Source organism: Aedes albopictus, chromosome 1 (assembly GCF_035046485.1).
Source record: "Aedes albopictus strain Foshan chromosome 1, AalbF5, whole genome shotgun sequence".
NCBI classification, from domain to species: Eukaryota; Metazoa; Arthropoda; class Insecta; order Diptera; family Culicidae; genus Aedes; species Aedes albopictus.
In genome coordinates this window covers 297810408-297880100 of record NC_085136.1, presented here as the reverse complement: position 1 = coordinate 297880100, position 69693 = coordinate 297810408, and the positions used below count along the sequence as shown (strand labels likewise).

Genomic DNA, 69693 nt, shown 5'->3' with positions numbered 1-69693 from the left:
TTTCGAAAGTGCCATCATCACACCGATCCGGATTTTGCGTGCCCCCATGTCCGTCCAATGCAAAACACCCTGGCCCGCCCGGATGGGTGGAGATTCAAAATTTTCGTTCAATGAGAAAAGAGGTGCCGCATCGAGGAGAGTGTGTGCAGCCTTAAAGTCCATCATCGTCGCTTTTTTCCTGCCTTCATTCGATGGGAAATTGTGTTTTGTTTCCATGCACGGCGAGCAAACATTGCCGTTTCGGAGACGGAATTTCGGAGTGCCCCCATCGCCGATGTAAAACAAATGATTCGTGGTGTGGTTTGCCGGCAGCATGCAAACAACTGTTGTGGAGGCATCATCGCCGCCGTGCCGCCTCGCCGCCGCGCTGCCGCATCCTCGATGGGGTCTTGTACCGGAACGCAGCTCACTCGCCTGCCGTTGTTTGTATGCATTGACTGCATCACATCATCATCGTCCGGTGTGGTGTTTGAATTGATTACACTGCCAGCAGCAGAAGCAGCAGCAGTGAGCTGGGAGATATTGTTTGTCAAGTGAGAGTGAATTTGTTGACCAACATTGGATCCAACGCAATTGCTTTGGGGTGGCGAAATTGATTGCTGACTAATGATCCTTCGGATTGCCGGATGGAAGAAAGTGTGAAGATTTGAGTGATTTTGAAACTGAGATCGATAGGAACTCGAGAGTTTGCTTGATAATAATTTTAAATATTTTAGTTTCAGTTTTAATTTTTGATTTGAAAATTTTCAACTTTCAATTTTCAATTTACTGTTCATAACATTTTCCCTATCCATTTGTTTTGCTTTTGTTAATGGTTTTCAATGTTTTTTTTCTATTTTTTTTATTTATTTTTTTTGTTTTTATTTATTTGTATTTAAACACATGATAATTCTATAGAGTCTATACACTATTTTTTAATTTCTGTTTTTTTTTTATTTTCATATCATTGGCAACCTAAAAACTTTGGTACTAGTAGGAGTTGAAAGAGACATTTTACTACTCGCTTCATTGCATTTGCATCACGGGAAGCTGGATGTTGTTAGTGGCAAGGCTATTACGATTGAATGTGGGTAGGAACGTTTTTTCGGCAATACATGTGATGAACCCAGAATGGACTCTAGACAATTTGTCTAACCGCTACAGCCTCAATCTAGTCCTTCTTCTTTTCCTTCTTGGCGTATTGTCCCAACTAGGGCAAACCTGCTGCTCAGCTTAGTGTTCTATGAACACTTACACGGTTATTAACTGAAGGCTTCCTCCGTCAATGACCATTTTGATTATTTATATCTAGTGGCAGGCGCGATGATACTCAATGCACAAGGAAGTCAAGGAAAACTTTACTTTATTTTACGAAATGCTCCTAGACCGACTGGAAATCGAACCCATTACTCCCAGCATGGTCATGCTGGATGTTCAAGCCCTTCAAACTGTAGCTATATGGGTATCAAACTAACCTCGCCCCAACAGTTCCCAAATGGTCAGAGGTTGAAAGTATTTTAATTTTTAATTTTGAAAGCGAAGACAAACGGAAGTGCCTTTGTCGTGCGATCGTCGCCACCCACTGCTGGAAAAAAAATCAGACCGAAGAAAGAAAAAGTCCAAGATAATCAGAACAAAGATGTCACCTGCACGGAGAGATGATCACTCTCGCCTCGAGTTTCCCGCCGAGATCCGATAGAAGCGGAGAGAAAGAAAAGAAAGCCGTAAAAAAGTGAGTGTGATGCAAGCGGCAACCGACACGGCACTAAAAGACGCTTTTAATTAGTGTGATTATCTGTCAACGCATGGAACCGTAGACGGTGACGGTGACGGCGACGGCGGCATGGAATCAGAAAATTCCCTCAAGCGTGAATAGCGGTCATCTCTGGCCTTGCCAAATTACGACAGTTTCGCTTTTGTTGACCGATGTGCAAAATTGAATAGATAAAAGAAAAACCTCTAAGGGGTATTTAGGTAATGAAGGGGACTGTGACGTGAGGAATCATGACTTGGCAAATAAAATACTCATGCAGATGTTATGTTTGCTACGTGAGAAGTTGGGAACGGCTTATAGAAGACCAGGTCAATTTGCTTTGCGGATAACATAAACATTGAGCTTCTGCCCGAAATGGGAAACATCTCTTGACATAACAGGCTTGCAATATGGTTTTATTTTTTAATAGTTTATTTTGGTTATTCTTCTTAGCGTAACATTCAAACTGGAACAAAGCCTGTTTCTCGGTTTAGTTTCCAGAGTGTCTACTACCTTGTAGTAGTATTCTCAGAAAGTTCTTAAATCAATCAGAGCCAAACAATATCATAACCAATTTTTTTTTTGAACGTACGCAATTCAACCTCTCTGCTGAAAAATGTGTAAGACTTACTCGTGATAAAAAGGTTTCGGGTCACACCAAAAATGTGTAACAGTGACACATGTACAAAATCATCTCTTACCAAAGTGTAACAAATTCGAAGATTCAACATGAAAATTGACATTCCCATTTTTTCATTCGTGTTTCGCCACATTCATTATCAGCTGAATGCCTCTCTTTTTCATTCATTTTTATTTTTTTCCTGTCATGAGTATTTTCTTGCACATCGTAAAATAAGCAATTTATGGTAACATACGCAAAAATAGATTTAATGAATGATCAGATGGTTAGTATTCCAGTTAATTTTTTATCTGTATTAACGAGATTTTTAGCCCTAGGCTAGTTCATCTCGGGACCCACGCTTTACTTCCCTTCCGAAGGAAGAACTCAATTTGTGTGAGTTTGTCGGGAGTGGGATTCGATGCCAGGTCCTCGGCGTGATAGTCACGTGCTTTAACCATCACACCAGATTTGCTCCTTCCAGTTAATTACTATACCCAAGTTTTGTTGTGATTGGAAGTTTAATCGGGAGTTACGTTCTAGTTTTGTTTATCAGTGAAAATTGTCAGCGAAAAAAATCGTTCACCAAAATGAATTTTATTTTGATCCCTCAGTTGAGAATTTTCAAAATTTACGTTGATTACACTCATTCGAAATGAAATTTTCAAGCTCTACGGTGACATTCAGTTACTCAGCGCTTTAGTAACGGGCGGGAAGAAGGCAACCTTCATAACAGCGGCCTGGGACTGTGGAAAAGTGGGGTAAGATGCCATTTTTTTAAACTTTTATCGTTTTCAGTGATAAATAGCCTCAATTGTTATGCTTTTAAAGAGGTAACATCAACTTGCATTTTCTTATTGGGTTCGGAATCTCTCAGAAAACGACCACGTGGTTTATGGACAGCCCCTTTATTGTAAACATAGCATTTCATGGGTTGGACCATTTTACCCCATCTTGGCATTTTCGGCACTGTTCCCCTATCACCTAGGAATTTGAGCGACTTGCATAAATGCTAATGCTAATGTTAAACATGTGTCTATGTTGCGTACATGAACGCCAGTAAGTTTGTCAAAGCAACCAGAGTTCTCACTGGGTTTGGTTTACCCTCGATGTCCTTGCTCGTATTCCGGCCGGTTCCAACTAGGAGGTAGAGATCGGTATGCGTTGCAATAGGCTGGAGGATTTGAAAACGGGTTTAAATAACATTACGAGCCGTTATCGAGCCGAAAGCAGTTTTTTATAAAAAATTTCATTAAAAATATTGGGATAAAAGTAATTTGAGTTTCAGTTTTTTTTTCATTTTTCTGGAAAAGTCTGGTTATAGCTCAGGCCATAATCAATCAATTCACATAAAAATTTATGCACAGAAATACATCATCAGTAACGAATAGTTAAAAAAATTAAGTCAATAGTCTTGTAACGACTTTTCGAACCCTCTAAGCAGAATACCCTCTTCGAATGAGTGTAATCAGTTTCGTACCTTTTAATTCCGCCCTATGTTGCTTATCCTTTGACAGATACGCGTATTTCGACTACCACTTGTAATCTTCCTCAGTGTCAGTTATCCACTGTGTATATTAAAAGGTACGAAACTGATTACACTCATTCGAATAAGTCAATAGGTTCAACATTGACTAAATTACAGCAACAACACGGTCCGAGCAAAAAAAAAAAGAATCTGGTTCTGTTCAGAGTGTGAAAAACCTGTGGAACACAAAAAAAACCTGTATATCTAATATCTTTGTTTAAAACACTCAGACAATTTCATCAGTAACTCGCAATGTATCGATCTCAAGTAGCCCGAAATAATAAACGCTTTGCTGCTCTCGCTCTTTACTACCAACATATGCCTCTTGCAACAAACGATGATTACAACATTTCGATCTTCTTGTTAGATTTTTCGACTGTTGTCTATGGATTTAGTTACTTTCCGATAAAATTAGAATCTACAATCGCACAAATCAAAGTTTATGTTGAAAAAAAAACAGAAAAATCACGAAATTAAAAGTGTGACATATATTGCTATGGATTTGGTTGCTAACAAAACGACTGTGATCTTTATTATGTCTCACCACAGTTATAATAAAGCTTTAATGCGGAGCCTATTTTGTGGCTTCTTTTTTGCCTGCGGCAGCGAAATTTCGACACGCCTAACTCGAGCAAATTCTTATCGGGACTTCTTGAGAATCTTTTACTCCAGGGATGCCTAAACAATATTTATAAAGATCTCCTGAACATGATCTAATTTAAATATAGGAATGCTTTGATGAATAAAATAAGCATATATTTAGAGGAATCCGTAATGGGAATCGTCGTACATTGTTGTAGATTTTTATACATGTTTTGAGGAGTTTTTTGTATTGTTATGGATTCTTGTATGGATTCTTTTATAAGAATTTCTGACAAAATTATTGTAAGATTTTTTTTAACTTGGTTGATACTATGAATCAACCAAGTTAAAAAAAATCTTACCAGAATTTTGTCAGAAATTCTTTTGAGAAACTTCTTCATGATTTCACAGAATTTTTCGCCCCAAAAAGTGGTTTGCTCAAAAACAATCTCATGAAATTTTAGAAAAGAACTTATGTTAAATCCTAAAATGATTATGGAAATTCATTTACAAGGATCTCTAGAACTATATCAGAATAAATCTTTGAAGGAATCCCGGGGATAAACACTGAAGGAACTGTTTTTTTTCTTTTTTTTTTCCTCCGCTGTTGGGGAAATTGAGTCACTGCGTTCAATAAGCTGAGCACTTGTAGCAGTGGGCTGCAAAACGGTGAGTCGATAAGGAGAGCGTCCAATATAGCTCTGGTCCTCACAAGTTCCTACCTCATGCTTCCACGGGTCAAGCGATGACAAAGACCGCCAGCTAAGAGTTGTGTGCTTAGCTGGTAGTGCAGCCTGGGCACTGTTGTCCTTCTGACTTCAGCTAGATTGAGGAGGTACGATCCGAGTGTCTGTTCTGGCATCCAGCGGCTGAGTAAGAAACGCTGCACCACGCCCAGCTAGATCCAGCCCCATCAGCGTGGTCGTGCCAGTGTTGGTTGGGACGTTAAACAGAACTGGCACGATGGCCCTCCGGCGAGACAGGAGTGTTGCAAGCCACCCGTAAAAATCCCAATTGCGAATAACATAGGAGAAAATACGACTCGATACAATCGGCAAAGACCCACGCGACGAAATAAGGACTACGATTAGAAACTTGGAACATGGAATTGCAAGTCATTAGAATTCGCAGGATGTGATTGGATAATTTACGACGAACTACATCCTCGCAACTTCGACATCGCGTGGCATTGCAGGAACTTTGTTGGACTGGACAGAAAGTGTGGAAAAGCGGGAATCGAACGGCTACCTTCTACCAAAGGTGTGGCACCACCAATGAACTGGGAACAGGATTTATAGTGTTGGGAAAGATGCGACAACGTGTGACCGGGTGGCAGCCGATCAACGCAAGGATGTGCATGTTGAGAGTTAAGGGCCGTTTCTTCAACTACAGCATCATCATCGTCCACTGCCCACACGAAGGGAGACCCGATAACGAGAAAGAAGCGTTCTACGCACAGTTAGAGCAAACATACGATGGTTGCTCGCCGCGTGACGTGAAAATCGTTGTCGGCGACATGAACGCGCAGGTAGGAAGGAAGGAAATGTACAGACCGGTAATCGGGCGAAACAGCCTGCACGCCGTATCGAATGATAACGGCCAGCGATGCGTAAACTTTGCAGCGTCCCGTGGTATGGTAGTCCGAAGCACCTTCTTCCCCCGCAAAGATATTCACAAAGCCACCTGGAGATCACCCGACCATCAAACAGAAAACCAAATCGACCACGTTCTAATCAACGGTAAATTCTTCTCGGATGTAACCAACGTCCGCACATACCGCAGTGCGAATATAGATTCGGATCACTACTTAGTCGCTGTATGCATACGCTCAAAACTTTCGACAGTTATCACCACGCGTCGAAGTCGAACCCCGCGGCTCAACATCGAGCAACTTCGTAACGTAGAAGTGGCTCAAGACTACGCGCAGCAGATAGCAGTGGCCCTACCAACGGAAGAGCAGCTTGGCGCAGCTACACTTGAAGATGGCTGGAGGGACATCCGATCCGCCATAGGTAGTACCTCGGCTACAGCACTAGGCTTCGCGACTTCGAATCACAGAAACGACACGACTGGTACGACGGCGAATGTGAACAGTTGAAAAACGAGTAGAATGCAGCATGGGCGAGAATGCTGCAACACCGTACGAGAACGAATGAGGCACGTTACAAACAGGCGCGGAACAGGCAAAACTCAGTCTTCCGGATGAAGAAGCGACAGCAGGAAGAACGAGATCGCGAAGCGATGGAAGAGCTGTACCGCGCTAAGGACACACGAAAGTTCTACGAGAAGCTGAACCGCTCGCGCAGAGGCTTTGTGCCACAAGCCGACATGTGCCGAGATAATCACGGGAATATTCTCACGAGCGAGCGTGAGGTGGTCGAGAGGTGGCGGCAGCATTACGATGAACACCTTAATGGCGACGTTGCAAGTACCGAAGGTGGCGTGGTAACAGATCTAGGAGTATATGCACAGGACGAAAGACTTCCGGCCCCTGACCTTCAAGAGATTGAGGAAGAGGTTGGCCGGTTGAAAAACAACAAAGCCGCTGGAGCAGATCAACTACCAAGCGAGCTTCTAAAATACGGTGGAGAAGCACTGGTGAGAGCACTACCAGCGGCGTCATGGTCGCATTTTTTTCCGCAGTCAAGTTCGCAGATTGTGAACAATCCTCGGTACTCACTTTACGTAATTTATGTTTAGTCCCTTACTGTCAGAGCTGTCAGATCAGTGTAACACGCTAAATAAAATTTACACGAAAGGCAATTTACACGGAAAAAAATACACGGTTATGAATATTTATTGGGTACCGGACTGGTCACCGAAAATTTGATCGTTTTCTTTGGTACATCGAGGTCTTGAAATTAGTCTATGGCACTACACTGGGTCATTACCAAGATTTGGCAGGAGGAAGTATTACCGGAGGAATGGATGGAAGGTATTGTGTGTCCCATCTACAAAAAGGGCGACAAGTTGGATTGCGGGAACTACCGCGCGATCACACTACTGAGCGCTGCCTACAAGATACTCTCTCAAATTTTATGCCGCCGTCTATCACCAATTGCAAGAGAGTTCGTGGGGTAATATACGGCTGGATTTATGGGTGAACGCGCTACAACGGACCAGATGTTCGCCATCCGCCAGGTGTTGCAGAAATGCCGCGAATACAACGTGCCCACACATCACTTGTTCATCGATTTCAAATCGGCGTATGATACAATCGATCGAGAACAGCTATGGCAGATTATGCACGAATACGGATTCCCGGATAAACTGATACGGTTGATCAAGGCGACGATGGATCGAGTGATGTGCGTAGTTCGAGTATCAGGGACACTCTCGAGTCCCTTCAAATTTCGCAGAAGGTTACGGCAAGGTGATGGTCTTCGTGCTTGCTGTTCAACATTGCTTTGGAGGGTGTAATAAGGAGAGCGGGGATAAACACGAGTGGGACGATTTTCACGAAGTCCGTTCAGCTGCTTGGTTTCGCCGATGATATTGATATTACTGCTCGTAAATTTGAGACGATGGTGGAAACGTACATCCGACTAAAAAGTGAAGCCAGGCGAATCGGATTAGTCATTAATGTGTCGAAGACAAAGTACATTATGGCAAAGGGCTTCAGGGAGGAATCACCGCGCCCGCCACCCCGAATTCATATCGACGGTGATGAAATCGAGGCGGTTGAAGAATTCGTGTACTTGGGCTCACTGGTGACCGACGACAACGACACCAGCAGAGAAATTCAGAGGCGCATTGTGGCAGGAAATCGTGCCTACTTTGGACTCCGCAGAACTCTACGATCGAATAAAGTTCGCCGTAACACGAAGTTAACCATCTACAAAACGTTGATTAGACCGGTCGTACTCTATGGGCACGAAACATGGACCCTACGTGCAGAGGACCAACGCGCCCTTGGAGTTTTCGAACGGAAGGTGTTGCGTACCATCTACGGCGGAGTGCAGATGAAAGACGGGACTTGGAGAAGGCGAATGAACCACGAGCTGCATCAGCTGCTGGGAGAACCAACCATCGTCCATACCGCGAAAATCGGGAGGCTACGGTGGACGGGTCACGTCATCAGGATGTCGGATAGCAACCCGACTAAAATGGTTCTCGAGAGTCATCCAACCGGAACAAGAAGACGCGGAGCGCAGCAAGCTAGGTGGGTCGACCAAGTGGAGGACGATCTGCGGACCCTACGCAGAGTGCGGAACTGGAGACAAACTGCCATGGACCGAGTGGAATGGAGGCAGCTACTATGTACAGCAGAGGCCACCCCGGCCTTAGCCTGACCGGTAAGGTAAGTTGTGGCAGAGGAAACGTTTATTGAATGCCTTGAAAATTTCATCACTAGGAGAAATATTGAAAAATACCCGGTGTAGAAGCCGAATGAATTAAATGGGCGGTAATTAAACCACGATAATCCGCAATAATCATGAATGCCGATAAGCATCTACAGTCCATTTTTTATGAGAAACACTTTATTAGAAAAGATATTTGGTGCAGGTTGTGTACAATAGCGATCCTTTATTTCGCCCACTGAATATTTTTATGGAAAGATTTTCGTTTCGTGAAACATGTGTTTAGATGCTTTTCACCATCGACAGTTTTGTAAGCACGCATAAAATAGGTAGTCGGATGAACCCTTGGTTTAAATATTCTTAATTGAAGAACATTGCCAAAGATCAAAAGGCTCTAGCACTCATGTCTTTGATTCTAGAAGTTTCTTATAAATACGCATATTTAAAGAATTCACTTTAATTTAATCCAAAGAATTAAAGAATTGATTGACGATTTTCCTTACGATTAATATAACCATTTAGCCTGTGAGCAGCATTTTCAAAAGGTGTCCAGAATTTGAAAACATGTGTTCAAATATGAGATAAAAGCCAAGGTTGAACAATTATTTTTGGAAAATTAGAACTGTCACTCCTCTTCCAAGATTTCATACAGTATCTCCAAAAATGTAATTATTTGTAGTTCGAATAAATTGTTTTTTAGACTGTTTTCAACATTTTCAACACATTACGTATACGCCTGAAGTGTTGAAATGGACAAATTGAGTGGAAACAGTGGGTAGGCAACAGTCTCGACACTCAAAATAACATGCTCTCACTGTTGTTCGTAGGCACGCTCAGAGAGTGTTGGAAGTGGACATCTAAGGGCCGAAGGAGATGGAGAATTGCGAGGAAAGAACGTGGGGTGAGGTGGGCGTTGGATTCAGGTTGGCTTTCTCCTTTACAGAATTGTTACTTGTTCTGTGGCAGAGTTGGTTAACGCGCCCTGTCTAGCAAACCTGGGGAGACGTGGGTTCAAACCCCATCAGAAAAACGTGAATTTTTTTTCGCAATTTTTCCACTCATTTTGTCCATTTTTCAACACATATTGTGCCTATGAACTTCAGGCATTACGTATGTCTAACATACCAGTGTTGGTAAAAACTCAAATGCTCAAATCTCATGGTTAAGTTGTTTCACGCGCGAATCTTGACTCGCCAAACTCACCGCCGAAAAAATCATGCACGAGTTGACTCGCGCTTTCACTCATTGCCTTATTTCTTGGTGTTCTTATTATTTACATCGAAGTTTTTTGTATCGTATAATAGAACAACAGCAAATCTAGCGTATAACAACATTGAATGCCGTTCAAATTGATTTGCATTCATTTTACAAGCAAATGAGATTTCGGCGCTTGACTCGTGAGAGCGAGATGTTGCATGAAAATCTCCCGCGTGAGAAAATGATTCAGAATCGCGCGCGAGTTTGCTCACGCAGGAGCAGCTCATGAATGTGCTTTGAGTGTGAGTTTACCAACACTGTTGATTGGTTATCGTGTTATTCGTGTTGAACATTTTCAACTTATTCACGTTATACTAAAATAAAATAAAATATCAGTAGATTCAGCATCAATAAAGTATCTTCGTGCCTGTCACATGATACACACATGCAAAATGGTCATTTGCAGAGGAAGCTCTCAGTTAATAACTGTAGAAGTGTTCATAGAGCTGAGAAGCAGGCTTTGTCTCAGTGGGGACGTAACGGCAAGAAGAAGACCCAATGATCATTCGGCCTGATGACCATTCGGCCTAATGACCATTCGGCCTAATGACCTTCGGCCGAATGGCCTGACACCCTATAAGACTTTTTGGTCATCAGAATGTCACATGGGCAGGTTGATCAAGAAACATTTGTTTGACAAACCTTACTTTACAAACTAGGAAACATGTAATAAAGAACTAACAGCAGAACACATTTCTTTTAGTTGTTGAAAATGCCACATTGTGAGAGAAGAAATCGAATTAAGATAAGTTCTAGAAATTTGAAAAAAAATAACCCTAATGAAATTTTGAAAAACCAAACAGAAAATTTGTATCTGAAGTTCTAGAACACAAATTAAACTGAAATTTCAACTGATACTCGGAAGTAACTTGTAATTTCATTGGCGGTGAACTTATAAAATTATGTTTAAAAATTTCAAAGCTATTGAAAAAAAAATCCAGAAATGGTGAAAAATTGAATCTGAAATATTTTGAAAACAATCGATTATAGGCTATGAGTTCTTTCTGCATTGTTGTATGTATTGTAAGAGTGATAATTTTTCGAAGTATTCTGTATGTTTTTTAACAGTTTCTGAATAACCTGTTAACCATCTGATACCCAAACCCGTCTTAAAATGGCTTATAGTTTACTGTATGCGTGATAATGTTTGTACCATCGTTAAGGTGAATATATAACGAAGCCACACATAGAATTTTCAAAAGCACAAATCTGAAGAACCAAAGGACGGATTGCGCTGAAAAGTTGATCGATTGGTGACCCGCTGGTGGTGACCAATCGATCAACTTTTCAGCGTAAACCAACCCTCGGTTCTTCGGATTGGTGCTTTTGAAAATTCGAAGTGTGGCATCGTTATATATTCACCTTAAATAACGTTCCAGTTTTACTTGTGAATACAATATATTGGTTTTATTTGCAGACATTTAAGTTGTAACTCATATCATAGTAGGCTGTGAATAAAAAGTGTTGATTTGTCCACGCGCAAATGTCAAAAAGTGTTCGTGGTAGTGTCACAGTCAAGATTAAATTTGTTTGAGTTTATTTTTTTATTTTGATATTGCCTAATTGTGTGGAGATTAATACACAAACAAAATTTTGTATAACTATTGATTCTGGAATTTGATACGGGATCGATAGTTCGTCGGAGAACGAAAAAACGGATGTTACGTTCGGTCAAATTCAGGACTTTCCTATATGGCGCTACTCGTAGCTCCCGGATGCCAATAGTGTTTATGTAATTTTTTTTTCTGTGGTCGAAGGATCATCAAGGCCACCGTAATTTTCCTTTTCGATCTGCCGTGCCGTTAAGTCGCTGATTTCACGTTTCTTTGCCATTTTTCTCATTGAGCGCACATAATTCAACCAAATGTTCTTTTCGGCGGCAGCGATAGCCTTCTCAAGCCATGTTAACCTTGGACGACCAGTGGACACCTTCGGGAATAGTTGCCCTTGCTTTTTTTCGGTCTAAGACTGTTTTACGGTTCTCCTGAACACTCCTGAAATGTATTTTTTAATATTTGCGCGTGGATAAATCCCGACTACCGCTGTCACCTCTTCATGGTGCAAATTTTAAACTGAAGAAATCGGATTTTTTACCCACAGCCTACTATGATATGAGTTAGAGCTTACGTACATTCAAAGAAAACCAAGCATTGTATGCGCAGGTGACATGGGAACCTTACTTGTACGATGGTGAAAACATTAGTCCTGTTCAACGACGTAGTTTGAACTTGCTCGAACTTGCTCCATCCCGCTCTTTCCCGTTTGTCGACGAATGGGTAAGAGTACGATGCAGCAACTTCGAGCAAGTTCCCCAAGTAACACACATGTTATATAAAAGTTACGACAGCACAAGTTTTGGTTGTATAGAAGTTTATTTTACGTTATTTCAACACAATGTTAGAATTACGTAAAACAAACTTCTATACAACCAAAACTTGCGCTGTCGTAACTCTATTATAATATGTGTGTTGCTTGGGTCAAACTACGTCGTTGAACAGGACTATTATCATGCATACGGTATAACTCAGTCAATCCCAAACCAATTGACTTAAAATTTTGTACACGGCTAGATACTATACGTATCTCGTCGCGTTCCAAAAAGTGTGTCAATTGGTTCAGTATTGGCTGAGTTATAGCAGAAAAGTGCCCAAAATAGGACCCCTGCCGAGATGGTTCCACTTCCCTATTAGGAGCTTAGACATTTTTTTTTAATCTGTAGGGCGGTTCACTCAGTGAGTAACTTGGAGTAACCTTGAGACACCACTGCTTCGCAGTCTGTCCGCCAAAAAAAGTTTGAATAGTTCTGTAATAGTTTCACCAGGTACTCCTCCACCAGTTACATTAGGACTCAACGTCTTCACTGCATGTTCACTGTCTTCAGCAAGATATCATGAACTTCCTTGGGGTGTTTCAAGGCCACCCATCAGAGAAAAATGAATCACTTGCCAAAAACGTAAGCCATGAAAAATATCAAAAACAGATTCTTGCTAAATCTGGCATATTTGACAAAATTCGCATTAGCTTTGCTATTTAACAGCTAGCTACTAATGATCTTCAAGCGACAACGTAGCGTTGACACATTTATTTGATCGAAATAAACCGTTAGTCCAAAATCACATCACGTTCCAGCACGCTCATGTTGTCGAAGACACATTTTTTTTGCTGATGATCCTCAAATGTCCATCAAACCTAGCGATCACATTCAAAAGCACTGTTCGTTCACTTACAGAAGACAACTTCAAACGCAACTAAAACACCAAACAATCACTTGTCGACTTGATCAAAACAGCAGCACAAGCACATTTCCCAATCTCATCCCGCAGGAATCTGGGTTAGTAAGGTGTAAGAAGCTAGTTCGATTTCTTTCCGCTCGGTCGGTGTGGTCCTCATCGAATCACAAATTATCATCAATAAAAGAAACTTCAGCGAGCAAGCGCCGGCACACAACAACCATTTGCTAATGAGTCCCAATTTCGGTCGATTCCCTGCACATGCCGGTTTTGGGACTCGCTAGATTTTAAGCTTGTTTTCCGGTTTCAATCGATGAGTGATGTCGTAAAATTTCACTTTTCTGGACTTATGCTGCTGGACTCCGAGCCGATGATTAGTTGCACAATCATCGTTTCATTCTGAATGGGTTTCTTATCACCTGGAAGACTTGGAGGAACTAGCTGCGAGGATCACCGTACGCTTTCACGACCGCTCTCAAGGTGAAATATTGCAAAATTATTCCAAGTCGCTGTAGCTGGCTGGATTCACGTGCGACTCCGGGGCACCTAAAATTCGCTTTTTGGCGAACCGATCGAGGTGACAGCGTCCCATGCGAATGTGACAGTATTGGATCGCCACCCCGCACCCATCGCATTGGGGTGGACGGGCCAGTGGCCACCGTCCATCATCGTCGTCGCTGGGCCGAGCCCAGCGCTCTCTTTCTGTCCGCGGTAGCGATCGAGCCCGAGCAGTGGAGCTTTCTCTCTGTTTCGCATGCGCACGTTGCGCGTTGCTGTGACGGCGGAGAGGACTTCAGGCTGGGAGCTTTCATCTTTCTCCACAACCGGCGGCCTGGCGGCGCGCAAAGGCCTTCAACTTGATCGCGCACGGCGCGCGGCGTGGTGTGAGTGAGCGGTCTGTTTGGTTTGGGGTTCGGCTCTCTTGGCCGGGGGGAGGACACCCGCCAGGCGGATTGGCGCGCGCGCGCGTCCGTCCGAGCTCGAGACTTACCGAATGTGTGTGTGGATGTGCTGTGGCCGCCGTGGCGGCGTGGTGGGTATGCTCCAGGCGGGGGCCTCAACCGGGGCCGGAATCAAAGAGAATAAAACCCGCTGCAGCATTGTCTTCCAGTCACAGTTCACCGGTTGCTTTCCAACAATTAACACCAGCAAGGAGAAGCTCCTCTGCAGCAGTGCGAGAGAGTGGTAGTGTGTTAAGTGAGATTTAAAAAGACTTTGCAAGGCAAGTCCCCAGTTCAGTGTGGTGTCCGCCGAGAACCCCGGAAGATATCCAACGCAAGAAAAACAGAAGCAGTCCGTCGTCGCCAGCGCAAGATGAAGCAGTTTGTTGTGTTGTTCGCCGTTTTGGCCGTAGCGGTCGCCGCGCCCCAGTCGGAAACCGATGGATTACTGACCAGCGCGCTCAAGTTCGTCAAGGACTGCGGCGACAAGTCGATGGTGCTATGCGTCAAGGTAAGGCCGAGTTCTTGGACGTTGGACGGTGTGCTGAAATGGATGGATTTGCTGACGTGACGCCGATGGGAGCAGGAAAAGTGCGAAAGTGATTGATTTGTATTTTCTGATGAAGACGATTGAAAGGAACACTTGTGGGACATTTTGAGTTGAATGAGTGCATACTTGAACTACTCTGGAAGTGAAATTTGCGCAATGCAGAAGATATGTACAATACGCAAAAGAGCAAAGTGATTATGATGAGTTGAGGACAAGATTGTGATCTGATATCGATAACAGTGAGCAAGAGCGGGATCTAGAAAAGTGATGCAACGAACTCTAAGCGAATGTCCAGTTTCCCAAAATAGCGAAAGACTACTTCTCATATAAGCACACATCATCGTAGCATAAGCGGAACGAGTTACCGTAAACCTTACCAATGCAATTACGAAATAGAGCTTCGCCCGTTTGGCACAGTTGTTGGTGTGGCTGATGATGATGATGATGATGTTGATGATAATTGTGATGTTTAGCCAAATGATCTTGTTGCGTTGATTTGAACGTGTTTGCTGCGAACGAACGAGGGAACAAGAGCAAAACGCGATCGTCGAGAGCAAAACATCCGTCTATAAGTGATCGACTGCTACCGTGTGGAAATCGGGAACAAATCTCTTGCAACGCCTGGCATAACTGTTGTTCAACTGACCAAACCAGAAACAATGTCCGTCTGTGCCCCAGCCCCCGTCCCGGCACATCCTCCAGCCTCCGCAGCTCCTCCAACCCCACAGAGAGAGACCAATCCGGCACACAACCGAAGCAACACCGAGATTACTAACCCATTTTTTCTCTGTTTCTTTTCTTTCTTTTCCCTCGCCCGCCTCACAGGAACGTGCCTTGCAGTATGTGGAAGGCGTCCAGGGTGACATCGAGATCACCGAGGGCATCAAGCTGGTCGAAATCGAGAAGCCCGCCACCGGAGGACGCTCGTTGAACGAAATTGACCTGCCAGCCGAGCCGGAAGCCCGCGAATCCGAGATCGACAGCCTGCTCGTCGACCGTGCTGCCCGTTTCCTCGGATCGCACACCCTGCAGTTCAAGGTCCCCAAGGACTCCATTGAGGACATGCAGCGCTCCCTGGATGAAGGTAACAACTAGCAGGCGAATTTCCCACGATCTGTCGTCCATGGGTCGTCGTAGTCGACGCGCCACACCGTAATGGAGAGTTGCCATGATTATGATGATTATTACGTTGTTCGCGGTTCGGTTGAATGACTCCCCTTTTTCTCTAGCATCACCGTCGTCGTCGTCGTCTTCGACTTCGAGGTGCGCTTCGACGACAAAGGTGGTGGTAATGGGAGAAGCACGAACGATCAAAGCGCCACACAGCCATCATGCTCGCGCGCGCCCGCGCGCTTTAGCCGGTTAGTAAGGCAGTGAGGCGCACAAGAGAATTGAACTTGACCTCGGCACTGTTGGGAGTGGTAAGGGGCTGGTAGCTGGTTGCTGGCAGCTGGCAGCTGCCAGTACCACCGCAACCCGGTTAGCTCGATTATGCGAGAAAAATGAAGATCGGTGAAGAGGCTCGGTAGAGCGCTGAGCCGATCAGGGCGGTGAAATGTCGATCGATGGAGTTACTAAGTCCAGATTTCTCTATTTTTCCTCAAAATTGTGATAACAATCCCATGAAAGAGTAATTTTGTAGTTTGATATACAACACTACAATTAATCTAAAAACAGAGGACTAAGCCGATCTTAAAATTTAATTATTTCGAGAAAAAAGTTTTATTTAAAATCTAAAACTTTCCGTACTAAAATCCATGAAATTCAATGAGCTTTTTTTTTTGCTGAGTGCAGTTTGTATGGAATTTGGCTGAAATCTGATCAGCAGTTTCCAAGGAATAATTTACAAAACCACCCAAAATATTTCGATCAGTGTAGTTTTCTATCATTTGAACTTATTTTGACACCAAATAGTCGGATAGAAAGTCCTATTCCAAATCTGAATCCAATCAGTCCGATAAAATGACGCCCTTCTGGACTTTTGGGGCATTTGTCCTTCTGGACATTTGTCCTTCTAGACATTTGTCCTTCTGGACATTTGTCTTTCTGGACATTTGTCCAACTGGACATCTGACCTTATGGACATTCGTTCTTTTCAAACATCTGTTATCCATAGACATTTGTTCTCTTTTGACATCTGTTCTCTTTGGACATAATTTTTCTCTGAGCATGTGTTCTATTTGGGCATCTGTTCTCTTTGGACATCTGCTCTCAGTAGATATCTGTTCTCTTTGGACATCTATTCACATTGGAGAACTACTCTTTTTGAATCTCTTTGAAAATCTGTTCTCTCTAAACTTATGTTCTCTTTGAACATCTGTTCTCTTTTCCTCGGACATGCGTTCTCTTCGGACATTTGCTCTTTTTGGTCATTTTTTCTCTTGCGAGATCTGTTCTCTTTGGATATATGTTCTCTTTGGATGTATTTTCTCTTTGGACATATATTCTCTAGGGACATGTGATCCCTTTGGACGTCTGTTCTCTTTGAACATCTGTTCTCTTTAGAGATATGTTATTTTTGGATAACTGTTCTCTTTGGACAATTGTTCTCTTTGAGATCTTTTGTGTTTGGATAACTGTTCTCTTTGGAGATCTGTTCTCTTTGGAGATGTGTTCTCTTTGGACAACTGTTCTCTTTGGAGATCTATTCTCATTGGAGATCTGTTTTCTTTGGACAACTGCTCTCTTTGGAGATGTGTTCTCTTTAGAGATCTGTTCTCTTTGGACAACTGTTCTCTTTGGAGATCTGTTCTCTTTGATGATCTGTTCTCTTTAGACAACTGTTCTCTCGGAGATCTGTTTTCTTTGGACAACTGTTCTCTTTGGACATCTGTTTTTTTTTTTTGGAAACCTGTTCTTTTTGGGCATTTGTTCTCTTTGGACAACTGTTCTCTTTGGAGATTTGTTCTCTTTGGAGATTTGTTCTCTTTGGAGATTTGTTCTCTTTAGAGATCTGTTCTCTTTGGACAACTGTTTTCTTTGGACAACTGTTCTCTTTGGACAACTGTTCTCTTTGGACAACTGTTCTCTTTGGACAACTGTTCTCTTTGGACAACTGTTCTCTTTGGAGATCTGTTTTCTTTGGAGATCTGTTCTCATTGGACAACTGTTCTCTTTGGAGATCTGTTCTCTTTGGAGATTTGTTCTCTTTGGAGATTTGTTCTCTTTGGAGATCTGTTCTCTTTGGACAACTGTTCTCTTTGGACAACTGTTCTCTTTGGAGATCAGTTCTCTTTGGAGATCTGTTCTCTTTGGACAACTGTTCTCTTTGGGCAACTGTTCTCTTTGGAGATCTGTTTTTTTTGGACAACTGTTCTCTTTCAACTGTTCTTTTTGGAGATCTGTTCTCTTTGGACAACTGTTCTCTTTGGAGATCTGTTCTCTTTGATGATCTGTTCTCTTTAGACAACTGTTCTCTCGGAGATCTGTTTTCTTTGGACAACTGTTCTCTTTGGACATCTGTTTTTTTTTTGGAAACCTGTTCTTTTTGGGCATTTGTTCTCTTTGGACAGCTGTTCTCTTTTGAGATCTGTTCTCTTTGGAGATGTGTTCTCTTTGGACATCTGTTCTCTTTGGACACACGTTCTATTAGGACATCTTTTGTCTTTGGAAACCTGTTCTATTTGGACATATTTTTTCTTTGGACATCTGTTCTCTTTGGAGATCTTTGTCCTTAGAAATCTGTTCTCTGGACTTCTGTTCTCTGTGGATATTTTCTCTATAGACATCTCTTTATAAGTGTGTTGTTCTTAATTTAAGGAATTTCTTCTTTTCTAAATTACGAAATTGGCAAATGAGCTGGAGCCATTGTTTTGGAGAAAAAGCGGGTTTTCCAGCTCACCAAATGTTCGGTGAAATGGCCTACCTTTAATTCTCTTACGGCTTTAACTTCAGCTGATTTTTCGTTGAGATTTATTCTCTCCCAGTAGTGTTAAAAATGAGGTTTTATCTTTTGCTGGGTAAAGTTTAGTTGGTCTTTTATTTTCATTACCCAAGAATTTCGGTGAAATGATCCATTCTTCAGACAAAACTGTCCTCAAATGGTTAAACAAGTGTTAATTGGAATTCTATCGAACTGAATTTTTATTACTTCTTTTCTTCTTAAAGTTGCCTCGTTCCTGAATTAATAGTGCGACTCGTCTACTACTAAGTGCAGATAATTTCGGTGAAATGACCCATCTTCAACAGTTTCTCTGCAAGGGAAGGAAATTACTTCAAAATCCTTGCTCAGCTTGCAAAGTTTCAATAGTTGACGGGGAAATGACTAGCCTAGCGATTTTCGCTAATCGATTGATGGGTATTTTCCGTTCGATCGAACGAATGTTTGCCAACAATTCGGTGAAATGTCCCATGTGCGACTAATCCAGCCATCCGCAGGAGTTGCTTCTCTTTTCAAAGGATCTAATGTTAAATGATAACAGATGTTGAGTGCACATCACTGTCTCTTATGGGAAGTATATGTTTTCGGTGAAATGGCTTATTTCTTGTTTTATACGTCGACTATTTCCGAAGATGACTATTTCCGAAGCCGACCATTCTCAACTTCAATGGCACTCTCTAGCAAATTCCCGGGGGATTGTAAGCTTGATTTCAGCCGCTCCACAATGACACCTCCATAGCCAATCGCATAATCTGTAGTATCAGTTTCGTCTATTCGGTGAAATGGCCCAGAATAGTTTGACTGTAGAAATTGACGTATATATAGGATATGTTCAGCTTCTCACTTTCACCAAAAAGTTGAAAAAGTTTGATTGTTTATCAAGGGGCAACGTAAAAGCAAGCTGAAGTCTTCAAAGACAGAACAGCATCTTTGCAATTTCGGTGAAATGACCCACCAAGAGTATCGCCTCGTATCAAACGACTTAGTGGATCTCAAGCGGTGTCCATGTGTTTATCAACTATTCACGAAACTTTCAAGGGTCAGTAGTTATCACCTATTTCAGTTAATTGTTCATCGAGAGACAAACTTTTAACTTTTCGGCGAAATGACCCAACCCAACTGTTTCACCATCAAAACGTTTTGACGAAATGGCTTATTTTTCAGTTTTCATCGATGATTGCTTCCAAAATTCCTATCTCTGACAGTTTGCTTCACAAACTTACGACTTTTGCTTTACGATGTAAGTGTAATCTTAAAGCAATTATACCAATTCGGTGAAATGGCCCACAAAACTTCAGCGTAGATTGGGTCAACTTGAAACTATGAAAACACACGAGTGGAATGATTCAATTACTTGAATGCTCCAAGCTTACAATCGTTGAGTCTTCCGTGACCAAAATTCTGGGAGATTTCCCTTTCCAACGTTATGCAACGAGATTGGCAGGTAAGCCGCGTCTCAATCGAGCCGGATCTCCGCCCGAATCCGGGTCTTGTGCGCCACATTCGGATCACGTAACCACACAACACAATCATGACTCTCACGGCGTCGCTCGATTACATAAGCAACGACAGGCACGACCGATCGGGATCCGTGCCCAAACCAAACAAACTTTCACTTTCCGAGAGAAACATTCGCTCACCAGTTCCTTTTCTCTTTCTTTCTCTCCCTTTTTAACCCTCGCAACCAAAACAGCCCGTGGCAAGAAGAAGAAGGTCAAGAAGCTGCTCCTCCCTCTGCTGTTGCTGTTCAAGCTGAAGGCCGCCGCCCTGCTCCCACTGGCCATCGGTTTCCTGGCTCTGATCGCCTTCAAGGCTCTGATCGTCGGCAAGATCGCCCTGATCCTGTCCGCCATCATCGGCCTCAAGAAGCTGTTCGACAAGAAGCCAGAGCAGAGCTACGAAGTGGTCGCCCACCCGCACTACTCGCACTCGACCTCCTTCGACGATCACCACGGATACGCTCGCTCCCTGGATGCCCAGAACCTGGCCTACTCCGCTCACTCCCAGTAAGAGAACAGGAGCCGCTTGCCATAAACAAGTTCTGTGTGTAGCGAGAATTTGAGCCACCCAAACGAGTTCCCGATTTCAACCAACCCCCTCAAAGCGACTGAAACACACCCTGCTCTCCTTTGACCCGGCCGGAATCCTCCAGAAGGAACGCCCCCCACATACACATGATACCCCCACCCTCTCTCACATACACACACAATCACTCTCACACATAGTTAAGTAGGTTACAATTCGCCGCGGTCATCCCGATGGATCCCAAGGAACGCAAGCGCTCAAAGAGACAACCCCCGCCGGACGGCCTCAGCCCCTGGCGAAAGGGTGTGTTACATGCTCAAACCGCCCCCCCCTATTACCCCCACCCCCCTACTTGAAAACCCCCACCCCTCCCGCTAACATGACCACTCTCTTAGATTAATTTAATTTATTTGCGATGATGCGATGAGATGCAGCAGTTGACGACGAAAAACGCGTATTTAATAATTTATTTTTGCTCGAGAATATTTATTTTAGAGATTATTTGTTTTTAGGTAGTAATTTTCTTCTTTCTCGAACCAGAAAACCTCAACAACTTCTGTCAACTCGTCTAGATTTCTATCGCTCTGTGTGACTATAGCTCTTTCTTCTCAAGTGCCTCCTAACTCTTAAACAACACTGTAATACCAAATAATGCTCACACACGATCACGATCAAGATTAGATTGACCTCCAGGCGATTCCTCCGGATTGTCGGACGATTTAAGTTCGGCCCGTCCAGGAGTCTGCCGCCAAGCTAAACGTACTCGTGAAATGTAAAAGTTTATATTAAACTGTAGTAGCGACTTCTGTTACGCGAAAAATTAGTCCTTTCTTACTCTTAAAACTCTCTTTTTTTAAAGGAGCGGGAATTGCCACCCGTTCCGGAACTCTACCAAATCTACCGTACTCAAGATAGCATATCTAACTCTTTTCTACCTCGGATCTCCTCCAAGAGCGTCCTCCCTTCTGGGCGTAGCATTTTCTCTCAATTTCAAACTCGTTTAAAACTCCAAATAACTGAATTCTTCATTCTCGAACGCTCGTTCTTCGCGTGTCTCTCCCCACTTTCACACTCTCACTTTCACTCTCGACGTTCTCTCTGTCTCAATTCTCTTCTACTGCGCGTTCCCCCTTTTCATTCGGTAATCTAGCCTTCCTTCCCTGTTCACGCCGCGGAACGCGCCCTTTTGCGCCGGAAAGGAAAAAGCTTACAAAATCTTAAAAACAAATATCTACACTGAACAAAAACGTCACCCCGTTTTGTAAGAATGATCTGTTCTGTTATTTATTGTTTAAATTATTGAAAGAAAAAAAAACACCCAACAGCAAAAAACTCAAAAGAATGATGAAATAAACAATATGAAAAGTGAAAATATAAAACGCCCCGACTTGAGTACCATTATTTACGACCCGTGAAAGAAACATTCCGATCCCGAAAAAGGCAAAACCAGTTTCGCGCGCCCCTGGCAGCGCAATGAAAAGAGAAATTGGCCCCAGGCTCGGTCGGTCCCCATCATTCCGAAGTGTATAATACGATATGCGACCGATATTTATCGGTCGAAGACCTTTCGCAATCTCCCCCATTCAACTCATAAGCAAAACAAACACCGACTCCAAACTCGAAACCGGCTCCACGTTTGAGAGCGACAGGTTCTCCTCCTCTCCACCCGCATCACGCCGTGAGAAAACCGATACCCGAGCGAAATCCATTGTCCGCTTTTGTCTCTCCACTACTGGTGACGGTTCCCGAATACGAAGGGAAAGTCTCCACACTGCGACTCTCAATTGCATCACTACCCCTCTGCCTCCCCTCCCCCTACACAATTCAAAAACACACAAATCGATCGCCTCATACGCACAATCCGACACAACCCGAAGGGTGCGGCGGGTGAAAGTCGTTCCGCGTCGCCGTCCCACACATCACCAATCCACCATTCATTGCGGCGATCATTATCATTATCATCGGTCGCCATGGGTCGATCGGTTTTGCATACCGACCGGACCGACCCCCATCGGATTTTTTGGATTGACGTGTGTGACCACTTTCGGACGGACGCGATTTCCAAAAGTCGATAACCGCATTTTTATTTTTTAGTTTTTTTGGTCATCCGAAAAAACTTTCACGTGTCTGGGACCGACGACCGGCTTTGCCGGTTCGCGCATCCGAGGGGGACGCGTGGGGAGCGGGTTAATAATAATTTTCGATTATAAAAGCGACATCGGGCTTTCAATGACGGTGAAGCACTTAATTTAAAACTTCTCTCTTCGGGGGGATCTTTTTTTTTCGGTGATGGGTGCGTGTGTGCGAGAAAGGTGAAATTGGTGGCGGTGGCCTCGATGTCCGTCCTCCTGGGGTCCCCCAAGTTGGGGTGCGGTGCGATGGATATTGATTTGCTGTTGTTGTTTTTTTTGTCTTCGTCGTTATCCACTCCTCGCTGACCGTTATTTATTTTTCGAAAGTGGAAGTTTCACTTTCTTTTGAAGGTTTTTTTTTCGTTCATCCGTTTCGGGTTTCTTTCGATGGGGAATTTCTTTTCAGGAGGGTCCGTTCGGTGATTTGGTGGCACACGAATTTGTTGAATGCTAATGGGCAATTTGGGGGGAACCAAACAATGCCAGATGTTAGGTTAATTGATTGGAATGCGATTGATGATTTGGAGAATCACCTTGTTAACATAATCGACAAACATTGTTCGCCCGGAAGTTGCATGAGGCGTAATTGATCATGAGACAAAAACCTTCCTAAATGAGATGCTAAACCAGGCCTGCCCAACCTTTCACGGCAGAGGGCCACATATGACACTCCATATCAGTCCACGGGCCAAAAATTAAAATACGACGATAATAAACTTTTTTTTATTTTTCTGGAATGTGCTTGTTAAGTTAATGGCTTGAACCCGAAAAAAATTAGAATTCTAAAAATGAAAATGAAACTTTTTTTTTCAACACTGATTTACTGATCTTCTGACTTTATGATTTTTACAATGATTTTTTAATTTTTAATTTTTTTGATTTTTTGATTTTTTGATCTCTGATTCTCTGACTTCTAGATTTTTTACAAGGGTTTTTAAATTTTTATTATTTTTGATTTTTTGATTCTCTGGTTTTGTGATTATCTGATTCTCTGATTATCTGAGTATCTGAGTATCTGATTCTCTGATTCTCTGATTCTCCAATCCTCTGATTCTTTTATTCTTTGATTATCTGACTCTCTGATGCTCTGACTTTTTGATTTTTTTAATGGTTTTTTAATTTTTAATTTATTTTTATTTTTTGATTCTCTGATTCTTTTTTTCTCTGATTCTCTTCTCTGATTCTCTGATTATCTGATTCTCTGATTCTCTGACTTTTTGATTTTTACAAATATTTTTATATTTTTAATTTTTTTGATTTTTTTTATGATTCTCTGGTTCTGTTATAATATGATTCTCTGATTCTCTGATTCTCTAATTTTCTGATTATTTTATTATTTGATTATCTGACTATCTGATGCTCTGGCTGTTTGATTATTTAATGGTTTTTTAATTTTTCAATTTTTCGATTTTTTTAATTTTTTGATGTTTTTGATTCTCTGATTCTCTGTTTCTCTGATTTTCTGACTCTCTGTGACTCTCTGATTCTCTGATTATCTGATTCAATAATTCTCTGATTCTCTGATTATCTGATTCACTGATTCTCTGCGATTGCTGATTTGGAGAATCACCTTGTTAACATAATCGACAAACATTGTTCGCCCGGAAGTTACATGAGGCGTAATTGATCATGAGACAAAAATCTTCCTAAATGAGATGCTAAACCAGGCCTGCCCAACCTTTCACGGCAGAGGGCCACATATGACACTCCATATCAGTCCACGGGTCAAAAATTAAAATACGACGATAATAAACTTTTTTTTATTTTTCTGAAATGTGCTTGCTAAGATAATGACTTGAACCCGAAAAAAAATGAGAATTCTAAAAATGAAAATGAAACTTTTTTTTCAACACTTTTTTTTAATAATCTTGTTTAGTATCTCAATCAATTTTTACATTCTTCAACTTAATCTAGGTGTTCTGTGTATTCTTACACACTATCATCCTAATTTGGTAAAATAAATTTAAGCTATTATTATTACTAATTAATAACATATAACATTTCATTTGCTGTAGCAGTTAAGATTTTTTGCAGGCTTTATTTTTCACCTGCGTGTCAGAAATACATTTTTTTAACTTATCCTAACCCTAACCTAACTTAAACTAATTATACAATGAACTAATCGTAGCAATAGAAGACTACAACGATTTTTGACGAAAGTTTGCAATGATTTTAGTTGATATCTGTTCCAATGTTTCAATATTAAAAATTTGATGCAACTCATTAGTGCTATACTGCTGGTAGAAGCATAATTGTCACATGTGCATTTTTGGCAATATTGAGATTTTGCAGCCCATGATCATGTATCATGGTGTACTATCATATAGGGAAATAAAAAAAGGTAGTTTGTTCCGAAAATTGTTGAAAAAATGCAACGCCGATTTGTCACATTCTGAAAAGTGGACGCATAAGCGTCACGTTTCATTGGAAATCTTATGAAATTTTAAAATCGCTCTAAAACATAAATTAGTGCTTAAATTTAAAATTGGTTAATGTTAGAACACGATTCGGCATTTATGCTTCATAGTTAAGACAGTTTACTTTTTCGAACTTTGGACGCGATTTTCTCGATTGTCTGTTTTTGCACATGTGACATTTATGCGTCCCCCGGCAGTATACCAGGGAGGCAACTTCAGAATCATTTTCAAAATTTTATTTTGAATCCTCTGAAGTTGCTTCTTTCTGGTATTGCAACAGCTTGACCATATTGGGACAGCGTACAACATGGCCGGTCTGAAAATTTGTTTATAAATCAAAAATTTGTTTTTAAGACAAAGTTTTGATTTTCTATTAATAAGTGGGTATAAACACTTAATGTATTTATTGCACTTAGTTTTAATTCTTTCTATGTGGTTTTTAAAAGTTAAGTTTTTATCTAGTAAGAGTTCTAGACAGAGCGTTAATGATTAATCATAAATTTAATCATGATTAATGATTAATGATTAAGATTAATCAAAATCATTAATCATAATCACAAAAAAATCTCATTTAATCATTAATCTTAATCACACTGTTTTTGCAATCTAATCATTAATCAGTAATCATAATCATAAGAAAAAATATCAATCAATCATTAATCATTCATCAACAAAAATGATTCATCATATAAAATATATGATCCAATTTAAATTGGTTCAAATGCTGTTCCAAATAATATAATTTATGATTCTTTTTTCAAAAATCTCCCAGACAGAGTTACTTTTTACTTTTCAAACTTCAAAAACATGTTAAACAATAAATATATTTTAATCATTTCCAGTTTTTTTTGTGATTGATTAATCATGATTAATCATGATTTTTAATCAATGAGCCATTTTTAATCATTAATCATAATCAATAATCACAGATAAAACCAATTTTAATCATTAATCATAATCTTAAATCATCCTAAAAATCAAATTAATCATTAATCATAATCAATAATCACCAAAATTGGAACTTTAATCATCAATGATTAAAAATGTTTGTTAATCATGAACGCTCTGGTTCTAGATACTTAACTTCTTCCGACCAATTTATTGGAGTTCCCCTCATAGTGACAACATGTCTACTTGAGGGTTTCAAATAAAGAGCTATTGGCTTATGTGGGAATATGATAAGTTGAGTTTTGGAAGCATTTGGAGAAATTTTCCATTTTTGCAAATAAGAAGAAAAAATATCTAACATTTTTTTGCAATCTACTACAAATGACACGCAAACTCCGCCCCTTGGCTGAGATACCTGTGTCATCTGCAAATAACGATTTTTGACATCCCTGTGGCAAATCAGGTAAGTCGGAGGTAAAAATATTTCCCAATAAGTCCCAATATGCTGCCTTGTGGAACACCAGCTCTTACATGTAATCTATCTGACTTGGAATTTTGATAGTTTACCTGAAGTGTTCGATCTGATAAATAGTTTCGAATAATTTTAATAATATATAGTGGAAAATTAAATTTTTTCAATTTTACGATCAAGCCTTCGTGCCAAACACTAACGAATGCATTTTCTATGTCAAGAAGTGCTACGCCAGTGGAGTAACCTTCAGATTTATTGGAACGAATGAAATTTGTTACCCGTAAAAGTTGATGGGTAGTCGAATGTCCATGGCGGAATCCGAACTGCTCATTGGCAAAAATAGAATTTTGATCAATATGAATCATCATTCTATTTAAAATAAGCTTTTCAAAAAGTTTACTGATAGATGACAGTAAGCTAATTGGACGATAACTAGAAGCTTTGGCAGGATTTTTGTCAGGCAGGATTTTTGTCAAAATTGGAACAACTTTAGCATTTTTCCATTTTTCAGGAAAATGTGCTAACTGAAAACATTTGTTAAATATATTAACCAAAAATGATAAGCAACTTTCTGGCAGTTTTTGGATGAGAATATAGAAAATTCCGTCATCACCCGGAGCTTTCATATTTTTAAACTTCTTTGTAATAGATCTCACTTCGTCCAAATCAGTGCCCAATGAATTGTCGAAAATGTTCTCATGATTGAGAATGTTTTCGAATTCGCGGGCAACCTGGTGTTCTATTGGGCTAGTGAGACCTATACTGAAATTATGCGAACTTTCAAACTGTTTGGCAAGTTTTTGTGCTTTTTCAGAATTAGTTAATAATATTTTGTTACCCTCTTTCAGCGCAGGAATAGGCTTCTGAGGCTTTTTCAAATTTTTTGTCAACTTCCAAAACGGCTTAGAGCCGGGGTTTAATTGAGAAACTTTATTTGCAAAATTTTTGTTTCTCAATTCGGTGAAACGTTTTGCCTTTCTCGTACACTAAGTGTACTGGAAAGGCTATATGTTCACTCCAAAAATGACTTTTTGATAGAAGGCCCGGAGGGTCGAGTCACATATACCAATCAACTCAGCTCGACGAATTGAGGTGATGTATGTGTGTGTGTATGTGTGTGTGTGTGTATGTATGTGTGTGTGTATGTGTGTGTACAAAAAAAACTCACATCACTTTTTGGCAGTAAACCTCAACCGATTTCAATGACCAACGGTTCATTCGACGCGGAATCTGGTCCCATTGTTTCCTATTGAAAATGGTTCGGATCGGTCCAGCCGTTCCGGAGTTATGGTCATTTAGGTGTTCCGGATCGGTACCCCAGGAAGGGGCCAGATATGAAAACGCTACAAACCCATTCATGCGACACATCAAACCACGGCACTTACGAAAACATGATGAACGGTAAACAGGAAAATAGTCTCGGGCCATATCTGAACCGGTAGTGTTCCGGAACCGGTTCCGGGTGACCCGCCGGAAGTGGCCAAATATGAAAGTGAACCATACCCTTCATGCGACACATCAAACAGCGGCTTTTTCGATAACCTGATAAACAGTAGGCAGGAAAACATTCTCAGACCATATCTGAACCGGTAGTATTCCGGAACCGGTTCTGGGTGTTCCGCCGGAAGTGGCTAAATATGAAAGTGAACCATATCCATGCATGCGATACATCAAACAGCGGCTTTTTCGATAGCCTGATGAACAGTAGGCAGGAAAATATTCTCGGATCATATCTGAACCGGTAGTGTTCCGGAACCGGTTCCGGGTGATCCGCCGGATGTGGCCAAAGATGAATGTGAACCAAAGCCATACATGCGACACATCAAACAGCGAATTTTCTGATAACTTGGTAAACAGTAGGCAGGAAAACATTCTCAGACCATATCTGAACCGGTAGTATTCCGGAACCGGTTCTGGATGTTCCGCCGGAAGTGGCTAAATATGAAAGTGAACCTAACCCATGCATGCGATACAACAAACAGCGGCTTTTTCGATAGCCTGATGAACAGTGGGCAGGGAAACATTCTCAGACCATATCGGAACCGGTAGTGTTACTGAACCGGTTCCAGATGTCACGACGGAAGTAGCCAAGTATAAAAGTTAACCAACCCCTTACATGCGACGCATCAAATCGCAAGCTCTTCAGGCAACCTGATAAACGGTTAATAAAAGAGAATAGTTTCAGATCATACTTGGATCAACTGATAGAGTTCCGGAACCGGTTCCGGTGTCCCGCTGGAAGTGGTCAAATGTAGTAGATATCAAAACCCATGCCTGCGGCACATTAAACAGCGGCTTTTTAAATAACGTGATGAACGATTAGTCAGAAAATAGGCTCAGACCACAACGAAGATCTTTATAAAGGCTACCGATAGTGTTCCAGGACCGATCTAGGGTGTCCAGCCGGAAGTGGCCAAATGCCAAAAAGAACCAAACCTATGCATGCGACACATCGAACCGCGGTCTTTTTTTAAACCATGAGGAACGATTAGCAAGAAAATAGGTGCAGACCACAATAGAGGCTACCGATAGTGATGCAAAACCAGCATTGGGTGCTTCCTAGGGTACTTCGCAGGAACTTCAAAAATGAACAAAGTCAATGCAAGCGATAAATATGTGTAAGAAAACAAAATCTTGACTGAACTAAGGCCACATACATACAGACGTCTTACTCTACTCACGCTCCATCGTCCTTGTTTTCAACGGTTGAAACAAATATGTATTAATCGTTGTTGCTTGTTTGACGTCTACTCACTACCAACATCAAGCCGCAGTGAAACGCAACCTGATTAGCATTTGGCGATTATTTTTTTTCGTAACGATGAATATAATAGCAATATGTTACGAATGATATGTCTGTTTGTCTGTACTAAAGCAATCTCATCAAATCACTGAGGTGTAAAAATATACAGTAGGATAGGTCAACGTTATATGAGAAAATTATCGCATTAACCCCGGAGAAAGTTTTTTCAATCCTCTTTTCCGTCTAAAACTACTGGGAATTTTTTTATGGGATTTAGTATGGGCAATTTCACTTGCTTGCATTTTTTGTCAAATTTTACATGAATTTTGTAACCTATGGTAATAAAATATAGCCTAAAGTGTGAAGAAAAAACTATGTCGAAGACCGTAAAGGAGTGCTTTCCAACATACGGCCCGCGGAATCGATGAATGAAACTTGGCCCAAAGATTGAAATATTTGAAGATATTTCATATTTAAAAAAAAATAATATTAAAAATAAACTCGAAATAGGTAGAGTGTTTTGTTAAAAATTTTCAAAGATAATGAAAAAAAAATTTAAATAAATTTAAAAATTTTAAACTTGAAAGGTACAGCCAAATTTGAAGCAGAATTTCAGCAAAATTTACTGAATTTCGGGAAAACGTTGCTGCTGAACAGCAGAGTTTACTGAACGAATTGGGAAAGTTTGCTGAATTTCAGCAAATTGTTTGCTGCAACCTGCAGTTCGGCAAAATTCAGAAAAAAAGTATTCAGGGTGATTTTTGCAAAACAATCAAGAATTCTTGCTCACATTTTATGACCCAAATGATGTCAGTGTTGTGATTTGCCGTGACAACGGGTAATCGGATGTAAAAAATTTCACTGTTGCATTCGTGCTTTCGAAATTTGATGTCGAAATTTAATGTCTGGCCCGTCGACTGGTATGGAGTATCACTTGTGGTTCGCGGCCACGAAAGGTTGGGCAGGCCTGCCGTTAAGTCATCTGTGATTGTGAAAGACGTTATATCCTAGCTTATAATTATCGTCTTGATGTTGATCGGTCTTCAGTGATAGTGAAGGTGCTCAAGCAGTCAACTGAAAATTCTGATATTTTTTTTTTTTATCTGTATTAACGAGATTTTTAGCCCTAGGCTAGTTCATCTCGGGACCCACGCTTTACTTCCCTTCCGAAGGAAGAACCCACAGTTTGTGAGTTTGTCGGGAGTGGGATTCGATCCCAGGTCCTCGGCGTAATAGTCAAGTGTTCTAACCATCACACCAGGTCCGCTCCAGCATTCTGATATTTTTCAGCCCAGTCTATACGTTTAACGTAACGTCGGAATATGTTCAATTAATAAATTTCCCAATTTTATTAAATTTATTGCTTTTCTAAATAAGGTATTCTCAGGATTCAGGAACAGTTCGCATTACGTCGACGGAAAGATCATGCTTCGGAATGATGGCCCTAGCACAGAAACTAGCTTAACAAACAATAGTAGAAGATTCCAAAAACAGGACCGAATTCTAAACCGCCCGATAGGTAGGAGATTGTCCACATCACGACGGTTTCAAACCGAACGGACTCAATAAATACCAAAACTTCCGTATGACATTTTTAAGTTAGGCTACAGGGTGCGGCAGGAAAAAATGCGAAAAGTTCATGGCACTATTACACGCTAAATATGGGATATATATGACTATTTTTTCATGACAGTGTATAAGTCAATGTCTATATTCTAGCACTGAAAAATAAAAATGAACATATTTGATGTTTAACATGTGATAATGTAGGCCTAATAAGCGGATATCAATAAACTGCGCGCCCAATGGTCATTAAACAAAATGACTATAACAGTATCAAAATTAGCACAAATTTGATGAACAACCAGACCACACTGATCCAGAGCCATGTAGTTTCACATACCAGATGAAATAAGTACATATATTTGATGATATTGTAGAGAAAATCAAAAATTTTGTTTTATCAGATGCGAAATTTAGCGACCTGTGCGATTTTCTGCGGTTTGAAAATTCTGGTTGTCTTCATCTTCAGGCGCCGCCCTGTAAAGATTAGTGACCAAAATGGGAAATTTTTTAATTAACTGTTCAGAAAACTAGCCTATTATAGATCATGGAACGTTGAAACATAGATTGGTTAATGTCAAATGGACGAAAATGAGGTTTGAAGTTGAAAAACACTTTCGCATTTTTTCCTGCCGCATACTGTAGGCCATCTTGACTAGGAAACCTTGACCGATTGAACCCTTGAAAAGGCGCCATACAGATCGAAACGTCGGAAAAAATCATAAACTAGTGTTTTCGATTCCCCCAAAAGGCTGAAGCCAACATTCTGAAGCAAAATCATCCCAGTCGTATCCCAACCAAGGAAAGATCATGAGTACATGTTCGACGAGAAAGGCACTATCACCACTAGGTGGATTAATCTGGGTTTTTTAATTTCCTTCTGAAGATCCTGCCAGATTACTTTCAAAGCAGGATCTCGAGTTCGTTGGAATTGTCTTCTTCTCACGTTTTTAAGACGGATCAGAAGTTTCAGATCGTCGTCAATAATAACTGAGTCGAATTTGACTTCACACTTGTGTATTGATGCGCTTCTAGCTTCGACTATAGCACTTCGAGGGCATTGTCAATATCAAAATGTGTTTCCAATGAAACATTAACATCTAAATGGCTATCGATGTATGTTTTATATGTATCCCAGTCAGCTCTGTGGTAATTGAAAGTAGAGCTGATGGGATTAAAAATGGCTTCATGGGAAATTTGAAATGTTACAGGAAGATGGTCAGAATCAAAGTCAGCATGAGTAACCAATTGGCTACAATGCTGACTTGAGTCAGTTAAGACCAAATCAATTGTTGAGGGATTTCTAGCAGAAGAAAAACAAGTGGGGGTATCGGGATATTGAATAGAAAAATATCCTGAAGAGCACTCATCAAATAAAATCCTGCCGTTTGAATTGGACTGAAGATTATTCCACGAACGGTGTTTCGCATTAAAATCACCAGTTATGAAAAAATTGGTCATGTTGCGAGTTAATTTTCGCAAATCAGATTTAAGAAAATCTATTTGCTGGCCAGTGCATTGAAAAGGCAAGTAGGCCGCAATGAAAGTATGTTTACCAAAGTTTGTTTCAACAGAAACACCCAAAATTTCAAAAACTTTGGTTTCAAATGATGAACAAATTTGGTGCTTGATGCGCCTGTGAATGATGATAGCAATTCCACCACATGCTCCATCTAGGCGATCATTTCTATAAATAAAATAGTTTGGGTTTCGTTTGATTGAAGACCCAGGTTTTAAATAAGTTTCAGTAATAACTGCAATATGCACATTATTAACTGTTAACAAAATGGAATAGCTCATCCTCTTTGCCATTTAGAGAACGAGCATTCCAATTTAAAATGTTCAAAAATTTACTTGGATCCATTACCAAAACATAATCCAATTACTATTTTATTTGTAAATTTAACTCCAACTTGGACTGCTTCAGCCATAGTTTGAGTTTTGAACATTGCATCAATCATTTGTTGCAATTGTTCAGATATAAAATCAAAATCGGAAGCAGACATGCCTGAATCACGTGCATTTTCCGAATTTGATGTTTGGTGATAGGAATTATTTGAATTTTGCTTACCCGCAGCCACATTGGCATAGGCAGCTCGATTCGTTTGAACAAAATTAGAAATATTACTCACTCCACTGCTCAAGGGTAGATTATTCGCTCGAAGGTTTGTTTGGTGGTTAACTACCTCCGGCGAATAGGTACGAGCGGTATGAAAATTATTCAACCGATCGTTGATGGAAGAATTTGTGTTGTTAGAAATTCTACCTGCAGAGTTTCGGGTACGACTAGCGTTCCCATTCATCTGCCGGGCACGTGATTCAACAACTTTTTTGCGGATAGGGCAATCCCAAAAGTTTGACTTATGGTTGCCACCGCAATTCGTACATTTAAACTTTCTGGTATCTTCCCTTACCGGACAGTCGTCCTTAGCGTGAGAAGAACCTCCACAAATCATGCATTTAGCATCCACGTGGCAATGTTTCGTTCCGTGCCCCCAACCTTGGCACTGACGGCACTGAGTTGGGTTCTGGAAATTTCCCCCAGGCTTACGAAAATGTTCCCATGTCACTTGGACAAGAAACATTTTCTTCGCCTTTTCCAAATATTTCAAGTTATTTAGAACACTTTTGTTGAAGTGAACTAAATAAAATTCCTGAGAGATACCCTGCCGAGGATTCTCAGAGCGGGTTCTCTTTTTCATTTTTATTACTTGGACTGGAGTGAATCCAAGTAATAAGTTGAGTTCAGTTTTGATCTCATCAGGTGATTTGTCATCACTAGAGAGACCTTTTAATACGACTTTGAACAAGCGTGCAGACCTGTCGTCGTATGTGAAAAATTTATGCTTCTTCTCAGTAAGGTACTTGAGAAGAAGATCCCGATCTTTCAGGGTTTCCGGCAATACGCGGCAGTCTCCTTTCCTGGCAATTTGGAAGGAAACCTTGATTCCCCTTATGGAGTTCAAGATCTCCTGCCTAAAACCAGCAAATTCACAGACGCTGACCACGATTGGCGGCACCCGTTGTTTTTTTAGCAGAAATTGAAGCACCTGGGCTAGAGGCATCCTCAATTTGCTGTTCCGAAAAATTGTTCAGTGTTTCATAGGGATTACTCATTTCAACGAAATTTTCATCCGAAACAATTGAAGGAAGCGGAGAAGCTGAAAGTTCTCCTTTCCTTCTAACTTTGCCGCGTTTAGCGACAGTTTTGAAACCGACTTTTTTTGGAAGGAAGCGGTGAATTCAAGGATTCACCCTTCCTTTTGTTCGATGATGCAACCATGGTTTAATTAGAAGCGACCTTCCAGGAGGTTTTTTCCCTAATCGGTGTCCAAGTAGGATTACCACCGTTTCACGGAATTTTACTTCCGTAAACGGGTCCAACGAATAATCGAAGGCACGGGTCCAGGCAAGGATCGAAAAGGAATCAGTAGGTATAAATTTAGCGCTGAAAAGTGCTATTGTAGGTAGTACTGATAAGTACTGTTGAATTGCTTTAGGTAGTAAAACTTCCTGCAGCAGAGAGAGCTTACGTCCGCACAGCACAAAAGCACGATGCGAACTATGTGTGTGTTTTTTTTAACACTGATCTTCTGACTTTATGATTTTTTACAATAATTTTTTAATTTTTAATTTTTTTTATTTTTTTGATTTTTGGATCTCTGATTCTCTGACTTTTAGATTTTTTACAAGGATTTTTAAATTTTTATTTTTTGGTTCTGTGATTATCTGATTCTCTGATTATCTGAGTATCTGATTCTTTGATTCTCTGATTCTCTAATCCTCTGATTCTTTTATTCTTTGATTATCTGACTCTCTGATGCGCTGACTTTTTGATTTTTTACACCGATTTTTTAATTTTTAATTTTTTTTCAATTGTTTGATTCTCTGACTCTCTGATTGTCTGATTCTCTGATTCACTCATTCTCTGATTCTCTGACATTTTGATTTTTACAAAGATTTTTATATATTTAAATTTTTTTGATTTTTTGATTTTATGATTCTCTGGTTCTGTTGTTATATGATTCTCTGATTCTCCGATTATCTGAGTATCTGATTCTCTGATTCTCTATTTACGACGATAATAAACCTTTTTTTTCTGAAATGTGCTTGTTAAGATAATGGCTTGAACCCGAAAAAAATAGAATTCTAAAAATGAAAATGAAACTTTTTTTTTCAACACTGATTTACTGATCTTCTGACTTTATGATTTTTTACAATGATTTTTTAATTTTTAATTATTTGTATTTTTTGGTTTTTTGATCTCTGACTCTCTGGTTCTCTGATTCTCTGACATTTTGATTTTTACAAATATTTTTATATTTTAAATTTTTTTTTGATTTTATTATTCTCTGGTTCTGTTATTATACAATTCTCTGATTCTCTAATTCTCTGATTCTTTTATTATTTTATTATCTGACTCCCTGATGCTCTGACTGTTTGATTTTTTCAATAGTTTTTTAATTTTTCAATTTTTCGATTTTTTGATTTTTTTGATTCTCTGATTTTCTGTTTCTCTGATTTTCTGACTCTCTGTGACTTTGATTATCTGATTCTCTGATTCAATGATTCTCTGATTATCTGATTCTCTGATTCACTGGTTCTCTGATTCTCTGATTATCTGATTCACTGATTCTCTGATTCTCTGATTTGTAAAATAGGATGTTTCGTATGCACCATCCCTAGGACTAAGACAATTTCTTTATTTACATATTACCGATAGGAAAAAGTATTTTTTACGATTTTACTACATCCTGAATCCTAGAAATGTTTCTTTGTTGTACCAGAGCTTGCTGAAATTTAACGACAAAAATTAAATTCCTGTGTGATCGTAGAATTATAATTGATTTGTTTTAATTGATTTCAGAAGTAACGCAAAGTTCTTGTTGAAATATTTTTTCACAAAAACTTCCATATGGAAGAAATCTGATACATTCTTGAAATTTGTAAACGAAAAGAAGTGTTTAAATATTTCTTTGAAATATAAATTCTAATCAAGAAAAATACGCTCCAATAATTTTTTTTAAATTTCACTGGTAAAAGGAAAAAAATAAAATAAAAAATGTTATTCCTTGGGACAAATTCTATTATTTATCTTCATTCGTGTCGCGGGCCGCACAAAATGTCGTCGCGGGCCGTACGTTGGGCACCCCTATGTCCGCATTATCTTTTTGTAGTATGCGGCTGGAAAAAATGCGAAAGTGATTTTCAACTTCAAACTAGACCTGTGCGCCGAATATATTTTATTCGGTGGTGGCGTGAGGGCCATTTTTGAACGGCGGCGGCGGCGTCATCGGCGTCACGCCGGTGGCAGCTTTCGGCGGCGGCGACGGCGTGAATCGGCATGACCGAAATTTGACCATAATGTTACATTGGCAAAGCAAAGAAGTTGTAATTACGCCATAGAATTTGTAAATAGTCTGAGCTTATTCATGACCATTGATGACTAAACTATTACATTTGAATGAACACCTTTTTTATTTCTGTTCGGATCCGTCGCTGCGACCAGTGATTAGACCTATAGTGACATTACCCTTATCCTTAGTGTAGTGCATGTTGCATTGCTCCATTGCAAGTAAAGGCAATAAAAAACGATTTTGTAGCAGTTTTTGTTTTGATTTCTTAGAACATTCAGAAGCAATAAAATCTGATAATAAGATGAATGATTTCAAGGGGGAATCTCAGAAGTAAATCCAGGAGGAACCTTAAAAGAAACTCCTGGAGGAATTCATGAAGAAAATTCTGAACTCTCTGCAGGAACTGCTGAAACCCTGAAGAAATTTCTGCAGAAATCTCTGGTGGTTCAAGAATCTGTCTTAGAGAGATCCCTGCTGCAACTTTTGAAGAAATCCATTATTGAAATTTTCAAGGAATTTCAGAAGGAAATCCAGGAGGATTCCTCAAATGAATTCAAGCAGAAATCCTAAGGGATTTATAGCAGGAACCCCCGAAAGAATTCCAGTGGGAATTTCTAAAGGAATTCGAGAAGAAATCCTCTAAGCAAGGATTCCTTGGAGGAATCAACGAAAAATATCCTGGAGGAACCTCCAAAGAGTTTCCAGCAGAAACCCTCAAAACAATTCTATTGGGAGTTTCCAAGAGAATTTGAAAAAGAATCCCCAAAGGATTTCTAGGAGGAATCAACGATAAACACCTTAGAGAAATTTCTGGAGGAATTGCAGGAGAAATCCCTGAGAGAATTCGAGGAGTAATTGCCGGAAAAAATCCACGAGGAATCTGTGAAGGAATTCCAGCAGCAATCCCCGAAGGAATTCTAAGAGAATCCCCGAAGGAATTTCAGAAGGAATTCTAGGAGGAATCTCCGAAGAAATTACTGGAGAAATTCCTGCAGAAATAACAGGAGGAACCACCCAACGAATTCCGGAAGGAATCTCCGAAGGAATTCCGAGCGGAATCCTCAAAAGTTTTTCAAGAGGAAACCCCGAAGAAATTCCAAGAGGAATCCCCAGAGGAAGTCAGAAGGATTTCCCGAAGAAATTCAAGAAGGAATCCCCGAAGAAACTTTAGGAAGAATCTCCGAATTCTAGGAGGAATTTCCGAAGATATTCTAGGAAAAATCACCGAATCAAGAAGGAAATCTCGAAGGAATTTCAAGAGGAATCCTGTAGGAATTCTCTGAAGAATTTAAGGAATTCCAGGAGGAATTTCCGAAAAAAAATCGAAGAGGATTAACCATAGGAATTCCAAGAGGAAATTCCAAAGTAATTCCTGGAGAAGTAATATCAGGAGGAATACCTGAAGAAATTTCAGGAGAAGACCTTGAAGGAAATCCAGCAGGTATCCCCGAAGGAATTCCAGGAGGAAACTCCGAAGTAATTCCAGGAGTAGTTCACGTAGAAAAATCAGGAGGAATCCCCGACGGAATACCAGGAGGAATCCCCGAAAGAGTTCCAGGAGAAATACCCAAAGGAGCTCTAGTAGGAATCTTCGAAGGAATTCCAAAAAAAAAATCTTCGAAAGAATTCAAGGAAGAATCTCCGAAAGAATTGCAGGAGGAATCCCTGATGAAATTCTAGGAGGAATTCTACGAGGAATCTTCGAATTAATTCCAGGAGGGATCCCCGGAGAGATTCCAGGAGGAATCCCTGAAGGAAGTCCAGAAAGAATACCCGACGAAAGTCCAATAGGATTTCCTGAAGGAATTCCCGGAGAAATCCCCGAAGAAATTACAGGAGAAATTCCTGCAGGAATCCCAGGGGGAACCCCTGAAGGAATTCTGGGAGGAATCTCCAAAGGATTTCCAAGCGGAATAATCGACGAATTTTCAAGAGGAAACCCCGAAGGAATTCCAGGAGAAAACCCCATAGGAAGATCAGAAGAAATCTCCGAAGGAATCTCAGGAGGAATCCCCGAAGGAACTCTAGGAGGAATCTCCGTAAGAATTGTAAAGAAATCATTAAAAGAAATTCCAGGAATTTCAGGAGAAATCCACGACAGATTTTCAGGAAGATTTTTTTTATCTGAATTGACGAGATATTTAGCCCTAGGCTAGTTCATCTCGGGACCCACGATTTACTTCCCTTCCGAAGGAAGAACTCACATTTTGCGAGTTTGTCGGCAGTGGGATTCGATCCCAGTTCCTCGGCGTGATAGTTCAGGAAGAATTCTAGAAGAAAGTCTAGGAGGAAACTCCAAAAGAACATCTTGGAAGAATCCCCAAAGGAATTCCAAGAGGAATCTCCGAAAGAATTCCAGGCGAACTTCCCGATAGAATTTTAGGAGGAATTTCTAAAGATATTCCAGAAGGAATTCTTGAAGGAAGTCCAGGGGAACCTTTGAAGGAAGTCCATGAGGAATCCGCGAAGAAATCCCTGCTTTTCTCGAAATTACAAGAGAAATCCCTGCAGGAATTCCAGGGGGAACTCCCGAAGGAATACCGGTAGGAATCTCCGAAGGAATATCAGGTGGAATCTTTGAAGGATCATCAGCGGAATCTCTCAAAGAAAATCGTTCCGGGTAGGGGTAAGGATTTGTAAGAGGAATCGCCTTAAGAATTCCTGGAGGAATTCCAGAAGAAAATCCTGGAGGAATTCTTGTAGATCCCTCAAAAATATCCTGGAGATATGCCTGATTATAATCCTTAGGAAATTATTAAAGGAACTCCTACAAGATTCCCAGGAGGAGCTCCTGTAGGAATTACTGAATGAGCTTTTGCAGAAATCTCTGATGTAACTCCTGGAGGCATCCATGAGTTCTCCTGGAAAAATCTCAATCTCTATCAACAATCTAAAAGAACCCCAGGAGCGAACCATGGAAAAACTCCTGGAAGAATCCCTAATGGAAGTTCACGAGGATTCCCCTAAAAATATCCCGAAAGAACCTTAGAAAGAACTCTTATATAGGAATCCTTGAATAAACTTCTGGGGGGAATCCCTGAATTCTTCTAGAGGTATCCTTGGATCCCCATGTAAGATTCTCTGAAGGAACTTCTGGACTAATTTCTCTAAGAACTCCTACAGAAATTTATGAAGGTACTTCAGAATGAATCCCTGCAAAACTCCTAGACTAATTTCTAAAGTCCTCCTGCAGGAATTTCTGAAGAAGCTTCTTACGGAATTCTTTATGGAATTTATGAATCCTCCTAAAAAAATCTCTGAAGGGACTTCATTAAGGATACCTGAGCGAACTTCTGTTGCTTAGGGAGCTTATGGAGGAATTCCTAATAAACACCTGGAGGCATCCTTCCAGGAGCTATTAGGGAGATCCCTGAACGAACTCCTGGAGAGATCTCCTTGAAAGAACTCCTGAAAGAAATTTAAAAAAATGTTTATGAGGCATCCTGAAGTAACTCTAAGAGGAATCCCCGAAGGACTTTCAGGATGGATTCTTGAATAAATTCCAGGAGGGTTCCTGTAGGAACCTCTGAAGAAATCCCGGAGTGATCCCTGAAGATTCTCCTTGAGCTGTTGTAATGTTAGGATAAATCCTTTCTTGGAATTCTAGAGGAAACTCTTGGACTAGATCCTAAAGAAACTCATGTGGGAATTCCTGAAGGAACTTCAGAAGGAATCCCTAAACCTGAAGGAACTCTCAGATTAATCTCTGAAGGACTTTCTATTGGGAATTCCTGAAAGATCTTCTGATTGATTCTCTGATGTATCTCTAGGAGGCATCCCTCAATCTTTCTTAAATAATTTCTGAAGGTAATTGAGTTATTTTTCATAAGATTTCATTCATTTATCATCATTCATATCGCTCCAGAAGTTTCTTAGGAGAAAATTCATCAGCGATGCCTCCAGGATTTACAGATGAAAAAATCGATGATGAGAAACTCCTATGAAAGTGATCGTGAGAATTTTTAATTTCAACTTTATGTAAACTTAATTTTTGCTTGTGCACTGATACCTCGGTCGGCGGCGGCGTGGAACAAAAAGTGTCGGCGGCAGCGGCGCACAGGTCTAGTCGTACCTCGTTCTTCAGAGGTGAGTAAGCTAGAAAATATCCAATTCAAACCTCATTTCTCGTAATGACAAAAAAATTGTATGGAACTCGTTGTAAAACTCGATTTTTTCAGCACTCATCGTATTTATCCAACTCGGCAATATCTGCTAATGAAACTTTAGAACTAATGATGAGAACTCATTTTCCTTATTCTGTTGTTAATTATAATGAAAACCAAAGTACACATGCATTAGAAACTGGCATCCACAATACCAGGACGATCAATCATACAACAATGAATGAAACGACTGGGTAAGAAAGATCCAGGACAAATGCCTCTACATTGGCCGAACTAATTTTCAATGAGAATGAAGTTAAATGGGCGATTGACACCTTTGAACCCTTCAAATCACCAGATAGAGATGGAGTTTATCCTGCTCTTCTAACACCCGTATTAACACAACTTTTTCAAGCAAGTTTAGCATTAAGCTACATTCAAGAAGATTGGCGAAAAGTACGAGTAACTGTTATGCCAAATATGGCAAATAAAAAGGATAAAACATCACCAAAATCCTTCAGGCCGATAAGCTCATCGTCAGTTCTGCTTGAAACTATGGAAAAAAATATTGATGAATATGAAAATTGTCACAATACATCTAAGAACCAAAAGCCAAAATTCCTCTCAACAAATATCAGTTTGCAGATCTGGGCAAGGATCTTCTCCTTCTTCTTCTTCTTTTTGGCTCGACGTCCCCACTGGGAGTTGGCCTGCCTCGCTTCAACTAAGTGTTCTTTGAGCACTTCCACAGTTATAAATTGAAGGGCTTTCTTTGCCTGCCATTGCATGAATTTGTATATTGTTAGGCAAGTACAATGATACTCTATGCCCAGGGAGTCGAGAAAATTTTCCCGACCGGAACGGGAATCGAACCCGCCGTTTTCGGATTGGCGATCCATAGCCTTAACCACTAGGCTAATTGGGTGGAGACCCAACTGGACAAGGATCTGGAAGGCAAATCATCAGTAACAGCAGGCCCGGATTTAAGGGGGGGCAAAGGGGGCAAGTGCCCCGGGCCCCCCGATTAGGGGGGCCCCCGAGAATTCATAAGCACTATATATTTTGTTCAAAAAATCCATAAAAATGCACATCAAAGACGATAATATTTATTGTATGTCCTAGAGTTGTTATAATTGAGTTCTTTAAGGATGTCCAGATTGTTTCATAATCTGAAATCGATATCCAATATTTCATAGTTTTGAAGCATTGGAACTATTTGCAGATTGGTTACAAAGTTTTTGTGGGGTTTCTTTATTTTTTGGTATGAGCTGCAATTCTAAAATCATAAAACTGTTTTTAAGCAATAAAATTATGATCTCTTGATTAAGCTGAAAAACAATATTTTAATTACTTAACAGTTCAATTGTTTAGAGTATCAGTGTATTTCCCAGAATTACTATTTTGAGGTATTGGTTGATTGCAGCAAATTCAGCTCAAGAGAGATATTATAGTATTCTTTTGCTATACGCGAGTTTTTTAAAACCTCTAGAAAGTTGTTATTGAGTTCAGAAGAAAAACTTATTTATGTGAAAATTTCTGCACAAAAGCATCTCTAAACAGAGTTCGTTAAAAGATTAAATTTTTCGGAGTTACGTAAACAATACTTCTGATGAACATCTGTTAATTATATGATTATATTCTGAAAACAACTTCTTAATATCCATCTGCACAAGTTCATTGAGAACAGATGTTATCATGGCAAATATGAAATAATGATTCCTGAAAAATTCTAGTTACTTTTGAAAATCTAGTTTCTAGAAACATCTCGGAACAGTGGTTTTACACATCTGTTTCACTGTCCTTTTTTTAGAATTTATTACTAAAGGTGCTTCCTAGGGTACTAACTTTGTCCAATCTGAATCTTGAAATACACGTAGAATATTGCAATCGTAATGAAAATTTCTCCACATTCCTAGGTGTTAAAATGAACGCTTAGTCCTAGAATTTGCAAAAATCTGATGAATTCGAATAAATGTTCAAAATATATGTAATGCCTATCTGAATAAGATGGCATTTATGCTGCAAATTTGAATGCAGTATCTTGATGTCTTAGGAAAAATATTAAAATAAGTGTCGACATTTTTGAGAACTGCATTGTTAAAAGTACACTTTTTATAGAACATTGGTAGTAAGCAATATTCGGCATGAATATTTCCTACAATAAACCTATATCATTGAAAACAATGCAAATAAATGATAAAATAATAATTTGAATGACTAAAATAGTTGTGTGACTTAGTTTTTTCCTGAATCGCAAAACATTGAAAAAAAAAAGTATATAAATCTTCAAAATCTTGCTCTTGGGGGGCCACTTTATAGGGTTTGCCCCGGCCCCCCCGAAGCCCAAATCCGGCACTGAGTAACAGCGGTACATGTAGTTGTTACAAAACTTGAAAGTTTTGTAGAAGCAAAAGAAATTTCACTTGCGGCTTTCCTTGATATTGAGGGAACATTTGACAACTCATCTCATAACTCAATGATATCTGCAATGACATAACGTTGTTTTGACAAATGCATCATAGATTGGGTTAGCGAGATATTATCTAAGAAAGTGATATCAGCAAACCGAGAAGGAAACCTTAATTGAAATAGATATATAATTAACTAACTAAAAATGAATTAGGAGGAAGGTCTGCAAGAATACATTCAGAAAATCCTGAATACTTTTTGGGGCAATTTCTAAAGGAGGAGTTAGTGAAGAAATCATAAGAGACATTCCTGAATTACTCTGTGGGGAAATAACTGAAGAATTCCTTGTAGGAATTCCTGAAGAAATTTTTGGTTGATTTTTTACAGAAATCCATGGAAAATATTTGGAGGCGAAAATATTCTGAAGGAAAACTTTAGGTGATTACTGCTGTATTTGTTGAAAGAATTTTTGAAGGAATACTTGAAAGAATTCTTGGGTAAATCTTAGAAAGTGTTTCTTACAAAAATCCCTAGAAATAATGGTAAAGAAATCATTGGAGGAAGTTCTGAAAAAATCGGTGTAGGATTTTCAGGAATATTAACTGACAAACTTTCAGAAATGCCGGGGCCCGTGGCGTAGTGGCTACACGTTCACTTCATAAGTGGGATGGTTTTGGGTTCGATCCCAGCCCCGGCACTTGCAGTTTTTCGTCAGTTACTCTTCCCCCGGGAGCGGCTGACACCTGACCCTCTTCTGAGCATATGCTCTAACGGACACGGAAACTTGGATATCGGCTAACGACAACTCATAATGGACCACCCCAATTCGGACTGGAAAAGGAACAAGAGCCACACATAAACATCCTCGTGCTCATCATTCAATCATGGACAGGATAGAAAAGAGACAGCAGCGCAAAGGCAACCTTTTCAATATAGTAGAATAAGAATAAAATACATTTAGGCGCTGTACAAAAGTGTAAGTGCAGCTGCTAATTGGAATCACTCACGGAGTGCCTTAGTGGACAAAAGAGCTGTAAATTAGGTTAAGTGGTTAAAGAATAAAAAAAAACTTTGAAATGAATCACTGGACGAGTTTCTGAACATTACATGAGGAGAGTTGCTGAAGGAACCATTGGGGGAATTACTGAAGGAATCCTTGGAGAAATAAGCATACGAATCCATGTGGATATTCCTAAAGGAATATTTAAGGTAATGCCTAAGAGAAACGTTAAAGGAACTCATGAAGGAATCCTTGGAGAAGTTTCTTTTAGAAATCCTTAACAATATACACTCTACCCGCCAATAATATGGAATCGTTGCAATACTCAGTATTGCAGCACTCAAAAAGTTTTGCATCACCCAAAATTAAGGCGCTGCAGATCAAAGGCAAACAAAAAAAATATTTTGAAAAAATCTTTTAAACATACTGTTTGTTAAGTGGGGTATTTGTGTTAAAATCTTACGACACAAAAATTGAAAAAGTGTAGTGAACCCCGCTCGATCCCGTTGTGATTTGTATCGAAAGGGTGTAAGTTCATGCAAAACATAACGTGGAAATTAGCTGCTAATAGCCGCTATTCTGTATGATCTATCCCCCTAAAGTTGATATAAAAAAGTAAGAAAAACAATCCTAAGTCTTTTAAACGAAAAGATAGCCATTTGTTGTCTTCAGAAAAAAATGTGTATTTTTGCAGTATCTACAACTTTGCCGAACATTGGAAAACTGGGGAAATTCATTCTAAAAAGATATTTCAAAAAATCGATTTTAAGGGACATATACACCATTTTTGCCCTATAACTTTGTTAAACTGCGAGATAGAATTTTTCAGTCTTCGACAAAGTTTCTTCTAAATACATTATCTACAATGTTTTCTTAGGCATTTTTTTATTTTGACGTAAAATAAAAAAGTTATTTTTTTTATCTAAGTGTATACCACCCTTTAGTGAAATTTTATTACATCAAAATAAAGTACTTATAAAATGGAGAAACATTGTAGAAGACCACATAATGCTAAATCCAACAGTTTCTGAGTAAATACCCATGTCCCACTTTTTTTGATTTCGTCCCACTGTGTGACGGTCCGTCCACATCGCCTACGTGATTGGTATCGTTGTTGCTGTCTCTGCTATTCGGCTGCCTGTTGCGGGATAAATAATGCTTCGTCTTCATCCGTGCACATACTACTGCTGCCACGGGCGCATTGAGTGGTCCCTCCGATGCTGATGGATACGCAGGACTTCAGCGCTGCGTGAATGCGCGCACCAACACCTCTGGTGCTCTTCTTAACTGCGGATTTCATGCTCTGGAAGCGGAGGCCTCCGTGGCCTCCGCGGGTGCCACCGGCACCTTTGATGCTGCCCCGTCTATGTTAACTCGACGGCGGGCACGACTTCTGATGATTCTCTCGTGGAACTGCTCCTCTTCGTAGGGGTATTCTGCTTCTTCATGATGCTCCTCGCGGGTTCTCGATGCAGTTGGCCAAACTGCTCGATAACCGGTGATGGGAACATTAGGAACCGAATTACTGCAGTCTTCGGATCGGCTGGCTATATAGGCTACGTATGCCCCTCAGGACAGGGATCTTTCGACCTGGCGATGCAAATTGAGAGAGTTACTTTCTTATCGACCTGTGGAGACCTCTTGTCTCCACGGCATCCGTGATGCCGAGTCTAGTAGCGGCTCGCTGTTCTAGACCGAAGTGTTAGGACACACAGCGGCGGGTTATCCTCGAGATCCGTGACGAACATATCATATAGCATGCAATACGGACCTTAGTGTAATGGCAGACTTCAGCAGGGGTGGTCTCGAAACCAAAATGGGAAATGGGCATCAATGCTGGCAGAATAGAAATCGCATTACTTTTTGCTCAAACAATACAATACAAACACTTAACAAGTTTGCGGGGATCCGTAGATCCCCGCAGGTGCCCGAAGCACCTCGGTGGAGGGGAGTTCAATCCGCCTCGTGCGTCATAGGTTGGTCATCTTCGATTGGAAGGATGCAAATTTTAGAGATTCCTCTCTCATAGGTACCATCCTTCGTGCGTATAGTGGCAACTCGAACATTGACATCATTGCCGACGCGCCCATCGGTAACTCTGCCCAACTGCCATTTCAACGGTGGTAGATTTTCTTCCCGTAGTAGCACCATCGTTCCGAGCCAAGGGCTGAAAGTCTTTTAATAAAGACAAATCAATCAATCAACCATCGTTCCGACGGCAAGATTATTTCGTTGACGTGTCCATTTGGTGCGACTGTGCAGGGTCGAAAGGTACTGAGTCGACCACTTTTCCCAAATTCGTCGCACAAACTCCTGGGTCCGTTGCCACATTGACAATCTGTTCTCTGGGATGTCGTGATAGCTTGGTTCTGCCATGCTCGTCAGTGGATGCTGCACCAGGAAGTGTCCCGGAGTCAGAACATCCAGATCGTTCGGATCGCTGCTGAGCGGTGTCAGAGGGCGGGAATTTAAGCATGCTTCTATTTGTACCAGCACCGTAACAAATTCATCATGTGTAATAGTCCGGAGTCCGATCGTTCGTTTAAAGTGGCATTTGAACGATTTTACTGCTGCTTCCCAGAGCCCTCCAAAGTTGGGGGATCTGGCGGGGATGAACCTGAACTCTATGCTCTCGTTACACGCCTCTCTGACGAATGCGTCCTGAAACTGATGATTCTTGAATAGCTTCGCCAACTCGTCTACCTCTCTCTTCGCTCCCACGAAATTATTCGCGTTATCGCACATGATAAACTGGGGTTTTGATCTGCGCGATACAAATCGCCGTAATGCAGCCACGAACGCTTGGGTGGTCAAATCCAACGCCACCTCCAAATGGACCGCTTTTGTTACCAGGCAAACAAATACCACCACGAAGCATTTTACGGGACGAGCCTTACGTCCAGGATACGACATTGAAAAGGGTCCACAATAGCTGGAGCTGGGGTAACTCTTTCTCGAGGAAGATCTGCCAACAGTTGGTCCTGTATCTTTGGCTTGCTACGGAAGCAAGGAACGCATTGATGGATCACTTGCCGTGCTGCTCTTGGAATGTTCAACGGCCAAAACCGTTCTCGCACAGTAGACATGAGAAGTTGCTGGCCGGCGTGCAAGTACTTGTGATGGTAATCTTGCAGTATCAATTTGGTTAACGGGTGCCGATGAGCCAAGATGATTGGGTACTTCCTCATTGGTGCACCCGTAGCATTTCGTAGCCGGCCGCCATCGTGTACTATTCCATCAACAAGCTTCGGATTTAGGGTGTTTATTCGAGAAGATTGCTTGACTTGATTGCCTTTGGCTAGCTCTTTCAGCTCCTCCGGAAAACATTCATCAACGACTCCTCATACTCAGCAGACGTGAGAAATCCCATTCTGCGTTTAGTTTTGTTGAATGGTCTACAGTAGGGCAGTTCAGACTTCAAAAATGTTAAAAACTCAAAGCTCCCATATGTTCATTACAATCCTTGGTGCAACACTAGAGTCCTGTCAAATTTTCAGCCATTTCGGTGGTGAATTAATGGTGGCCCAAGAGCAAAATAGGTTTGTATGGGAATTACTATGGAGAATTTTCAAAAAAAAGTTCTCCACGTTGTAGAGCATCCACACATGGATAAAGTCATAGGGTCAAAGCCGAATTGAATTCATCAGATCTCAATTATGAATGTTGCCGAAGACCGAAACTTATTTCGACTCACGAGTCAAAAGTTATTAATCAATATTCATCCATGCATGCTTGAACAGAAGACCACAACTCGACCGACACGCTTGACACGCAATCATAGTATGCGTGTTAGCTTCTTGCACACCTTGCAGGACATCGTGTAAGAAGATGCGCATGCGAGTGAGAATTTGTTTAATATCTTTTTTGCCGATTGTCGAAATAAGTTCCGGTCATCGGTAACATTCATCATTGAGATCTGAAGAATTCAATTTGGCTTTGACCCTATGACTTTATTCATGTGTGGATGCTCTACAACGTGGAGAACTTTTTTTGAAAATTCTCCATAGTAATTCCCATACAAACCTATTTTGCTCTTGGGCCACCATTAATTCACCACCGAAATGGCTGAAAATTTGACAGGACTCTAGTGTTGCACCAAGGATTGTAATGAACATATGGGACACGCTATGTCCAAAGCGAAGTATTATGAAAAATGAATGTTTTTATTCCCTAAAATCATAGGTTTGGACCTCTAGTTTCAGAATCTGTACGGAAGATTCCCTTTTATCTTTTCGTACAGATGACTCATCAGCAACGCTCCGGACAGCTCCAAGCGTGGTACTGACTGCTTTTTCTTCTTCCTTTTCAAATCCTCTAAAGGAGCCACCTTTGATTTCGAGGTTAGAAGGAAAACGGCAATTGTGTCATCTTCCCAAACGCTTCGCATGTAGAGGCAGGCACCGTAGGCCTTTTCGGAGGCATCCGAGAATCCGTGGACTTCAACTTCGATGCATTTTGGATTACATCCGACCCAGCGAGGGACGGTGCTGGATTCGAGGCTTATTAAATTTCTACGGCACTCCATCCAAAAACGGTCTTCTGAATTACTGCCTCACTGCCTTCCAATCTCGACGATCCTCCATTAACAGCTCATAAAAATGCTCCGCACCGATGATCATATCAATTGGTCCAGGGACGTTGAACCCGGGATCCGCCAGCCAGCGTGTTGTTATAAGGAAGCTTCAGATGACGGATGTTCACATGCTTGCATGGCAAACATGTGGTGACTCTCGAGAGTACGTGGAACTTAATTGCTGCCGAGAACTGGGCACGATGGGGTGAACGGGGACTGACTGTAGCAATAACTGCATTTGTAGAAGTAGTCTCCGAAGATCCAACGCCTTTAATCCTCAAATAATCGGTAAACGTCTTACACTTCAACCTCTGAGCGAAATCAGTGGTCATTAGGTTGCGTTGTGATGCGCTATCCAGCAATGCTCGAGCCAATAGAATGTGACCAAACTGATCATGAACGCGCACAACTGCGGTTGATAGAAGAACTTCTCGAGCAATGCTTGCAGTACTTGCTTCGAGAGATACGGAATTGCATGTAGCAGTGGTTTCTGTGGTGAGCTGTGAGCTGGATGCATTTGAGCTTGCAGTGCCAGTGGGTGTACGTGTGTTGTGTTGTGTGGATTGAGTGAGCGGTGTACGGTTTTGATTTTGTTGCTGACCTTGTGGCCTTGATTGTGGTGGTTGTTTTTTTTTATCTGTATTAACGAGATTTTTAGCCCTAGGCTAGTTCATCTCGGGACCCACGCTTTACTTTCTCACTTCCTTACACTTCCTTACTGAACTCACATTTTGCGAGTTTGTCGGGAGTGGGATTCGATCCCAGGTCGCATGATAGTCAAATGTTCTAACCATCACACCAGGTCCGCTCCACGTGTGTGGTGGTTGTGTTTGTTGGTTGTTCGCTTGTCGAGATCGCGGACCTGTGTGTGGAACAACGGATGTCGTAGTACTACTGACACGATTAGGCACTGCAAATCCTTCATGTAATAATGTATGATGTTTACGCTTACATACCGTACAGAACCCTCGCGAGCATTTACCGACGACGTGTCCAGGAGATTAGCAGTTGAAGCATAACATGTTTCTCCGGGCTGCTGCAATCCGATCTGCATTGCTCATTTTTCGTAACACTTGACACTGAAACACGCTGTGTTGACTCCCATCGCAGAAGTAGCAGGAGTTCGATTCAGCGGATACAGCATGGCTTGACGCAATCTTGTGTTGATAACGTTCTCCGTGGGTTGGTTTGGCAGGTGCAATCGACTGTAACACTGCACAATGATCTCGTAGATACGAGAGAAGGCTATCGTACTCCACAAACTCCCTAGAGTTGTAATGTGTTTCCCAGTTGCGAAGGGTTGTAGGATCCAGTTTCAATGTCAAAATGTAAGCCATCAGAACTGATCAATTCTTCGTGTCTATCCCTAGCTTGCCAATCATCTGGAGATTTTTGTCGAACGTGCTTACGACGTGGTTCAGGGCTTCGAAGCATTCTTTCCGTACGGGTTTGACAGCAAAAATCGCATCCAGTTGTGTCTTGAGAATTAGCTTCTTATTTTCGTATCGATTTTTCAGCGTAGTCCATGCGATACGATAATTAGATGCGGTCATCTCGATCGAACTGATTTCTTGCAGGGCTTCTCCAAATAGTGACGTCCTTAAATAGGTGAATTTGTAAATGGAAGGCAAGGACTCATTGTTGTGTATCAGCGATCGAAACGTGTCTCTGAAAGTGATCCACTGCATTAACTTTCCACCAAATGTAGGGAGCTTGATGTCCGGTAACATCACTCTCGACGAACTAGGTGCAGCAGGTACTGCCATAGACGAACTTGAGGGCGTTTGTTTGATCTTAAGCTGGGAGAGCACTGCCTTCACCTCGCAATAGAGGTTCTCGAACTCCCACACGGTTTCCTTGTTCTCTGTGACTTGTTGTTCATGCATCTCCTCCTTTTCAGCTGCGCTGAGATCTAGTTCCACCACTTCAGAAAGCATTTCGATGTTCCGTCGAACTTCATAGAACTTGGCCAAAGTTTCCTCCAATAACGAAAACCTCACCTCGACTTGTGCCTCATCGCGTTCAGGTTTGAATCGTTTGGTGAAGGCGCTCCAACGTGTTTTGAAGTTGTCGTTCCTGAGTTTTTAGCTCCAACAGAGTCGGAATTTTTTACACTATCGACACTCACTTGCACCACAATTGACAGCCCACCGTTCCACACACGCGATCTATTGACAGAGTTTAACGTAATAGCGAACAAGACCGACCATCAATTGCCAACAAAGCGGACGTTTCGAGCAACCGTAGGGACCAGGGACTAAAGCTCTAACTCAATTCCAACACCAACCTCAAATCATGATCTAAATGCAGCTCATTTTAATCAATTTTATTCAGCAGCTAATCTGACAATTACATTGAATCTGTCGATGGCGGATGACTCATGCATTGACGCCACACCACGAACTAACATGCATCACTTTCCTTTTAATTTCCAAATCGTGTACTCCAATCCTTCGGGAGTACGACCGAGCGTTACGGTCCATACAAAAATTTTAGGATTTTCATACAAAAAAGCGTTACGTAGGGGGGATGACCCGATCAGAAAGGCATAACAAAATTATAACCGATTGAGTTATTTATTTCAAATATTTTTCAAAACAGAATGCCGGTTAGGTGTTAAAATAACAAAAAATATAACTAAAATTGCTCTAGCCATAACATAATTATAACAGGTGTTGATACAATTTTAACAAATTTATAACAACGTGAGATATAATAAATATTGGAAGAATCAATAAATTATAACACATGTTGTTATAAATTAGATATAAATATATTGGGTAAAAATTGGGTTGGGTAAATTTTAACACATTTTTGGGTATTTTTTATTAAGAGTGTTATTTATTTTTAGCGAAAAGTTTTTTGTATAAAAAACTTGCCCCACGTAGTATATAAAAAACCCTCACCCAGACGGGAATAAAACCCAGGACGCCAGCCGTCAGCTGCAATCCGGCGCCCTTATCAATGAGGCTATTGCAACACTTAAAGTGAAGGGTGGTATATGATCAAGTGGTTCTCCGTTTTGGCGGCTGGTCTATAAATAGACTCGTTTGTCCAACGTACAGGGGAGAGAACTTATGACGTCACATAAAAGTGTTGTTGCTACTATTGATCGCAATTACGTCATCTTAGGATATAATAACAAAAGTGGATATAATTGAGTTATAATTGAAACTCAAGAATTTGCTCTGCACAGAAAAAAGTTTTTAATAATAACAGGAGCGTAATCCAAAAGTCCACGGAATGCTGCTTACTGTAATCTCATTTCTTACAGAAATTTAAACAATTAATCATGTACATACATCGTCCCATGAAAGTAGATCAAAATTAAACTATCTGCTTTGTATTCTCTGAGACGTGCGATTATGTTTCAATTAATGACGCACAAATTTACACGATATTCCATCGAACTAGCGTTGGTGCAGCCGTAGCTCGAAATTTTTGCCGCCGCCATATTGTCTAGAAGAAGTTTTCGCAGTCAGTGTCAACAGTGGAATTGCGTCTTAAAACTTAATAAATAAAGTGGAAAAAGGTGTATATTTATATATGTGATGATACATAAATCTCTCAAATCATTTTGACAATGGCGTTTAAAATGTGGTGCATTTATACGTGAAGAAAAAAGTGTCGAGTGAACTCAAGCCGCTGCCGATGCTGTCGTTTGCATCCTGCGTTGCTTACCGCTGTTCCCGTTCCAGAATCCTCATGATTTTATAAGGTTTAGACAAATAAATGAGTGTTGTTGTTAGTAAAAGACAGTTTATTCCTTATTTCTCCGAAACTAGGCCTCGCTAAACAGGTACCACCTGCTCGGTGGTTCTGTTGTTTTTTTTTTCGCTTTTTTATGTCTACTTCGGCACTGGATGCGGAGCAAACCAAAACAAACGAGAGATTACACGATCCTTGAAATTTACACGAATGACCAACAATGAGCTTGTAATCTTACGCAATTCTTCGCATTCCATTTATGTGCATTAGAATTGACTGAAAATTACATGGATTTTTCGAACTGTGTGTATTTTGGCTTCATCTCATGATTCAGACCAGAAATAAATGCCGTATCTTAATCAAAGTTGTAGAGATAGTTAATGGCTCTTAAACAGTGAAAATAGTGGTATACAATTTCACCTTCTGTTGGTGCTAGCGAGTAAAAATAAAACCCGTCAGATGAGTTAATAAATAAATAAATAAATAAATAAATAAATTAAATTAGAACATTTTGACATGTGTTATGAAATAATTATCTAAATTTCCTCACCGTCAAGGAAGTTCCTGCCTATTGCAAAGTTATGCAGTAGTCTTGTGGTTGAAAATTTCACCGCTTCGTGGCGTTAGTGTGCATTTCTTGAGATTGTCAGATTTAGATGGCTTCTGAAATAAAAAATTAAGTGTTTAATGCACATTTTTAACATTACATGATACAAGCGCAGTTTCGAGTTCGAAAGGAAACGCTCAAGATACTTCTTGAGTGATTCCTGGCAGAAACTTTCTCCGGTGAGTGCCATTTGAACTGTCATTTCTTCACAACTGCTTACTGCGATCGAAGAAAAAACTGTTTCTTGAGGGATTCAGGCAAGGAATTTCCCATGCATCAAGATAGGCTGAGAAATTTCTTGTGAACTGCAAACAGCCCTACAACAATTAACATACTAAAGCAATTCTGTGACGTTGGTTTTGCCTCGTAATCTCATATAATGATTTTATTTTTAGCAAAAATTAAATTATTAAACAAGAAATTTTCCCACTAGTCGAAAACACCTATTCGGCATTTGCTTCGGAATTTGCTGAAAATGCATAACGATGTCCTTCAACATTTTGGTAAAAAAGAAATAGCCTTCTGCTATTGATTGGTTTTTCAAAAGCTTTTAACAGAGTTTCCTATTTTTAAATACTGCACAGATTTATCACACCTATTTGATTTCAGTTGAGATTCTGTTTCATTGAGTAAATCCTATTTGAATAACCGCTTTCAAAATGTGGAAGTTAAAGGAAATCATTGATGCCCGATCGGTACTCTATCGGGAGTGCCACAAGGATCGGTTTCAGGACCATTGATGTTAACCTTATTTTTCAACGGCCTTCCATCATCTTTGAAAGTGAGCGATTCCAAGCAACAGCATCAAAATTAAGGAAATTTTTTAATTCATGAATTTCTATTGAACTGAAACTTTGCACAGTTTTTCAGTTCCATCTAAATCGCCATTTTTCGATATCAAATTTTTATTTTGAATCACGACTAACTTTTCGAAAGGGTGTATGTGAAAATGGTTCAATAATATTCAAAAATCTGTACAGCCAAAATGGTTCGTTCGATTGCTATGAATTTTTCAGCAAAGTTTGATAACTAAATGGTGATTCCTATGAAAATATACACTGTGAAAAAAACATCTTTTTTAACATTAAAATATCATTTTTGTCACAAAAACTCAAATATCTCAAAACCCTATCTTTTTACCAACGCAATTTTTTTAGGGAAGACGGTCCATTGTATTAGCAATCTACCATAAAAATTTGGTGATGGTAAACTAATAAACAAAAAAGTTATAACATTTCAAACATTTCACAATTTTCACATTTGGTAAATATTTTTTTCTGTGTAAATTATTTCGGTCAGAAATCGCAGTTTGTTGCTGATTTTATTGTTCAGCAAAGTTAGATAACTAAATGGTGATTCCTAAGAAAATATACACTGTGAAAAAAAATCTTTTTTAACATTAAAAAATATCATTTTTGTCACAAAAACTCTAATATTTCAAAACCCTATCTTTTTACCAACGCAATTTTTTTAGGGAAAACGGTCCATTGTATTAGCAATCTACCATAAAAATTTGGTGATGATAAACTAATAAACAAAAAAGTTATGACAATTCAAACATTTCACAATTTTCACATTTAGTAATAATTTTTTTTTAGTGTAAATTAGGCTAATACAAATTTCGATTTTCTCTTATGTCACCGCCCCCTCGGAAAATTTTGGTCGGAATTCAACATTTTGAGGGGGGCACAAATAAAATGTTCAAGAAAATCAACAAATTTAAGGTGTAATTCGAGTTCCACAGAAACTTTCTTAATAAATCCGATGAGTTTATCTATGTTGCCTAATTGTTTGGATATTTTTCCATCGAATACATTTATTATTTATCATCCTCCCCCTTAACGAGTCAACGAGCGCTGTGACAAAAGAAGAAAATGAGATTTGTTCCTGCCTTTATTTCGGCCGGAAATCGCAGCTTGATGCTGATTTTATTGTTAATGGCCTTGCGTGAGTAAAACAAGCTGTTTTTATTATGTATTATGTATATTATATGTACAGTAATGTTCCGATTTTATCACGCCCTCCGCGCATTAGTCGTTTATTCATTATTTGCTGTTACATTTGAGGACAAGTGTTTTCCCTCTTCTTCAAAATGAATGTTGAAAGCGTGTTTTGCAACGTTAAAAATATTGAAATGGGTATAGATGTTGAAGTATATATCAAAGCATTTTTGAAAAGGGGCGTGATTAATTGTTTAAACTGATGTCGCTGATGGTACGGTGACATGACTCTCTGCACTTAGCACTTCTGGCAATTTCTCAGTTGTTGTCGTTTTCGAACTTCCTACACCCTGCTTTACCGATGACATACAGATGGCTCGTTTGTCAAAGTCTAGACGGCAGGACGTGCAAATGCGTAAATTTGGATTCAATTTGGGCATAACCAGTCTCTTTCAGATTATCTATGGTGCTTTCGGTGAGATTTCGTAACTCCTTTGATCATTTTTTTTTTCATCAAACGGTCTACAAGAGAGAGTTGGGTTGAAGACCTTTGAGAAAGCGACTGTTCATGTTGTTCGTTAGATTATAATAAACAAAATCACTTATTAGTTTTAACTGACTTGTTTGGTGTTGTTTGCTTGGCTGAAGAAAAAATTTACTATTTAATATCCATAGCGGTAGTATTTTTTTTTTTGCTTTTTCGTGAGCATTGTCATGGTATGTATACAGACAAACAAACGTAACACTGACGAAATTTTCATTGACCACGCCTTTAACGATCATTTTGAATCTTGGTTGTGGCTTTCATAACCAGAAGAGTGCCCATCATTTTTCTTTGCGTTTGACGTTTCACACTAGCGCCTTCTGATGACGATATTGCACATCGCAGTATTTCGTGAAACATTTCCACCAGGTGGGGGTAGTGTGAACTGGGCGATGGATTTTCACGTGGTAGGTAACTCTCATGCATTTGTTGTTGTTGAAGTTACTCGCATTCTTCCGATCATAAAGTCTGTTCTCTAAGAGGTATTTTTTTGAAGATAAACTAGACGTATACGCGTATATAAAACTTTTATTATACAGCTTTTGTCTTAAAAATAAGTTTAATTCCATTTTTCTTATAATCAACAGCTTTTCAACACTATCAAGGGATTTTTTCACCAGTCACGTACAATAAAAAGTATGACACTCTCAATATTTTTGATCAAAACACTGGATCGCGTCTAAGTTTCAAATAGATACTATAGAAATTATGAATAATCAAACAAAAGTATCATGAAAACAACTTGTTTAATTCAGGCGGTAGCCTTTACAATAAAATCAGCATCAAAAAATAATTCTCAAAATAATTTACACAGAAAAAAAATTTTTTTTGTTACTAAATGTAAAAATTGTGAAATGTTTGAAATGTCATAACTTTTTTGTTTATCAGTTTACCATCACCAAAATTTTATGGTAGATAGCTGATATAAAGGGCCATTTCCCCTAAAAAATTAACGTTGGTAAAAAGATAGGGTTTTGAGATATTTGAGTTTTTGTGACAAAAATCATATTTTTTTTAAGTAAAAAAATAAATTTTTTACTGTGTATATTTTCTAAGGAATCATCATTTAGTTATCTAACTTTGCTGAAAAATTCATAACAATCGAAAAATCCGTTTTTGCTGTACAGCTTTTAGAATATTTTTGAGCTGTTTTAGCATACACCCTTCTGAAAAGTTAGTCGTGAGTGAATATGAAGGTTTGATATCGAAAAATGACGATTTAGATGAAATTGAAAAACTGTGCAAAGTTTCAGATATTTTTGAAATGGTCGCTCAGGATCGACTGACATGACTCCGTGGAATTCCTCAAGTATGTAATATCCACATGTTTGCAGATGATAAGAAGCTGTATTTTTACTGAATTATTATGGACGTTAATTGCATGGCATTGAAACGTGACTTATGACATGATGTGACGAAATTAGATGTACATTTCAAAGCTCCACAAATAGTTTGTTATCAATCAATTCTTCAAAAACTAAGGTGACTTTAATTTGCAGACGACTAATTGATCCATTTGTATCATGTTAATTCAATAACAATAAAAAAAATTAATTTCAGAATAATTTATTAAAATAATCATGAATGGGATTACAAAACCTATGGAGGATTGTGAAACTTAAAACTCACTTCAGGAATGTTTCAATGAAAGTCATTCTTTTTATATCCATTTTGTTGCCTCACTTATCATAGCTTCATGTGACCGTTTGAGAGTTGCATTAACCCTAGTAGGATGTTAGGGTCAATATGACCCAGACAGTCACACTGAACGTTCACTGCGCCATTATGGTTCAAAAAACCTAACATCTTAGGAGGGTTAAATCACTGCTTAGGGGGCGTCCATAAATGACGTAGCTTTTTTTTTTTTACTTTTTGGATACGACTGAGGTTATGTACTGTTACGGTTTGGCTTCGCAGTCTTAAGGGGAATGGAAAACACTAATTTTTGATTATTCCCGACGTTTCGGTCCGTTTGGGACCTTTTTCAAGGGTTCTAAAAGTTTAATACAAAGTTACAATAAGTTATAATACATTTAACATTTAACATTTAGAAGAGACATTTACCAATCTTTAAGGTTTTCTGGTCAAAAATAGTTTTGCTAAACTCGAAAAGTCATACGTTCGTTTTGGTCTGGATCGGGAGATTAAGGGTTAAAATTCATTGCGTTAAGTTCATCATTCCACATTTTACTCACTTAGTTTTGGTCCGATCGAGTATGGACCATCGTGATGTGGACAAACTGTTTTTTCTCCAGCGGTCTGGAATTCGGGTTCTATCTTCGCGATCTTCCACCATTACTGTTCGTATGCTCTTTCTTTTTCGTGTGTTATACAATATTAATTTCGTCTTGTTTTAGTGTGTGTGTGTTTCGTCTATCTGATTAAGTGTGGGTTTGACCGAAGTAAGTCTCTCTTATGATCTAGTTTGTTTTGATTATCTCATTCTATAAATTCTCTCATTTTTTTAATAGGTGTAGTAGTCCTGCGTAAGCTACATGGAGGTTGCCAGTGTCTGTGCGTTTGTTTACAGTTTTGTCAGTGTTGTATATGTGGCAACTTTCCAAGATGGGAAGGTTGTTTGTTTTGAAAGTCCTATCTATTATTTTTGGATCGTCTAGTTTAAAGTTATGGTCCATAGTCGCCGCATGATTGACTAGCGCAGTCTTTTCTTTTACCCAGCTGATCTCTGCATCTGTGTTTGTGTATCCCTTTTCTCTAAGTGTGTTTAGTTTTTTTCATGTTTGATTTGTGTCCAGATATTCGTTGTTTTAGCTTCATGCTCGTCATTCCGATATAACATGCCTCACAGTCGGCGCAATCAATTTTGTAAATAACATTGTTTTGTTCTGTGTTTGGTGTTTTGTCTTTGACCGGAGGTAATAGAGAGCCAATAGTTTTGTGTTGTTTGTAGGCTATTTTTATTCCCGGGTAGTCCCTCCTCAGTGTTTTCGTTATTTGTTGTGTTAGCCCTTCGATGTTGGTGAGAGAGTAGAATTTTGTGTCTGTTTGTTGTGTTCTACTCACGTCCATAGCTGTATCGTTCTCTATCGCTCGGTGTTTTGCGCGGTAGGTAATTTTGTTTATGAGGCATGTTGGATAGTCGTTCGCTTTCAGCTGTTGGTGTATGGTTGTTTTGATGCTCTGTATGTCTAAGTTGGTCGAGAATAGCATTACCCTCCTTGCAAAATTTTCTGCTACGTTGATTTTTTGGTGCATAGGGTGTCCTGAATAGTAGTTCAGGAAGCGTCCAGATGCGATGCTTTTGCTATACCATTCAGTCTTCACTGTTTGGTCTTGTTGTCGTACGAGTGTCATGTCGAGGAACGGCAGACGACTTTCTTCTTCTCTTTCTGCGGTGAATTGGATGTTCGGGTTCACTTCGTTGAATGTGTTTAACACACTCTGTACTTGTTCGGGTCGAAGAACTAGGAACAGATCGTCTACGTATTTTCTGATATATGGAATGGTGTGGTTGGATTTTGATGTGGCTTCGTCCAGTATGTCCTCCATAACCAGATCTGCGATGATTGGAGAGAGGGGGTTCCCCATCGCGGTGCCGAATTTCTGCGTGTAGTAAATTCCTTGGAAGGTGAAAAAACTACAATCGATGCAGAACTCGACTACTTCCCAAAAATATCAAGGCATATCGGTGTGTGGTCCTTTATGTTGTTCCAATGTTTGAATATACTGCGTTTCATTAACTCCTTTGGGATTGACGTGAAAAGGGATATCACATCGAATGAAACCAGTATATGTCCTTCAGGAAGTTGGACACTGTTCACAAACCGGCAAAACTCCCACGAGTCTTTGATGTTATATTTGCTGCAGAAGGAGTGCTGCAAAATTCTTCCTACAAACTTCGACAGTTCGTATGATGGTGCGGTCATACATGGTACCACCGGTCGGAGCGGTAGATCGGGTTTGTGCACTTTGGGCTGACCGTAAATTTTAGGGCAGACAGCTTTGTACGTTCTAAGCTGTGCCGCCGCCCGCGTATCGATAACTTTCAGGTCCTGTAGGCGGCTCACGATCTGGTTGTTTTTGGCTTGGAAGGATGAGGTTGGATCCTTCTCGGTGATGACGTAGGTTTTGTTGTCGTTCAGTAGTTGTTTTATTTTGGTTGTGTAGTCGATGTTGGTCATTACGACCGTTTTGTTCCTCTTGTCTGCCTTGGCGACTACCAGATCAGGGTTCGCTTTTAGGAAAGCTTTTGTCCACATCACGATGGTCCATACTCGATCGGACCAAAACTAAGTGAGTAAAATGTGGAATGATGAACTTAACGCAATGAATTTTAACCCTTAATCTCCCGATCCAGACCAAAACGAACGTATGACTTTTCGAGTTTAGCAAAACTATTTTTGACCAGAAAACCTTAAAGATTGGTAAATGTCTCTTCTAAATGTTAAATGTTAAATGTATTATAACTTATTGTAACTTTGTATTAAACTTTTAGAACCCTTGAAAAAGGTCCCAAACGGACCGAAACGTCGGGAATAATCAAAAACTAGTGTTTTCCATTCCCCTTGAGACTGCGAAGCCAAACCGTAACAGTAGCTTTTTTTAAGCGATTTTTAATACCCCCCTCCCCCCTCGTAGCATTTCATCCCAAATTCGGATACCCCCCCCTATAAATGACGTAGCTTGTTAAACACCCCCCTCAACTAAATTTTTATTAAAAAAAACCCTAATTAATCCACCTAGCGGTGATGGTGCCTTTCTCGTGCTTTAAAATATCCTTTCAACAAAACTAGAGCGACATGTTGATGACATTGACATAAATACAAAATGAAAACTGCTTGTTAAATCTACTCAATATGGATACACTTTATATTAGCATAACATCCCATATTCAGAAAATATAAGACAACGATCCAAAACTCAAACCAAACAAGTGTCATGAAGCCGCAAAATTTTGAAACGTCATTTTAGATTTTCTGGTCATCATTTTATGACTCCGGATATCTATCCCAACTAAACTAACCGCCATCTTGAACATTGAGACATCATCTTGGATGTTCTGGTATTCATTTTTGGACTCTGCACCTAAAATTACATAAAATAGTCGCCGAATTGAATTTTGGCATGTCGTTTATGATTTTCTTATTACCAGTTTTGGACGAAGACCCATTCAAACTATAGTCATATTGCAGACCTTGTGAATCAGCGCACAGCTTGGGTTTTCTGATTACAAATTTTGAATTCTGGACATATTTTCATACAAAATATGCCCATAATGCAAGAATTAAAAATTCTATAAAATAGGCACTAACTTGAATACTGAGCCATTATCTTGGACTTTGGACCGCTATTTTGGATACTCTGGTGGGCTTCAAACAAATTTCCCATACCAAATACACTTATTTTACATAGTTTTAGAGCTCAAAATTCCTTAAAACAGCCACCATCTGTTTACGCGATCAAATTCTTATTTTTCCATTCAACGTTGACCAATACTGCCATAACTTTTCACCTTAGGAATCTGAAATGGTACGATTTGATAAGATCGCTTTAGTTTTGTCTATATTTTGTTCTCATATATGAGAACTTAGACCTATTCGTCACTGTTGTTCATACCTAATGTTTATCTGGCCATTAAACAAAGCCACGACTTAATTTTTCACATTAACGTTGGTTCTGCTACACACCAGCTAGTCTCTAATGTGATCTAAGGCTATTTTCTTGCTAACCGTTCATTAGATTATCAAAAAATCTGCGATCTGATGTGTCGTATGTATGGGTTTGGTTCATTTTTATACTTGGTAATTTCCGGTGGGATAGCCGGATCTGATTCCATGAGTCATGGACCATGACACTACCGGTTGTCCCAATTATGGTCTGAGAATATTTTATTGCTATTTATTCACCTTTACCTAATCACCGCGATTTGATATATCGCATGAATGGGTTTGCTTCACTTTTACTTCTAACCACTTTCGAAGCCACAGCTGAACCCGCAACACTACCGGGAATCTAATGTGGTCTGACCCTATTTTTCCATCAGGCTGTCGATAAGTCGTGATCAGTCTTCGTTCTACTGCTCGTGTTGTGTGTAGGTAAGAGGTAACGATAGCGCACGAATGTAACAAAGCCGACTGACACCCGACTGCGGCAACGAAATGAAGGTAGTAAAAAGTATCGAATGTTTACAAGACTGGTCGTGATTTGATGTACCGCATCCATGGGTTTGGTTAAATTTTACATTTTACTACCCGGATCTGATTCCTTGTAACTACCGGCTGAACCAAATATGGTCTAACATTATTGTCTTGTTAACTGCTCATCGGTTAACCAAAAACGCTGCAAATTGAAGGTGTCACATGCAGGGTTTGACAATTTCGACGGGACTCTCTGAACCAATTCCGGACCACTACCAGTGACGTAAAGCTATTTTCTAGCTAACTGTTCATCAGGTTATCGCAAAAGCCACGATTTGATGTGTCACATGCCTGGATTTGGTTCACTTTTACATTTGGCCTCTTCCGGCCACTCAAAACCGATTGCGAAACACTTTCTGGCTGTTCATTAGGTAATCTAAAAAGCCGCTATTTGATGTGACGCATGTACGGGTTTGTTTCTCTTTCAGATTTAACCACTTCGGCGGGAACCCCGGAACGGGCTCCGGAACACTACTGGTTCAGATATGATCTGAGATGATTTTCCTGCTCATTATCCATCAGGTCATCGAAAATGCCGTGGTTTGATGTGCCGCATGCATGGGTTTGGTTCAATTGTATATTTGGCCACTTCCAGCGGGACGCCTAGAACCGGTTTCGGAACACTACCGGTTCAGATATGATCTGAGACTATTTTTCTGCTTACCGCTCATCAGGTTATCGAAAATGCCGTAGTTTGATGTGTCGCATGCATGGGTTTGGTTCACTTGTATATTTGGCCCCTTCCAGCGGGACGACTAGAACCGGTTCCGGAACACTACCAGTTCAGATATGGTCTGAGATGATTTTCCTGTTCATTGTCCATCAGGTCATCTAAAATGCCGTGGTTTGATGTGTCGCTTGCATGGGTTTGGTACAATTGTATATTTGGCCACTTACAGCGGGACGCCCAGAACCGGTTCAAGAACACTACCGGTTCAGATATGGTCTGAGACTATTTTCCTGCTTACCGCTCATCAGGTTATCGAAAATGCCGTGGTTTGATGTGTCTCATGCATGGGTTTGGTTCACTTTGATATTTGCCACTTCCGGCGGGACACCCGAAACCGGTTCCGGAACACTACCGGTTCAGATATGGTCTTAGACTATTTTTCTGCTTACCGCTCATCTGGTTATCGAAAATGCTGTGGTTTGATGTGTCGCATGCATAGGTTTGATGCATTTTCATATCTGGTCCCTTCCTGGGGTACCGTTCCGGAACACCTAAATGGCCATATCTCCGGAACGGCTGAACCGATCCGAACCATTTTCAACAGGAAACAATGGGACCAGATTCCGCGTCGAATGAACCGTCGGTCATTGAAATCGGATGAGGTTTACTGCCAAAAAGTGATGTGAGTTTTTTTGTACACACACATACACACACACACATACACACACACAGACATCACCTCAATTCGTCGAGCTGAGTCGATTGGTATATAAGACTTGACCCCTCCGGAGGCTCTATCAAATTTTCGTTTTTGGAGTGAACATATAGCCTTTCGGTACACCTTGGTGTACGAGAAAGGCAAAAACGCAAAGAAAATCGAAGCTTTGTTCTGATATCAATTTTAACTTGAATGTTTTACGAATACTTATTATGAAAAAACAACAATAGAAAGAAAACATTGCCGACTGCCAGGTTCAGATCGCCGACATTAAGACTAGAGGTGCAACCAGTGGAGATTATCACCAATGCTAATGACTCAATAAACCGCCTATCGTTCTGGTTGATGCCAAAGAACAGGAAGTTGTAGCTCCCAATATAGTTAATCTGTATTGCAATCCGTAAACTGTAATCTGTTAAGAATATCAAATTGGTTTCATTTGAATAAAATGCACCATGCACTTTGAGGGACCCTGCAGGTGTTTCTTCTAAAATTCTTTCAGCATTTCATTTTTAAATTCTTTAAGGAGTTTCTTTTGAGATTCCCATTTTTGAGAATTCCTTCTTTTTTAATTTCTCCAACACATCCTTCAGATGTCCCTCCAAGAATTTCTTCCGGAGTTTCTTTTTAATTTCCACCAAAAGATCCTTCTGAGATTTCTCCGGGAGTTTTATTTTCTAAGATTTTTTTTTTAAGTTTATACATGGTTTCCTTCAGGAGTTCTCCCAAATAACAATTTTAATTTTATCAAAGTTTTTTAGCGATTCAAAAACCCTAAACATAAAACCATTGATGCCGACTTGAAAATGCTCTCGAGTTCTTGTATGCCTCAATAAGCCCACGTTTTGGCTAGTTGGCCCAGTCTTATTAGGGTCTACAGGACTTCGTATGCAAACCGGCTTAGGATTTCGGGTTGTATCATAGTTTTATCAATCTTCTAAATAAAACCATCTTCTGACTTGTCAAATAATTGTTTTGATTATTTTTCACTCTCAATGTTCGATCGTCAGAATAAATTATGCTTGGTTGTTTATCCAGTCATCAATTGGAAAGATGCAGATATGGAATTCAGATTTGTTTTCCTATTTAATACGTGTCAGGAGACATGCCACGGAAAATTTGTGGTGAATGTGACTGTGATAATGACAAAAACTAAGTGCGCCACACAAACTATGCATAATTTGGAAGTTAAATGCATTTAATTTACTCGGTGGAATTGGGTGCAAAAAAGGTTTTTTCAACACAGCGGAGTTTAAAGACATTATGTAATTTTTCTGACAAAATAAAATGACTGAAACGTGTTGTATAGTTTAATTTAATCTTAAGCTGTACGTGAAAACATAAAATTGAGTAATATTTTTTCTGTATTTACATAAATTATCCCGGCTAGGCAACATATTTTTCTGATAAGACTCTGTGTTCCTGATGATTCCTCCAATAGGGCTAACCCTCCTGAGGTAGTCATAACTGAGCTCATGATAGAACTAGCAGTTTTATCACAGCATTTTTTTGGTTTATGTTACGGCCATGAAATCTTTTGTTGGTGTTATGCATTGCCTCACAGTTTTGTGTATTCGTTTACAAAAAAAATCTCTCCGACAACAACCGCAAATGCAAGTTTTATTGAAATGGTATATAATAAGTGATAAAACCAATTCATGTCTACTTGCAAGTCTTAAACTGAAGATGTTTATAGCAGAAATTATATGATAGTTTTATGGAACGCCAAAGGTTCAAAGTAAAAAACTACCACATAAAACTAATTTAGAACAACTAGCTTTTTGACATGCTCGTATAAAACCAGGATAAAATATGAATAAACCTTCAAGGCATGCTGATTGTTACTTGGGCTTTTATGGTTTTCTTCTCCTCTCTTCCACCAGCAGTTCTTCGAACATCTGTTCAGGGATTTTATCCGGCTTTCTTTTGAGATTCCATCAGAACTTCTTTGTGGGTTTCCTAAAGAAGGTTCTTCCTGGATTTTTCCAGGAGTTCCTTCTGGTTCTGGATTTCTTTCAGGAATTCCTTCCGGAATTCAATCAGATATTCATTCCGAGATTTTTGTAAAAACTTCTTCAACGACATTCCTTTAAAACCCCTCCAGGAGTTGCTTCTGGGATTCCGCCAGGAATTCTTTTTCGGATTCCTTCAGGAGTTCTTTCCTGGATTCTTCTAGGTGTTTCTTCTGGGATTCCTCGAAAACTTCCTTATGGGATTCATCCAGGATTTTTTTTCCTGGGACTCCTCCAGGATTTTTTTCCGGTATCCATCCATTCACTCCTTTCAATATTCTTGCAGGATCTCTTAGAATTCCGCGTGAGAAATCCCTTTACCGATTTCTCCCATAGTTCCTTCTGGAATTCCTCCTGAATTTTCTTTCTTGGGGATTCCCCAAAAAATCGGGATTCCTTAAGAAATTCCTTCCGGGATTCCATCAAAAATTTCTTCGGTGTTTTCTACATAAATTGAACCAAGAGCTCCTCTAGAATTGCTCCAGGAACTCCTCACGGGATTTCTTTTGGAAGTTGCCTATGATTTATTTTCAAGATTCCTCCAAGAGTTCCTTCTGAAATTCTTGTGGAAGTTCCTTCAGGGATTCCTCCAAATCCATTTGGAATGTTTTCAGAAGTTTTTTTTTTCTGGGATTTCCAGTGAGAATTCCTGTGAAAATGTTTTCCTTCTCCTGTTGGGGAAACCTATAAGGAACACCATGAGAAATTCCTAACAAAGCTGCTAGAAGAGCTCCTTAAGAAATTGTTGAAGGATTTCTTCGAGGAAGTCCTGTTAAAACTATATAAGGAACTCCTCGAATAATGCCATAATGCCAAAAACTTATTTTTTTTTCCTTTGCAGCCTTAGCGGTGTGCAGTGCCTTATAGCAAGCAGCAAACTATTGATCGTGAGAAGCATTTGAGCGGCATTGAAATTTTTCTGCGTATACAATACATTCTTCTTTAAGCAGGATTTCAAACCATTTTCTCAGATACAGTTTTTGCGTCCAACAGCTGCATGTATTGTGAAAGGAAGCCGGCATTAATGTCCATTATTTGTTATTTACATTAATGTGAATGAAAAGAGAAATCATGCAATATATTTTTTCTTCGATTTTATAATACTTAATGCAAGTAAAAATTTTATTGATTACGAAATACTTTTTCAAAAAGGCTTAGTAGAAAGCTACGTATCATATCATAGACCCCTACCCCCCCATCGTCACACTTCGTCACAAAATCACAAACACCCCCCTCCCCCCCCAAAAAGCTACGTCATTTATGGACGACCCCTTACGACCTCAATATTGTGGCCTCATCACTAAGATACTGATGATCTTAAGGCTTAAGCACCTGTCATTTTCGGAAAAAAAGCAGTTTTCTCGCTGTAAATCAAAGCATCGACCATGAAAATATATTCACTGCATTCTATTCCCCATGTGGAGTACAGTGAATATATTTTCATAGTAAAGTCTTTTGTTTTGAAAAAAACTGCTTTCAAATGTTTGATGACGGCGATGATTTCATTGACGAATTGTTCAACGCTAACCAGCTGTTCACTACTTCCAAAGTTACAGATATACGGTGCGACAAAACTCTGACACCAAATTTTTATCATGGATATTTGTGGTCAAATAAATAAAAATGTTCCCAAGTTTGAATGGCATCCTTAAATTTATTACTTGTTTATCGATCATCAAGTATCAGATACTCTCATATATCCTAAAATAATAGGGCCACTTTCAGATTGCCATTATCATCTGAAAGTGGCCCTATTATTTTGTCGTTTCGTGTATCTGTAACTTTTGATATAGTGAGCAGATCTTACTCAATCAAATACTAATCAAAATTCACGTAGCTCCAGGGCGGCTGTCAAAATTTCAGCCAAATCGGTTCACTAGAAACCGAGCATCACATCGTCAAACTTGGCCATTTTGTATGAAAAACGGCTGGTGGTCTTATTGTTTTATCCGACACTGTACGTGACAGCTCCCACCCGGCGGCTGCAAAAGCAGTTTTAGCCAAGGTGCACACCGTGTACAAACCATACGTGCGCGGTCTGGCGCGATCTGATGCTGCGCGTTTCGAACGCAGCTGGCTGAGAATCCAAGATAAGTGCGACAATATCTATCTGAGCTTTCTTAAAGGTCTGGATCATGATTCAAACTTGTCAAAAATACCGTATTTTGCAAGCACAGTAGCACCGCACAGCGGCGTAACTGCGTACCAAACACCACCTGTAAAATGTTTATTTGACATAAACTGCATTTTCAAAACTATAACAGAGTTTGTTATAAGTTTAATATAAAGATGATCAAAATAAATTGATTTGTATTATAATTGACCTTGATATAATATAATTATATCAGGTTTTCAAATCATTTTTGTCAAATATATCTAAATATAACAAACGGTGACATATCTATCTACCGTTGATATAATTTTGTTACATTTTTGTTATGCCTTTCTGATCGGGGAGGGTCTAAAAATGTCGATTTTAGTGTTACGTAATAAATGAATGCTGCCTTACCGTTGGTCTCGGTCCGTATTATTCTGTTGCTGATTTTCCATTGTAATGCTTTTTTATGGCTGGCTCGCAGTGCCGGACACCAACCTCGGGAAATCGATGATAGAAACAGTCTACGTGCACATTCTAAATACCTCCTCCCTCCTTTCCATGAACAACTCCCCCCTTCTTGAACCTCCTCTTCACTCTGAATTATCCACGTGGCATGAGAACAACACCCAAAAGACGTCTATTCTCCGTCTAAATATTCAACGTATCTATGCAATCTATGCCAGCAACGAAAGCTAATTTCATTCGGTAGGTACCTTGCTTTCCAAGAATCACCATCCTGGTAATTTTTCCCAAAGAACGAGAGTTAATTATAGCGGCACTCGTTTGGGTTGCATTGTAGTCCAGACACGTTCGCCAGCAAACGGCCAATGTATGAGATGCCGCCGATGTCCGTGCTGCTTTCCGTACCCATCCGTGGCATGCCCCATGGTGAGGATTTTATTTTGCGAAAATTTACAACTTGTACCGCTTAATTCGCATCTGTTATTTTGTTCTTTTGCTTTTTCGGGCCCGAAACAATGGGAGTCTTTACCGTCGTCTCCTTTGTCCACAAAAGGTGCTGCTGCTGCGGTAGTGCCGCCACGCCGCCTCTTTAATTACGTTACAAACGAACGATGTTTCCGTGAGTCTTATAGCCGTGGCGGCGCGGCGTTGCTGGAATATAGACTTTCACTCTTTGACATTGGCTCGGGAACCACGGGTGAACTTTGCGCGAATCTCTGTGCGATGAGAGTAACGGGGGTGACGAGGGATTGTTGGGTTACGTAATGAATTATGTTCGCGCACATCTTTTTCGCAGAAATATGACACAATTACTGCTTGTGGGTATTTTTTTGCGGGAGACTGGGGATTTGCTTATGGCGAGGCGATATCATTAGCAGCAAATTTTTGAAGCAATTTCTGTTGCCGTAATGTGTGATTAAAAAATTTGCCTTTTCAATATGTTTTTATTGAATGTATTTTTGCTTGATACTTTCATTTTAATCAGGGATGAATTAAAAGGGGAGGCTGCGACCAGGGGGACCCGGGCCCACACATTTTTGAAGCATTAGCATTAAGAAAGTAAGACAAATTTGTAAGTACATGTAGGTCGAAAGAGTGGCCGCGGAGAGGAAGTCCCGGTAGCGGTGCTGTCGTGGTGTCGGTCTACTGGGTTGGATCCGAGCCCGCGGTTGGAAAGGGGTCCCCGGCAAGGGTCGGGGTAGGTGAGATCCTGCTGTCTGCAACCTACGGGTGCATCTGATAGGGCCTGAAGGGTAGTGATACCCTTCCTTACGGGCAGGTCAGATCGGGTTGCACGTGGGCATCAGTTCTTGATGTCCGCTCAGCAGTAGGGCACGGGCGGGGTTGACCCTGCCCGCCTTCCGAGGACAAAGGGAGTGGCGAGGACCACTCGGGAAACTGGCTAAGCGCCAGCATGTTACCGTGATGGACTCTCCAAAGCGAGTCATCGATGTTCGTTGCTGCAGGCTACGCAGCTAACCTTGTGGGTGCGATGTGCACTAGCCCCTCTCTGAAGCAATACCTTCTTGGTGGTTCCGGAGAGACGTAGGGTTTGGCGACCATAGGAATGGTTTAGTGGGTACGAGGAGAGAGTAGTCCTGGATTTTACTTTTGTTGTAGAAGACGGCCTGTCAGACCTACACTACCCTAACCTTCTGTTAGGGTGTCTGTTGAGCAGATTATTCCCCTATGGTTTAGAAGGAAAAAAAATGTAGGTCGAAAGCTGTCCTGGCCACGTTCTTGCGATAGATTAGGGATGGAAAAGAAAGATTAGTTGTAAACCTAAGCAAGGCGGAGAGACATCTACGTCCTCTCAGATCTAGGTGTCATGGGAATTTGGGTGTTTTTAATGAAAGGGTTAAGTCCAAAGGATACGTTTGGTCATCATTTAGGCACCAAAACGATATACAGGAACAAACTCACAAAATTTTACGTATGAGAGTACTCTCGAAACGAAATGGTTGACTTCCATTTGCGTCTCCCGGACATCCAGCAGCAATATTACCAAAAAAATACACGGCAATAGTCGAACAAATGACTTTATATCAGGGGTTCTCAAACTTTTTCAGCTTGCGACCCACTTTTGGTTTTTAAAGCATTTGGCGACCCACCGGAGCGTATTTTCATAAAATACGTCATTTTTGTAAATTTGGACTGACTTTAATAAATACATTTTATCATTTCCATAGGCTTTGGATCAATTTACTATTATACTCTTTTTGTTTTTTTTTTTTTTTTTTAAAGTCAAAGTAAGATTAAGGTACCCAAGTGTCCAGTTTCGGTAAACTCTTAGTCTAAAGAATTTGAGATAATTACTGCGAATTACTGCGTTGTCCGGTCGGTGGTACTGTGTTCCGAGATGGCTATATAGTGCTTCGCTCGACATCAGCTCCGAACCACCAGGAAAACAACCGGATCGAACGCCAAGAGATACGAAACATCTTGTTGAAACATCTCTAGGAGCGACCAGGAGG

The 69693-nt window shown here is 40.1% G+C and overlaps 2 protein-coding genes and 1 long non-coding RNA gene across 3 annotated transcripts in view; 1 reads left to right on the top strand and 2 right to left on the bottom strand.

Moving 5' to 3' along the window:
* Window positions 1–3916, bottom strand: part of LOC134285716 (uncharacterized) — a 279906-nt gene extending 275990 nt beyond the window's left edge. The window contains exon 1 of the long non-coding RNA XR_009996574.1: window positions 3873–3916. This is a non-coding gene — a long non-coding RNA (uncharacterized LOC134285716). The remainder of the gene's footprint in view (window positions 1–3872) is intronic.
* Window positions 3917–14349: 10433 nt separating this feature from the next.
* LOC109411179 (uncharacterized) lies at window positions 14350–22024 on the top strand. The gene is made up of 3 exons (XM_019684653.3): window positions 14350–14701; window positions 15566–15824; window positions 20314–22024. Exons 1-3 carry the CDS (start codon window positions 14564–14566, stop codon window positions 20628–20630), a joined length of 714 nt encoding a protein of 237 aa, XP_019540198.2. The 5' UTR covers window positions 14350–14563; the 3' UTR covers window positions 20631–22024.
* A 27624-nt stretch (window positions 22025–49648) lies between these two features.
* LOC134291992 (uncharacterized) lies at window positions 49649–50239 on the bottom strand. Its single transcript, XM_062860587.1, has one exon. The coding sequence runs from the start codon at window positions 50237–50239 to the stop codon at window positions 49649–49651; it is 591 nt and encodes a 196-aa protein (XP_062716571.1).
* Between the last annotated feature and the right edge of the window lie 19454 nt (window positions 50240–69693).

What these genes read in the sequence shown, in the direction of transcription:
- LOC134291992 (XM_062860587.1), bottom strand. Translation starts at nt 50,239, where the DNA reads ATGCTTTCTGAAGTGGTGGAACTAGATCTCAGCGCAGCTGAAAAGGAG.
- LOC109411179 (XM_019684653.3), top strand. Translation starts at nt 14,564, where the DNA reads ATGAAGCAGTTTGTTGTGTTGTTCGCCGTTTTGGCCGTAGCGGTCGCC. An exon ending in CGATGGTGCTATGCGTCAAG is followed by an intron (nt 14,702 to 15,565) that starts GTAAGGCCGAGT and finishes CCCGCCTCACAG; the next exon opens with GAACGTGCCTTGCAGTATGT. An exon ending in GCAGCGCTCCCTGGATGAAG is followed by an intron (nt 15,825 to 20,313) that starts GTAACAACTAGC and finishes CAACCAAAACAG; the next exon opens with CCCGTGGCAAGAAGAAGAAG.